The sequence below is a fragment of the Balaenoptera musculus genome, chromosome 2 (assembly GCF_009873245.2).
Source record: "Balaenoptera musculus isolate JJ_BM4_2016_0621 chromosome 2, mBalMus1.pri.v3, whole genome shotgun sequence".
Taxonomy (NCBI): Eukaryota; Metazoa; Chordata; class Mammalia; order Artiodactyla; family Balaenopteridae; genus Balaenoptera; species Balaenoptera musculus.
Genome location: NC_045786.1, coordinates 2034838 through 2106169, shown reverse-complemented (window position 1 = coordinate 2106169; position 71332 = coordinate 2034838). Strand labels below are relative to the sequence as shown.

At 49.8% G+C, this 71332-nt stretch overlaps 1 protein-coding gene across 2 annotated transcripts; it reads right to left on the bottom strand.

The window, feature by feature from the left end:
* Positions 1 to 11819: 11819 nt before the first annotated feature.
* Positions 11820 to 49936, bottom strand: JCAD (junctional cadherin 5 associated). Of its 2 annotated transcripts, none has more exons than XM_036842230.1 (4): positions 49863 to 49936; positions 35141 to 35482; positions 18220 to 21752; positions 11820 to 13542 (listed from the first exon to the last, which is right to left on the bottom strand). In XM_036842230.1, exons 2-4 carry the CDS (start codon positions 35422 to 35424, stop codon positions 13508 to 13510), a joined length of 3852 nt encoding a protein of 1283 aa, XP_036698125.1. In that variant the 5' UTR covers positions 35425 to 35482; positions 49863 to 49936; the 3' UTR covers positions 11820 to 13507. The 2 variants fall into 2 exon arrangements, with proteins under 2 accessions (XP_036698125.1, XP_036698126.1); XM_036842231.1 differs by lacking the exon at positions 49863 to 49936 and adding an exon at positions 48757 to 49152.
* Positions 49937 to 71332: the final 21396 nt, after the last annotated feature.

Here is a 71332-nt window from a genome sequence, read left to right as displayed (position 1 = left end):
CTCAACCCCTCACTGCCACCTTCGCCGCGCAAATTCACCCCTCAGCCTGGAAGCAGGCGGTTTAGCACAGAGCAGGGAACACCTGGACCACAACAGACTTGAGCTAGAATTTCCTACTTGAGACTTCCGGTGGCCCCGCAGAGGACCGCTATTCGGGAATAATTCCGTGTTGGGCAAAGACCAGGGGGACCCCGATTTGTAAACGGGGACTCTTTCCTCAACCGCTTGAGGATGTTTGGACCCAACAACTGCTGCTCCTGGGACGGGGAGGAGAGGCTCGCTGAGGACCACCGTCAGCTGGGGAGCGTTAAACAGTCGCACGTGTTGCGCACACACACCATCACGCCCACACACGCACACACACTGCACGCACGAGGAACGCGCTCACGTCACACGGGCACACGGCGCGCCGCGCACACCCCAGGGCTTCCGAGACCCGGCTGGGCACTTCCTACAACTGGCCAGCAGGGGGCAGCATTGCGAAGGCTGGAGGACAAGGACTGCGCGTCGGAGGCGAGCGCGGAGAGGGAGGATTAATGAACCGGGCAACCTGCGTCCGGTGCGTATGTGCCAGGCCCTGCGCTGGGTGCCTCGGGGCCCGCGGTGAAGAAAACGGGGACATCTCCTGTTCCTGCCAAACCTCTCCAGAGTGGGCTTCATGCAGAGCCAGCGCGTGGCCGCCTGGCTGAGGCCGGAAGGGCAGGGGAGTCGCTGCCTTAGATGCAGACGCTACAGGCTTGTGACGCTGGGCGAGCACGTCACCCCTGTCCCTTTCCGGGAACACGTCGTGGCCGACAGAGCAGCGTCACCCAGGAGAGCTGTAATGTGAGCCACATATGCAGGCCTCGTTGGTGACTTTCAAACAGGAGAAGAAGCAGGTGAAACTAATTTAGTACTGTGTTCCATTTAACCCAATATACTAAAGTAGTATTTCCATGTGTAATATGCAAATACTGAGCTATTTTGCATGTATGTTTTGAAGTCTTCAAAGCCGGGGCGTAGTTTACGCTTTTACAGTGTACATCCCCGCGAGGACAGCACACCACAGGGGCTTCTCCGTGTGGCGCAGGTCCGGCGGCCGTGGGAGCCCGCTGGGCGCTCTCCCAAAGCCCCCGAGCCTGGGAGGAGGGACGAGGACCCACGCTGTGCCCAAGCCCCACAGTACGAATCTGGTGTCGTTCAAGACTTGTCATCAAAATACCAGATGCCAGCCAAGCCCATTTCTTTTCCTCTTTCCAGTGTGCACCCTACCCTTCTCTCCACACACACACTGGTACACACACAAACAAATACACACAAACACACACACAAAATGTTTGGAACCTGCAGTCGGAGTTCCCTCAGAGGTCTCTTTTATTAAAAAATACACAGCAAAGGGACAGAAGGTTGGCCACTGTGGAGAACAGTATGGAGGTTCCATTAAAAACTAAAAATAGAGCTACCGTATGACCCAGCAATCCCACTCCCGGTCGTATATCCAGAAAAGATGAAAACTCTAATTTGAAAAGATACCTGCACCCCAGTGCTCATAACAGCACTATTTACAGTAGCCAAGACATGGAAGCAACCTAAGTGTCCATTGAGAGAGGAATGGATAAAGAAGATGTGGTACGTATATACCATGGAATATGACTCAGCTGTAAAAAAGAATGAAATAATGCCATTTGCAGCAACGTGGATGGACCTAGAGATGATCATACTAAGTGATGTAAGCCAGACAGAGAAAGACAAATACCATATGACATCACTCATATGTGGAATCTAAAAAATAGTACAAATGAGCTTATTTACAAAACAGAAACAGACTCACAGACATAGAAAACAAACTTTTGGTTACCAAAGGGGGAGGGAGGAGGGATAAATTAAGACTATGGGATTAACAGATACACACTACTATATGTAAAATAAACAACAAGGATTTACTGTCTAGCACAGGGAACTATATTCAATATCCTGTAATAACCTGGGAAACAAACACAGTAACTTGAAAAGATACCTGCACCCATGTTCATTGGAACATTATTTACAATAGCCAAGATGTGGAAACAACCTAAGGGTCCATAGATGGATGAATGGAGAAAGAAACTGTAATAAATATATATATATATGGAGAGAGGTTTGGAGGAAATGCTGTTTTTAATTAGGTAATTAAATTTTCCAGATGTCTCCTCTGACGTGTGTTAGCTGACCTGGGAAATAGCTCTAAACTTCCTGAACCTCTGTTGCTTCGCCTGTAAAACAGGAATAAAAATATCTGCGTACCTGGCTCGCAGGATTGTGGTGAATAAGGGTTTCGGCTTTGGCTGAAAGGGGTTCCGAACTGTGAAGGCTCTGAAGCTGCCGCCCGCCCTGTAAGCGAGGCTGTCCCGGTGTCACAGACGGCGGCAGAAGACAGAAACGTCCTGGGTCAGGAGGAGGGGCTGCGCAGCTGTCAGCAATGGCATTTAGCGGGGCGGCAGCATTTTCTTGCCCCAGATCCGGCTCCCTAACCGCCAGTTGGCACAGGGCGGAGTGAAGAGGGCCAGGTGACACCTGCCGCAGGACAGGAGCCCTGAGCTTAGGAAATGCACGTGGTCAGAGGGGCGATCAGCTTGAGCTTGGTCCCCGAGGGAGATGGTCTTCATCCCGCTGAGCCGTCAACAAACCTGCCCTTTGCCCGGGTGACAGACACTATCTCTGTCTTTCCAGACTGTTCATTCTGTAAACATCCTTGGAAAGCTGGTCGAGAGCAAAATCTAGAACAAGAGCAGTCAGCAGCAGGGCAGGGGCCCCACAGAGAGCTGTCCCCCGATAAAAGCGCCATGTGACGTGCAAGTACCGGGCGTCCATCTGGTGTTCTCGCTGCACTGATGCTGACAATTGTCCCCTGTGAGGGGAGGGGCCGAGACGACCCCACTGTGTTGCTTATGCGGATGGGGAGCTGGGGCAGGAAGGGGTGAAGTAGTTGCCCCAGGCCGCCTGGCTACTTGGTGAATGGCCGAGTCTAACCCTGAGAAATCTGGACTCCGGGCCACTGGCAGGATGATCTCTGACGTCACTCGAGCCCCGTTCATCCCCACGACAGCCTACAAGTTACAGCGCCGGGAGCACTCAGCAGTCGCTGCCCTTGGAAACTTCGGAAGCCTTTGAGAACAGGTGAGACGTGTGCTGAGTGACCGGGCTTCGTCCCGGTCATCGTGCTGCAGCGGTGGCAGAGTGCTGCAAGGGTGCTCAGGACACCCAGGAGCGACCCGGCCCTGGAGCCACACGGCCGCTGCGGCTCTGCCCCCCAAGGGTCCGTACCCGAGGGGCAATTGCTCCGCAGTGAAGGTGGCCAGGCTCGAGAGGTCGAGTGGTCTGGCCTGAGGTCTGTCTCCGTGCTTCAACAGGCGTCGGCAAGGGGCCCTCGCCCGGGAAGGGCTCTGGCTGCGCCCCTGCTGGGAGTGGGGTGCCTGCAGGCGCCCCAGTTCCTGCCCCGTCTCCTCCGGGGCTTGTGCTCGGCCTGGCCTCTTCTCCAGGCCACAGCATGACTGCTGATGAACTCTGATTGAAGAGGGCTTTGCTAAGCTCTCCGCGTGCATTATTTTATCTGATCCTCGTGAAACCCTCTCCATGACAACATGCTGGTGTCACACAGTAAGTGACAAGACGCCTATTCGCCCAAGGCCCCACTGGCTCTAGGGCCCGTATATGCTTTTAACGAATGGTTTGTGGTTATCTGCGTATTTTCACAGATCAAGTCCGGGTCCAGCAGCAGAATCCCTTAAGAGCCTTTCTTTCGTGCCGGCCCATTGCAGCAAAGTACCTCAACCCAGATCTTAGACGAGTAGGTCTGGGGGTTCTGTTTGTGGGAAAAGCTGCCAGCCCTCCCCGCAGCCCCGAGGGATCAGATGTTCTGGACCAGCTCGCTCCTCGGCATGAGCCGATGCTGCCCTCTAGTGTCTGAACACCGGTGGGACACCTCCTGTAAGGATGCTCTGCACGGCGGCCCCCGTCATCCCTGGAACCACAGAACAGAGCCCACACCTCGGAGCCCTGAGCAGTGGGCCACTTCCCAGCGTCTGCCCACACAGACAGCCAGGCGCTGCCTGCAAATCCCAAGCATGCCTGGCCTGAGCGGGGCTGCCAGCACCCTCCAGCAGGCTCTGCTCTACGGAAGGGATTTTTTCACTGGTGGGGATTTTGGGACACCCTTTGCCACAGTCGGTCACCCCTGAAGGCGTTTATCCCAACGGCCAAGGGCCAGTGTTGATATTTGGCTGGGATGCCAACTCGGATTCCATGACCCTCAAATGTTCTGTATTTCCTAGTCTCTCCCAAGTGACCATCCCTTTAGAAACCAAGGATATTTCCAGAGACATGAGTCTGAGCACTAAGAAACACAGCCGCTCCTTGTGTGAGGCTTTTGGAGAATGCACAAAAAGCAGAGATGCCTCTAATGATTTTTAGCCTTTGAAGAAGTGTCAGAGGAAGGCTCTGAGGTCAACTTGACCCTCAGGTATAAACCGGGTGGGTGAGAGGTGAGATATCCCAAGGCACCCAGCCCAGGTCAATCTAGCACTGATGGTTGCCAGGTAGGCATAGGGTCAAAGGGCAGAGAGCCAATCTCTTGAGCACACACCCTCTCCGGGTGATTCTTGATATCCCTGAAGGCCCTGACCTCAGGCATTTGCAAGTTATAAAAATTCATGGATGCCTTGAGAGCACACGATTCTCCCTGTAAATGCAGCAGCATATAATGAACAATGGAATTGCCCGTGTCCCAGTCAGAAGCTTTGTCACTGTCATGCTGTGTTAACAAGCAACCAAGAACATTTCAAGAACATACACAGTAAGCATTGGTTTCTCACTCACACTTCTGTGGGTCAGCTGAGATGACCCTATTTCAAGCTACAGGTCCTTGGATTGACTGGGGTAAGAATGCCATTCATTTTTCCAGAATGAGGGGCTGCTGGGGTGTATTTTCGTGGCAATGGGAGTAAGCCAAACATGACATCCTGTGGACACCAATGTGCCTTTGAACTAGTTGGTGGGTGGAACACACAGAGCTGTGTGGAGGCCCATGCTGGGCTGGCTCCCTAGTCAGTGATGTACTGAGACCCACCAGCTTCAAACCAGAGGATTTATGTGCAGCCTCAGAAAAATGACCAATTGCCACTTTTCATAAATATCACTCAAGAACAGACAAAACTGTGTAACCAACTTGGCAAAGGCTGAGGAGTGGCCCAATTTCCTAGGACTGGGGGTCTCCACCCAGGCAGGCGCTCGCTGTTGCCATTGTGGGGTTGCCTGTGGAGATGGCCGCTCGGTGGGAATCCTGGTTCTGATCCCAGAGCTCACTCGAAGCAGGTGGCCCAGCGGAGATTCTTCGATAAGCCATGAGCAAGGCATATTGAAGAAACCTGCCCCAGACAACCACCTGTTATTTTCATAAGAAGATATTTTCTCTCTATTGCATGTGATGGCAGGATCTAGGCAATGATTCTGTGACTTGAAACGCCTCTGGATACAGAAAAAAAGGAACCCCTTCACAGACACCATCCATCGGAGGTACCCAAACTTAATAAAGATGATCTATTGTAAATGAAATAAATTCTGCAAACTTTAGCTTATTATAGTACAATCTTATGTATGTGGATTGTATCTGAACCAGATATGATATGGGCATGATTATAACTTTGACAGGGGACCCTCTGAGAGTAACAGACATTTATAATAAAGAGAGTCATTTTAAAATATTGGTATAACCTGTGTGGCACAATATTGGTGTGACTCAAACACAGAGTTCTGTCCAAGTTCATCCATGTAGGGCTTCCCAAAGCAAAGTAACTCTCCTGACAGCTTGTATACAAAAAAGGCAGACCCTATGGTAAAATTACAAAACTCTCAAAATGAATCCTCCCAGGACCCATCTTACATTTCTTATTCTTTCCCCAATAGCCATCCTAAGTTCCCCTTTTGCTTTCACTTGTAACAGAACTCTGATTATATTCAGATTCATAATGGTGTCCAATTTAAAGGATTACATTTCCCAGCCTCCCCTGCAGCTAGTTTGACCATGTGACTAAGTTCCAGCAAATGGAATAAAAGCAGAAGAGTGTAGGACTTCCTGGAATTCTCTTTAAAGGAGGCTAACCTACCTGGGAGGAGAAGTCTTCCTCCTGTCAGCTACCTGGAAAGTGTCTGAGATGGCTGGCACTCTGGCAGCTGTCTTGGACCATGAGTTTACCTCGAGGATGGAAGCCACCATGTGAGGATGCTGGAACAGAAAGACGTAAGGAGCCTGGCTCCCCAGTTGCCATGGAGCTGAGACGCTAGCCCTGGACTGCCTGCCTCTGAACTCCATGGAAGTGTGAGAGACATAAGCTTTTATCTCATTTAAGCTACCGTTGTTTCCAATTTTCTGACATAAGCAGCTGAGCCTGATTCTGACAGATGCATTTAGTATGGTAAGATGTTACCTTTGAATTTCCTGACTAACTGGAGGATCATTCTCTCGTCCTCCTGGGATGAAGCAAGCTAAGATGAACAGCATGCACTTTGGGGTAAAGAAATAGGTTTAAACCCCTCCCCTGCTGTGAGCTGCATCTGTAAGCAATTATTTGTCTTCTCTGTACCTGTTTGTCTTTTGTAAAGCATTGTACATTAAATTAATGCTATAACCTACCTGGCACACAGTAGGGACCCAGTGATGTTGGTTTCCTTGTTTTCCTCCATCCCCATGTTGAGCATTTAATTTTAAATACTCAGAAGAAACTCCAGGTAAATGCACATTTGGGTTTGTTTCTACACGAGCTGACCCTGCTGTGATAACCTTTGAAACTCCAGTGGGGTGAGGCGAGGTCAAAACAACCACAGTTAATGCAGCAGGAAGCACAGGACAGAAGGAGGAACCACGAGAAGGAACAGCAAACAGAGCCTCTATGTGATCCGGCACAAACCTCTACCTCAAAGAAGAGCTGGGCTCTCCTGCTGAATCCAGACGAAACACCTACTGGGCCTGGGAGGAATAACGCTCAGTTTTCCACGGAGCTCTTGTCCCCCAAATGCTGAGCGATGGGATGACCGACAGTATTTCCAGCCTGTGAAATACAAGCTGAGCAGCTGGGGGGAGATTTATGCTCGGGGCAGAAGCAGAAAGGCCGACTTAGCTGGTGAGACACAACTTCTCCCAACCTGCGTGCACTGAACTCGTGAGAAAAGAAGGCTACTCAGGCACTGCAGATTAATGCCTTGGACTGACTGCCAGGCTCATAAACATCCCGGTGCCCTGCTCTAACCTAAGAAAAATGTTTGGGAGAATTCAATGTTGTCAGTCTCCTGGCTGGTCCGTAACTATGGCAGCGGAGAGAGAAGCATGATAAGTTATTGGAAGGGGGAAGTGGACCACCCCGGTGAAAGAATAAGTCATGGCAGGGCTCCCTACCCCAGCAATGACCTGGTTCTCTGTCATGCACAGCCGTAATTTTCAAATTATTTTACTCTTGGACCGTTCTGGCAGGGCAAAAGACCCTATGGACTTCCAATTTTGCCAAAAAATAGTTATATCATCTTAGAGTTGGAAGAAACCAGCTAATTTGATTCAATCCCTTTTCTCCACTTGTGAAGTGTTCCCAGGTGGGTAGAGGAGGTGGCCTCAGTCACAGAGGGTTTATGCAGAGCCAGGCCCAGGACTGGGCCCCTGATTCCTGGCTTGTGTGTTTCATCTCATAGCATTAATTTGGTCAAGGGACTTCTTTTTCAGTTAGGTTCTAATATGTGCCTTGAATTACCAGCTGGCTGGGACTAGCTCTTATTTTAAAACCCGCATCTTAACATGATCTGAAATTTCAGGCTACCGAGAGGGCACTGGAGCTCTTGAGCTTTGAGGCCCACACACGTGGAGCCAGGAAAGAATGAGGGCAACGGTCTGAAAAGCTAATGGGAAAGAGGAAAAAAGAGCCACATTTTCTTACAACTCAGAAACAACAGCTTAGCAGTTTACTGGGCTGCTAGAAACACACTGAGAACCCGACGGGGTACCGAATTTGCATCTACCTCCAGATCCGAGATACTGAAAACAAGGCAGTAAATCCCTGAAGGACCAAGGCCTGGATTTGAAAACCTTCTGTCCGCTTCCCGTGAGTTGCAGGTCTTCGTGCATTTCCGTGCACTGAACACCCATCACAGGTCAGGCAGGGGCTTTTTCATACACTTGATTATTATGTTCAAGGGGTAACAGAGGCAGACGGGGAAACAGAAGTCAGGGAAGGGGCGTGTGCAAGGCCACACGGTTAGGGGTGGAGCCAAAATACAAACTCAGTCCCCAGACCGACTCCAGGCCTCTTCCCACCTTGCGGAAGATGCAGAGAGAAGCTGGAACGCCCAGGAGGCGCTCGGTGGGGACCAGAGGTGCCCCAACTCCCTGGGCCCCATGTCCCTGCATCACCGCCCCCATCGGAGCTGCCCCCCTGTAGCCTGCTACCCTCCAGGGGCCAGCCTTTAAGGCTTAGGGGGCGGCTCTCACCCCCAAGGCCAAAGACCAACAAACGCAGGTACTTGCAAGCGAAGTCTTTATTTGGAATACGTGTCACCGAACGGGTCAACCGTCCCGAAAGAGCCAGTATTTACATCGCGCAGAGAAACACAAGAAGAGCCCCTTGAAGGCAGTCAGCTGAGCTCTGCCGGGGCCACTCGTCTCCCCCGCTTCGCCTCTCCCCAGTCAGGGTCTCGGGGGCAGCCTGATGGGGCCCACGGCCGCGGCTGGGAATCGGCCGTGACCCGCTGAGTCTTTTCCCGGGACCCTCTCTACCCGCCTTACTATGTTAATACCTTACACCGGTGCCCCAAGAAATGATGGGATTACGGGGCGCCGCCTTCCCCAAATCCCCCGCGTTTCCGTCTGTCCCGCTTTGTGTCTTCAGGGCTTCGGCGCAGCTTCGCGCGGGCCGGGCGCGGGGCTGACTTGCATCGCGCGCACGCGACGCCTCTCCCCGGGCTGCTCTGGCTTCCCTGCCGAACGCACCTGCACTGGGACTGGCCTTCTGTCTCCCTCGGGCCCCTCGACGCTGGCCCCGCTGCGCGTGGGACGAGGGGCCGGAGACGGGGTGTGGACTGCCCAGCGGAGCGGGCTCACCTCGAGCGGGGGGCTCCCCAGGCAAGGCCCTGGGACGAAGCGCTCGACGACCTGGACTTGCCGGAGGTTCAAGTCCAGTCGCTGAGCAGAGCCCACAGAACAAGGGGCTCCCTGCCCTGTGCAGCGACCGCCGCCGCGATGGGCTCTCAACAGCCACGGGCGGGGCTCTGCAGGCGCTCTGCCCCATCCCTCGCGGCCCGCGGACCCGAGACTCTCCCGGGGAGCTGTGAGCTGGGCCCCGTCAACCTTTGCCAGAGGCTGAATTATAGTCTTCACCACTCCCCACACCCCCCTTTTCTTTTTAAAACAAAACATGCAGGCTGGGGGACCATTCTATCTTTCATGTTATTTTATCATCTCCCCCTTCTTGGCTTGGCGGGTCCCCAAGTGGACCAACCCACGCTCCTGGCAAAGGACCTCCCACCAGGCAGACTCTTAAAGGTCACTTGGAATCTGTCTCTTAAATCCTGTCCTGAGAAGCAACTCTCCTCCCACACACAGATGTACAGAATCTGCAGTTCAAAACAAAATAAGAAGAGAATGCGAAAATCCCCCAGGCCTGCAATAGCTTCAGCTTCAGAAACACAGTCCCACCCTTCACTCCATCCCTGGAGCACCAGCTCCCGTGCACACGTGGACCTGGCGGAACAAAGACAGTCCCAGCAGTAAAGTAACTGCGTACAAGTCTCTAAGCCCAGATCTTCAGAGAGGGATTCTGCTGTACTGGTCACTTACTAGGAGATGTTAACCTGACACTGAATTGTGTATAATTTAGTCATTTTTAAACAAAACAAAAGAATAGCCAAAACACACAAACAGCATCTTGGAGGGTCACGGATGAGGTGGTGGGTTAATCTTATCTTCCATCAGCCCTTTTTGCTCAGAGCTGGGAAGGAGTCGTGTCAACAGAGGACCAGATTCATCACTTTTCCCCAGAAGGCCTAAACCAAGGTGCTATCAGAGCAGGTCATTTCACTGCTGTAAAAAGCGGTCGGTGTCTAGTTTCAGAGTCATTTGAGTTCAAACACTCGGACTTCCATTAACGACAGACAGCCCTTCACCAACAGTCACGTGGAAAAAAAAAGATCTACTGAGAATGTCCACATGAATCAAACCTCAACCTACAACTCTCAGAAGGAAGCCAGGATCTCAGAGAGCGCATACATTTTTAAGGGAGTTTTAAAAAAGGAACCCAAATAGTTAACGTACAACGTGGAAAAGGATTCTGAAGATGCAATCAGGGGCTGTGCATCCTTAGGTGTTTTCTGTGGTCTGCAGAAACGGCAGGTTCAAAACGATACTAAAGATATTTGGTTTTCAATCATTCAGAAATTTTCTTCAAAGAAAGGTAATTGCAGCTATATTAACAACATTTTCCCTTTCTTTTGCAAGTCGAGAAATACAAATACATTTCAAATGTGATTCCTCATATAATTTTTTTAGTCCAAACAGCCAAAATTAGAACTTTTGATTTTATAAGCCACCAATTATTAAACAGTAATAGTAAGTCATCTGAATGAGAAAAAGAATGACAAACACAAAATATGAAAACTTCTTTTCCAGCCACAAATGATAACAGAGGGTTGTGTGTGTATAAGAAACAGAAATAATAAAAGAATAATCAGCTGAACTCCAAAACCCCTGGAAAAGCTATTTTTGATTAGAGACTGTATTATTTACCTCAGAATATGCAAGTTTAAAAGCCACATTTTCAAAGTTACCATCCCCACACCTCCCCACCCCTGGAAGACTTATGTACAGGCTGGAATCCAGAAATTAAGGTTAGAAGTATAAATACTGATAACTTCCACTACATTTTCAGAACGCTTTCAGAATGCTATGATACAACAATTCAGAAGAAAGGAAGAGTGTCGCAGTTTGGTTGGTTTGTGATATACATAAGGTTTGGTAATTTCTTCCCTTTAGGGTCCTTCTCTTTCTCTCAAGGAATAAGCTGTAATTGGATTCTTTGGGTTCAAAGAAGTGTTAGATGGGACCAACAAAATGTAAGGGGAGGGCTTCCCTGGTGGCGCAGTGGTTGAGAATCTGCCTGCCAGTGCAGGGGACACGGGTTCGAACCCTGGTCTGGGAAGATCCCACATGCCGCGGAGCAACTAGGCCCGTGAGCCACAACTACTGAGCCTGCGCGTCTGGAGCCTGTGCTCCGCAACAAGAGAGGCCGCGACAGTGAGAGGCCCGCGCACCGCGATGAAGAGTGGCTCCCGCTTGCCACAACTAGAGAAAGCCCTCGCACAGAAACGAAGACCCAACACAGCCAAAAATAAATAAATAAATAATTCTTTAAAAAAAAAAAAAAAAATGTAAGGGGAAGTCAGAACCGTTAAGAGGTATGTACATGGATGATACAGGCATGTGTCTATGTGCATACGTATATACACACATGCCCTCCTTCATCTGCACTTAACAGGGAGGCACACCCCACGAGGACCCCCCCCAGGAGCCGCCCTCACTGAGTGCTACCAGATGACCCCCGTGGTTCACCAACTACAGCAGAGTCAAGCGGCCTCTTCCCCACGACATCTTTCCTGGGAAAAACAGTTTCAGCCATTCCTGGCAGAGGCCTGGCCCGTCATCCCCGGGTGTTGTAAGAAGCAGAGAATCCTCTAATTTCACAGGAACCAAAATCTGGAAAGGAGTGACTATGAGTAACAGGTAAGAACCAAGGCTGCGGAGAAGTGTGTTTGAAAAGACTTTTCAGAACTGCTTGGATTCTGTGTTGTTTATTACCATCCAAATACATGAAGTTCTGATGAAATAAAATCATAAGGTACAGATAAAAACAGGCCATGAAAGCCCAGAGTCATTTTAGGGCCAAACTGCAGACCACCCAATAGTTCACATTTTAGGAATTTGAAATGCCTAAAAATAGATAAGGTGGTTTCTGAAAAAGAGAGAGAGAGAAGGAAAGAAGAAAGAAAGGAAAAAAAAAAAAAAAAAGGAGAGGAAAAGGAGGGAGGGAGGAGACAAGAAACCATTCAGGAAATGTTAGCTCACAAGAACGCCCGACTTAGAAAGAAGTGACAAATGCATAAAAAATGCATAAACTTTGTGCAGGTTAATGCAATAGTAAACAGTAGAATACATAGGCCTCATAATACTTTCGTAATGGCATACATATAATGTCTCTAGCACTTTTGAAAACTATGCAGACGCTAATTAAGGATGATTCTAGATAAAAATACATATTTCTTTAAAGGGGCGGGGTGGGAAGAAGGGAAGTATGGTCTCAGGGCGGATCCCCACAGACGTACAAAGATGAAACTATGTTTTTTGGTAATTCTAGTGGATATGGCAGCAAAAATTTGTCATAAGGATGTTGGCTGGTTTTAAGAGGGTTATTTCCAAATATAACCGTACAGCTCTATTTGTAAAAAAAATCTTTGTGAAAAGTTAATTTTATTAACCCTGAAAAATGCCTATATTGACATCTCTTTCTAAGATAAACTAAAAGTAGCAGAGTTGTGAACGGGTAAGGGCTATATGCTTTAAAGCAAACGTGAACCCTCTTTGGGTTCCTCTCACACAAAGGGATACAGACTCTTAAATACAATAAACTTCCTTAAAAATCTGCCACCTAACAATTGTTTACATCATAGAAAAATAGCATTTTTGTAAAAAGAAATATAGTTACTTTGTTAAAATGGTCTATTTTAAACCAGCAATTATTTTTCATATAAAGAATTTCTAAACATCCATACAGGAAATAAAAATAGATAATACTGAGTGCAAAGCAGACAACATCATGTTTGCAAACGATCAAAGTATCTCATTGCCAGATAAATAACACTCTTAGTTCATTATGGTACAAGTTTTAATCTTTTGGGAACTTAAAAGCTACAGCTTTATTCTCTGATGGCAAGTTACTTATACGTAAAGTGACTTCAGCAGAAGGCCAGACTGATGAGAAATGGATCATACATATGCGTTCACATTTCCCCAGAACTCAAAGTGCTGACACACTAGCAATGGCCTACATCCCAAACTCCGTGACATGAGCGTGGACCGCAGGCCACGGGGAAGCGAAGGGGGATTTGCGACATTCACGGTCCTTTTAAAATCATTCATCATATCATCCACGTTTGAGTTTTCACATACAGCCAGATTAACACCAAACTCTTTACCAGCTTGGCTAAACCCATCATTAAGGAGGGTCTTTGTGACTCTTTTCTAAATATAGGTATTAACTCTTTGTGCTATAAAAACAGATGGTTTCAACGGACTACTGCTTTACTTCCACAGGGTGACTCTTTAGGGCTGATGAGTTTCCTGGCGGCAGTGGGGACAGGATATCACAGCGAGGGTCCCAGCTTCCTCCCGGGCGGCGGGGCTGAGGCCAGCTCGGAGATCACTCCGTTAGCAGATGACACAGCCCCGCACCCCACTCGTGCGTCATCACACCCTCTCCACCCTGCTAGGGTCGTACGAGTCTGCAAAAAAGAAAACAAAAGACAAGTAGCGGTATATTCAACTGGTCTGTTGTCTGTTTAATCCTCAGACCAGAAATAAATATGTTTAGGGAACCAGGTCCACATGTGTAGAAACGTTCATTTTCAGACATCTCACCCATCTTATTGGTATTTTTCACTACGGAGTAAAAAGCTATCTAAACAGTCTAAAGGCTGTTTTAAAGGGACGTGTATGACCACTACCTAATCACAGATGGAAAAATGGGAGTTGCTTAGTATTTTGATGGTCCTTTCCTGTTGTTCCCAGTGGAGCATAATTAACTTTAAATGCAACTCTTGTAAAGCAGCAGTGACGCTCTTAGCTGACGGTAAAGAGGATATTGCGTGTGCGTGTAAATTACGACTCTAAGGAAACCTTGCTGCAGAACGCGTGTCCTTGTGATCAGTGATGTCCCAGAAGGGCCTGAGGACCCTGAGACCCTGAGAGCTGGGCTGGCAATGACGGTGCTCCTGTCTCTGACCCGACAGCCGCCAGCAGGCCCTGGGAGTCTGGGCTGCCACGCTGATCTGTTCTGCAGGCACACACACTGGGCCCAGGTGGCCTGGGTTTCCGAAACGGGACACCACACGAAAGAACAACCGTCCTAGACCGTCATTAGGGCTGTGGCTAGGCCCTCGGGGGCCACAGATCTCTGGGGTCCAGGCAAACCTGAGGCTTACGCGTGTGGCTCCCATGGTCAGAATTTCCTGCCACGGCAGCTCAAACGGTTCCTAAGTTCTCAAGAGAAAACACGTAGGAAACTGGAAGGGTGGTACAATTCAGCAGTTACTACAGCTGTTGCAGAGCCATCTCTTCCCAAAGCCTCTGGACCACGTGCATCCTGGAGGCCGCACGGAGGCCCACCCCTCTGGCAGCAAAATGTTTCGCCGCCTCCTCCGAACACCTTCTCGACGGCCCACGATGTGTTTACGACAAGACACCACAACCGCGATGACTAAGGCAGCGTGTGTCGCACTCGAGCCGCACGCCACAAGCCAGACAGGGCAGGCTCTTCCTGTGGGAAGCACTCTGCTGCTCTATAAACATCTACTGCACCAAGTGCCCCTCGGGCTGGAAGCAAGCAGAGCTCCCGATGAGTCAGCCGCCTTCCGAGGGTCCACGCTTCACACCCACCGTGACAGCGTGGGGTGGCAGCTGAGCTACATCTCTGTGCTCAATCGGCCTCATCTTATGTGGATTCGGAGGGACCCCCTGTGAGCAAAGATGCCCTTTTCTCCGCTGAGAATGAGGCGGGCGGGCTCACTGCCGGCGGCAGAGAGGCCTGGAGAGGCTGTGTGTCTATTAAGCCTCCAGTGACACAGCCCCGGGGCCCCGAGCAGCCCACCCGAGGGCAGGTGCACGGAGAGGCCTCCACAGGACATGCCTGCTCCCTGACCGCCACTGCGGAAGCTGAGGGCCCAGAGACAGGGGGCCACGGACAGATTTCTGTAGAACAAGGGGCTCCTTCAGATCATGGGGGGGTCGAGGTCCAATAAAAATATAACGTGAGCCACAGCATGTTATTTTAAAGTTTTCAGTAGCCGTGTTAAAGCAAACAAAAGGAAATAGGTGAAATTAATTTCAATGATGTATTTTATTTCACCAGATAAAGCCAAAAGGTTATCATTTCAATAGGTGATCAATATAAAAATTATTGAGAAGTTTTAGATTTTGGGGGTGAATGTCTTTGAACTCTGGCGTGTGTTTTACGCTTACAGCACACCTCAATGTGGACAGGCCACATTTCAAGTGCTCAGGAGCCATGTGTGACCAGGGGCTACCACACCGGCCAGCAGAGGTCCAGAGAACAGAGAAGTCATTACCCTCGGTATTTGGAATCCTGGTTCCCATGGGCACCATTTCAGGTGAAGACAAATCACTAAGGCCCGCCCTCGTGGGTATTTCGAGTAGGAACACCCTCAAAAGCTATTGCCCTTGAGGACGTGCTGACGCCCGGCCTTCTAACGGCATTATTTGGCATCATTAAACTGCCCCAGGTTCCCCACCGCGGGCCCAAGCAGACAGGCTCCCCCCACTCTTCTCCTGAACTTCTATTAGTAGAGCAGCCAGCAGAGGCTGGTGGGACCAGCAGGACCTGACGTGCCAGGATTACACTTCTGACCTGGAACGTAATGCATCCAGCAGAGATGGAGTCTATGACCTGAATTAGTTCTGAGCTGCTGACTTCTTAGCTAGAGTCCAAAAAACCACTAAAAAATGTTCACTGAAATGACCATCTTTAAGCTGAAGGAAAGTCTTTATGACACAATGGGTACACAACACAGATAATAAGCTTCTAGAAGGGTGTGTGTGTGTGTGTTGTTACAGATATACACGGTATAATCTTGTTGGAAAATTCCAGAACAGAATCTGAATTTAAGCGGCCTGTGAGCTCAGGGGCAGTGAAGGGGGTCCGGCGCACTGGGGTGACAGAGGCAGGGGTTGGGCGGGGACGGAGATGATGACTCTCGTGCCTAAAATGATAAAATACATCAAAAGGAAAGAGTCCAAAAGCTTACGAGCAACAAGCCTTTACTATGTCAATCAAAGGCCTCTCAGAAGGACTGGCTTTGAATACTGAGGCCTGGCGACCATCACCTGAAAGGCTGACGGGGTCACCTGAGCCGCTGCACATGCGTGAAATCGCCCCTGTGGGTCGTGCTATGCGGCCAGTTCCGGAAGCTCGAGGTAACTATCACCACGAGGAGCTCTCTGCCTTCAGATTTCTGGTCATCTTGTTGTGCGTCAATAACAAATGCACCAGATGGAGAGACAAAAAAGTAATCAAAGTCTCGAACTGTTGGAAACTATGGTTAAAAAATATAATAATAAAGTCATGGGGGTGGGGTGGAGTTTGAATGGCTGGCTAAAACGAAAATCGACATTACCTAGGTGATTTCAGACACCTATCTGGCCCCATTCACATGTCAAAAGGTCAGGCTACGAATTGAGGGAGTACTGAACTGAACTAGAAAATTTTTGTAACAACATATTCCCCAAAATACGTGGCCATGGACAGAGGCATAGCGATCTTTACAAACCGGTGTTTTCCTTGTAACAGGATGTGTCTTACTTTAAAATCCTTATAATTCTCAGGAGCACTGACAAAATCATCCTGATTTTATAGATAAAGAAACGCACTTTAAAAGCCTGTGACGATGTCCTTTTAACCAGCACTTAAAAGCCAGGGGGCCTATTTTTGGTGGGGGGAGAGGGTCTCATGCTGCAGCCTGACAAATCCCAATGGCTCACAAAATGGGTCATGGAGTACTTTCCACCGTAACGGCAAAGGCTCCGCATTCCTGGTATTCTCTTCCGCAGCAAAGACCAACTTTGTCAACTCAGATGACCCAAGAGGGCGCCGACAAATGAGTTCTTTCGATCATGGATGCTGCGTGAGGGTGGGAGTAACGTTGGCTCGTAAGAATCACTCTGCATTTGTGGGAAAACTGAAAAAGTGCCAAGGAGATTTTTTTGTTTAACCAAAGTTTCGGGACTCTTCCAGCTGAAACCAGTGATCTTCTCCGTCTCCTTTTAAACCCTTGGATTTCAAAACAGGAAGCAGAGCAGCGAGGGTTGGGGGCCACCCGGTCGGGGCAGCTAGTCAGATGGGAGGGCCTGGCTGATGAGGCCGGGCTGGGGTCGGGGTCCGGGGACAGCGCCGGAACACTGAGGAAGGGGCGCGCTTCACCCTTCCAGCAGAAGGGGCCCTTCTAGTCGGTAGTTTATGATGTGGACTTTGAATTTCCTCTAATCGTGTCTAGGGTATATAATCGATAATCCCCGGCGCCTGAAACAGACATGCCGGAAACAGAGATGCCAAGGGCTCTCTCGCCTGCTCATGTCAGAGCCGAGAGGGTGAACAGGTGTTTGGGGGCGTCACTGTCGCTGTCATGGGAACCTGCCTTGTGGTTCTACATGCTGAAGAAGGCTCAGGGGACACGTGAAGGTGAGAGGACGCAGGACTCACGGGCCTGCAGGATGCTGTGGCCAGAGCCAGCTCCCCTGGGTCTCAGCCGTCGGAGCTCAGGGGCTGGAAGAAAGAGGGCTGGCGGGTGAACTTCCAGGGGTAGGTGGGTACTGAGAAAAGCAAACTGCTAATTCTGTCTAGACCTCTCAAGTCTTATGAATGGTGTGGTGGTGAAAACAGATAAAAATGGGGACAAAGGATTCTGCAAGAATCACGGGGCAGGGAGTTTATTGAATCGACTGGTACGTCTTTTCCCATTAGGTTAATAGAGCAACGAGGGTCATCTGGGTGAATGGCTATTATTTGGGAAGAGAATACAGAGTACAAATGCCATGGTCTCCTACGAGACTGATCAAGGGGCCTGCACTAAAGCTGGAATACTTTACTGATGGACCTCTTCACAGTTAGGGGCCCCCAAGGTTGTCTATGTCTGGAATTTTACCTAGTTGCTTACGCAGATAATTTCTATCAAGACTGGATCGTTTAAAATACACTGTAAGATCTCGCTTTTTAAGGAAAGCCTCTGGATGATTCTTGGTAAAATGAAGACTCTTTTGGCCCCTAATGCACAGGGTCAGTTGCACCTTTTCTGGATCTGCAGGTGTCAGCATCCACCAACCTTGTGTTCTGATGCTCTCGGGACGTCAAGTGAACACTGAACGCGCCCGCCCGCCTGCCCGATCCTCACCTGGGCACCAGAAGTCCTGACCGCCGTTCTCCTCCCTTTGTGCTGTCGGATGCCCGTCTTCCTCCAGCGGGAGGGCACCCCTGGGGTCAGAGAGCTTGTGCCTGGCGCTCAGAGCCCCCGGGCCTCCCGGCCGCGCCCCGGGGCCCCTCTCGGCCTTCGGCTCCTCGGCCTCCTCCGCAGTGTCTGCGCCCCGCGAGGTCAGGAGCCTCAACCGAGACACAGAGCTCACCTCCTTCATCCTCATCAGGCGGTCGGGGTCTGCCCTCCGCGGGGGGGACGCCAGTTTCTCCTGTAAACTTTCAATCACTTTGGACGTGCTTCGGAGCCTCTTCTCTGAGGCTGCCAAATTTGGGGTCCTTTCTATAAAATGGAACAAGGTGGACCTGAAGGGTGGCTTTGTCCCCACGTCCTTGGGATGGAAGGGCTGGCACTCCTGGGGGCGGGGCTGAGGCTCAGGGGCCTTGCTGGGGACGGCCCCGTCCACGCCCGCGGGCTCGGAGGCCCGGGGAGCCTGCCGGGCGCTGGCCCCTTCTCCCACAAACAGCGGGCTTTCGGTCCAGCCGCACCTCCTCCTGCTGTAGAAGGCGTCGGCGGACGCGGCGGGGTCACACCGCTGGGCTGGGCCGGCCGCCGCCTCCTGCCCGGGGGCCTCAAGCCTGCGGGCACCTCCGTCGGGCTCGGGGTCTTGGCTCTGCCCTGTCCTTCGGGCGCCTGGCAGCAGGGACTCCACGGCCACCTCAATGCCCAGGATCCTGGCAGCCCTGGCTTGGAGAGACTCGTTTGGGGGTATTTCTACTGCACTGGCTTCCCCCGGAGACCCCGCTAACTGGCCGGCGCTCTGCTCCGGCCGCGGCGTCAGCCCCACAGACCTCAAGTCCGGCGCCGACAGGCCTCGGGGCTTGCCAGCCAGAGAGAGGGGGACCCCCGTGGCCCCTTGCTCCCCACCGCCCGCCGTGGGTGCGCTGGCTGCGCTCAGCTCCGCAGCAGCGAGCCCGCCGCGGAGCTCCCGACTCGGCGGGGGCGCCCTCGGTTCCGCTGGATCGCGCGGGGGCCCCGCTCCGGCATCGCTCGGCCCGGAAGACGCTGCTCGTCTCGCAGGCCCCGGGCTGACGGCCGGCTCGGGCACCCCGGCCTCGACCTCCCGGTCCCCCTCCTCCGCCATCCAGCTCCCGGGGGGCCGAGGCCTCGCCCCCTCGCCCCAGCTCTCGGGCTTGCCCTTGACGCTGCCCGGACTGGGCTCCGGGTCCTCGGGTGCCCTGCCCTCCGGGAGGTCTGGGCGCTCGGGCGCGGGCTGGGCACGGCCTCCCCAGGGCGGCTCCGTCTCGCTGTCCTCGCTGCCGCTGCCGTCGCCACCGCCGTCGCTGCTCCCTTCCTCCTCCTGAAGCTCCTTGTTGAAACTTTCCAACTGGCTGATCAAGTCCCAGGGGCGGCGGCTAACGGGCTTCAGGAGGAACTGCCCGAACGGCTGTCTACTGTTGCAGGGGCCTGTGGTCGCCCCCTTGACCACCTCGGCCCTGGGCACCGGGCTGCCTCCGCGGCCACGGCCGTCCACGCGTGGCTCACCCGGGCTGGGGGCCTGGTTCCTGGACGAGGAAGACCCTGAGAAGGCGCTGCCGCTGCACGGGCTGAGGGGCCCCCCTTGGCCTTTCGGGGAAGGAGCCCCGGGCCTCTGGCTCTGGTCACTGGACGCCAGCGCCACGTGCATCTGAACCCCGAAGGCGTCCAAACATCTTGGAGGCAGCGCGGCGTCGGGGGACCCTCCCCGCATCTCCCCGGGGAGGGGCCGCGGGCTGTGGGATTCCTGGGCGAAGCTGGTCTGCGTCTGCTGGTCTCTGTACTGCTGCCCGGGCCACGAGCCAGGACACGCGAGCGCTCGGTGCTTCGCAGGCTGTGGGAACCTGGGGCCGTCGGTTGGCTGGTCTCCTCCGGGGCCCCCCGGGTCTGGTTCCCAGAGCTCCGTCCTCCCGGTCATGCCACCCGTGAGCGCCTGCAGCTCCAGGTCGGTGGAGGACAAGCTCAGCAGGCTCTGCTCTGGCAGAGCCGCGCTCTTCTCGGGCCCAGGCCTCTTATCCGCGCTCTGTTTCAAGTCATTGTTGTTCGTATCTGTAGCTGGCAGATGTGATTCTGACTTAACTGGGATGGAAACCAAACAAAATATCGTCTCGCTCATTTTTTTCTTTGAACTTTTCTTGGTTTGCCGCCCAGCTTCGAACTTTCTGAGCTGGGTTTGTGTCTCGCAGGTACCCTCGCCCTGGGGGCTCGGGGAGGAGACGAGGCTTTCTTCGCGCACGTCGGGCCGCTGACTCCGAGTGACGACGCAGGCGTCTCTCTGGTCAGCAAAGCCACCGTCTTCTCCACCCCTGGGGAGCCGGTCCCACAGCCAGGGGCCGCTGGGATCGGCCGGGGTGGGGCGGCTCTCGCTCCCCGAGGGGCCCCGAACGGCAGCCTCCCCCTGCAGGCTTCCAGGCGCCGGCTCTGGGGCAGGGACAGGGCCGTCCAGCTTCACGTCTTCCCAGAACCCGTGGGGTCGGGCGAGTCTAATGTGTCGTATCCGTGGGTCGTCGAAGGGGATGTACAGGACGGAGCCGTCACAAGCCGTGGCGGGGCGGGGCTGCGGGAGGACCCCGACAGGAGAGCACGGGCCGGGCCCCCGCTCCTCCCCGGCTCCCCGGGGGCCCCAAGGGGGCTGGCCGCCGGCGGCATCCTTCTCCATCGGGTGCCGCTGCGCACGGCAGCCTCCGCCCTCGGGCCTCCGCCCTCGGGCCTCCCCCGGGCAGGCGGGTGCGGCGGCCTGGAGCGGCCGGTAGGAGGGCGGAGGCACGTACACCGGGGGCTCCAGGCCGGGGTCGGGCGCGCACGGCTCCTGCCTGGCGGCGTCGTTCGCCTTGGCCGAGGGGGCAGCAGGCGAGTCCGGCTGCCGGCTGTCCGCGTAGCTGCCGTTTTCCGCGCCGGCCCTGCAGTGTTGGTGGGAGCCGTAAGATGGAGGCTTGAGCGGCCTCCCAAACCGAGGCCGGGGTAAGGGGGCCAAGGAGCCACCCTTCTCGGGGTTCCTGGTGGATTCCAAATCGCGAGCACCGTTTGGAGGCTGAAACGGCACTTGAGGGACACCCGGCAAGTGCCCGTCGCTCAGCGGGATGGGAATCTCCACGCAGCTCAGGTCCTCGGGGGAAAGAACTCTCGGCAGCGACTGGGATGTCCCTGGGCTCTGGGAGGTCAAGCCGTGACCTCCGAGTACGCACGGGTGCAGGTCTTGGAACAACTTCTCCCCGACGCCAGCCGGCATCTGCCCCCCCGGCTTCCGTGGCTGGCTCTGGCCTCCGACGCGGACGCTCTGCCACCTGGCGGGAGCCGCCAGTCCCAGCCCTTCCTCGCCAAGTGCCTTCTTCATCACGTCCTCGCTCCTTCCTCCAGCCTCCCGGGGCCCCTGGGTGGCGTACGCGGGCGGGCTGGGGGCCCGGGCCGGCTCCTCGCGGGCCTCCTGCTCCCTCCTCCGGTAGGTGTGGCTGCGGCCGGCCGGGCGCTGCTGGCGGAGCCTGCGAGACAGAGAGGCACGCGGTTACGCCAGGGAGGACGCGCACGCGGAGCCTGCCTGGGCCGCGACTGCTGAAAACCGCACCCCGGGGCTCCCCTGGCGGCGCAGGGGTTAGGAGTCCGCCTGCCAGTGCAGGGGACGCGGGTTCGAGCCCTGGTCCGGGAAGATCCCACGTGCCGTGGAGCAACTAAGCCCGTGCGCTACAACTACTGAGCCTGCGCTCTAGAGCCCACGTGCCACAACTACTGAGTCCGCACTCTAGAGCCCACGTGCCACAACTACTGAGCCCGCGCTCTAGAGCCCACGAGCCACAACTACTGAGCCTGTGCTCTAGAGCCTGAGAGCCACAACTACTGAGCCTGCGCTCTAGAGCCCACGTGCCACAACTACTGAGCCTGTGCTCTAGAGCCTGAGAGCCACAACTACTGAGCCTGCGCTCTAGAGCCTGAGAGCCACAACTACTGAGCCTGCGCTCTAGAGCCCGTGCGCCACAACTACTAAGCCCGTGTGCCACAACTACTGAAGCCCACGCACCTAGAGCCCATGCTCCGCAACAAGAGAAGCCACCACAGTGAGAAGCCCGCGCACTGCAACAAAGAATAGCCCCCGCTCGCCACAACTAGAGAAAGCTCGTGCGCAGCAACGAAGACCCCACGCAGCCAAAAATAAATAAATAAATAAAATAATAATAAAAAAAAACCGCAATGGACTATAAAAAAACAAAACAAAACACACTCCCAACCCCAGCACGTCGACTTGGAAGAAGACACGGCCCACGAATGAGGGCTGGAAGGCAGCCAGCTCTTCTGCCATCGCGCGCCTAGCGACAAGCTGCGCACAGCAACTTCAGGACTTCGCATGCACGTGAGCGAGGCCAAGCTCAGGGCTCTGAAATGCCCGAGGGGACCGGGCTTCCCGAGTGTGGCCCTGGGCCCGGGACTCCATCCCCAGCTCAGGCCGGACGGCCGCTTGCTCTCTGGGGGCGGGTCTGGGAACCCGCTTCGAGTGTGGGCAGGAATCACGAGGGGGCCGCTCAGGTGAGGACCCTGGGTCCCATTCCAGAGGCTGACTCAGCAGGCCTGGCTGGGGCTCCGCAAGAGGCACTCCCGCCAGGTCCCTGGGTGCTGCCTGTGCTGTGGGTCCCAGCACCCCCGCTGAGCACCATCACTGCCGGCGGGCGTCAACCACGAGCGCACGGCAGTCGGGGGGCCCCGCCTCCCCACGCCCGTAGGCAGCACCCCAGCTCCGCCCCATGAGAGTCTCCGAGGCAGGCGGGCAGCCAGGCACCGCGTCTCTCGGGGGCCCCCAGCTCTTCCCAGCGTCTGGATGAGACGGAGGCTCTAGCAGAGTTCCCACACCTCCCCGAAGGTAAGAACCACCCAGTGGGCTCGTTAAACATACACATTATCCGTGTCCCTGCCCCTAAAAGTTCAGATTCAGTAGCTCTGGGTTAGGGTCCGGTGTCTATCGTGTCTATGCCCAAGGGTGGCATCTTGTCTTCAGGGGACGTGGGAAACATGCTCGGGCCGCCTTCTGAGACTGAGGGGCTCTGCTCCGGACAAGAGCCCTCTGCCAGGCAAGGGATGCTGGCACCTGCGGCCGGCCAGCTCCAGGCTGTGGCCCACCGCCCGGCTGTGCACCAGGGTTTCCCTGTGAGCCTTTAAGCCATACCACCGCCCAGGGCCCACCCCCAGACAGGGGTCTAATCAGCGCCGCCAGGAGCCCGGGCCCGGATATTTCCAAACCTCCTCCAATGACTGTGGCAGCCCGAGTTTAGAGCTGCTCTACTGCAGCTGAAGGAAGGATCTGAACAACGCCGCTAAACTGTGCAGAAATATTAAGCTCCTGCCTACAAACCGGCAGAGACCAGGACTATAATGCAGGAAACCCATGAGGCGGGAGGAAGCCCGGGGCGCTCCACTACCTCGACGAACCACGGGCTAAGCAGGAAAGGTCCCAACTCTAAAAGTCCCGATCGCTTTTTACATTATAAAAGTAACACGCACTCATTGTTGAGAATGTGGAAAAATATAGGGAAGTACAAAACCCCAAAATCGCTCGTAGTCTTTATACCCAGAGACAGTCATTTTGATGTATATCTTCTAGTCTCTGTGTGTGTGAGGATGTGGATTTCCAAACAGCCTTAGGGTTGATCTCCTTTCTGGTTTTACGTCAACATTTCCCAACATCTGCAGCACAAACGACAGCCAACAATTACATAGTGGTGACAGTGTGCTAGGTCCTTACTAAGTGCTTTCCTAACCCATTTAAGCTTCACCAGCACCGCTCCGAGGTAGGAACTGCTGTCAGTCCCATTTTACAGGGGAGGAAACTGAGGCACAGAGAGGTTGAGCAACTCTCCCAAGTCACACAGCTTGTAAGTGGTGGGAAAAGAATTCAAACCCAACAAATGTGACCATAAAGCCCAGTTGGCCACCATGTTTTACTTCTTCCAGCGTAATGACAAATTCCTCACGTGCACAGTTTCGATGCGAGAATAGTAGTCTGTCATGTGTACGTGCTTTATTTAACCATCCTATTGCTATCAGACATCCATGTAGCTTACGTTCTAAAACACTTTTGAGAAACGCTATTCACCAACACTAAGCACGTCTCGGGTTATTTAGAATCAATCCATAGAAAAGGAATCGGCAGATCAGGGGATCACGTTATCCCTGTGGTGCAATCTGACCTCAGATCGGCCAGGCCCGTGTAGGCTCCCACTCGCAGCGTGGAGCAGAGCTGGTCCTGCTGAACTGTTTCCATGTCTGGTTATGACAGCCGATTTGTTTCCTTACTAGATAAGTGAAAGTAATCTCTCATTTGTTCTCTCTTTTTTTTTTTTATGTGCTTAGGTGTCACTAAACCACATTTTGTGGTTTGGAACGATTTCTATACCATAGTCCACTCTTCAGCTGACAGGACGGCAGAGCAAGGATGGTACGGAAAGCGGGGAGGGGCTCCGGGCCACTAGTTCCGTGCAGCCACAGCAGGTGGAGGCCTGGGGACCAGCAACTGCAGGGGATGGGCTGCCGGAGCACCCTTCCCAACACACAGGCAGAAAGAAGGGCGGTTCAACAGGAGCCTAGATGGTGAATAAATGGTAAAAACCTACTGTTGTTATTATTGTTATTAATCATTATTCTGGAATTACTTCTTTGCCTTAAGAAGTGAGGGTAGCTCTTCAGGTCCTGCATCCCCACCTCAATGACTTAAGCAGCCACTTCAGCAAAGCTGAGTCATGGGCTGAAAAAGTAGAAAATGTATGAAATGAATTTGAGGCAAAGCATTTGCTGCACAGCCGCCTAACTCCTGCATGTACTTTGCCCACGTGCTGCAAGCTGCCTTAACCCTGCGCAGAGCTGACGGTTTCTTTGCTGCTTCTGTTGCCATCAGATGGCCATTCGAGCATTTAGGTTTTGAAGGCTGGCACAGCCCTCCTCGGGTCAGGTTCTACAAGGACTGGTCCCTGTGGAAGCCACCATGCTGGCCTCCTAGATGTGCTCCCCGCCACCAGCCGAGCTCCGGAAGCCGAGGTCCCTTCCCTTAGGGATGCCCTACGGCCGCCCCTCCGGAGCTTGATGCAGACGATGAACCGTGCAAAGGTCCTCGGCACCTACTGGCTTCAGGGTCTTAGACTCTATGCCAAGTCCAAGGGCAAGATTCAAAAAGTGCAGCTTAATAAGATGTCACAATTGTCACAGACCCAATTAAGAGAGAGTAAAATAAATCACTAGGAAGTAGGTGTTCAATGCCCGGCATCAGAATCTCCTTTCTCACCTCTGTTCTGCAGCTGACGGTGAGCGGGCTTCCTTACAGACCTGTAAACATCTGGGGTGCCTGGTTTTTACAGAAGAAACCACACTGCATGGCTTTTGCTCACTTTCTCAATAGATATTCTGGTTTCTCAGCACACATCAGGAGGGACTGAAATCCTGAGGTGCAATTTGTCCACGTTCGGGGCACGAACATAATCAGAGACAAACAAAGAATGACATAAACAGGACAAGGATATAAACAGGCTGTAGTTACCTACGCCAGTAAGGGGGCCAGTTTTCTTCCCCGCCCAAAAATGTTCCGTTATCACCTTAACTTTGTCAAAGCTGCCATCTGTAACTAATCAAAATGCCTAGGCATTCTAGGCAAAACTTTTTTCTATTTGCACAATACACCAAAATCCCAGTTTCAAGAAAACACAGATCCACCCGGAGAACTTTAAGTAATCTATTTTAAAGAGTACCCATGACACAGAAAACTATAAAGCAATTATTTCACAAACATCTAGTTTGTACCTAGTCTGAGCCTGGCTCTCACAGGCACACGTGGACCCACGTGGTGACAGTTCTGGTGAATGAATTTCTCCTTCAGACAAGTTATCAAGTTGGATATTTACTGGCTTCAGTGTATGACGTCCATTAGCAGCTAAAATGTGTGCCACTTCACATGGCTTCAAAGCCAAGAATGTGTTTTCCGGTACCTTTGAGAAAATAAGCTGAGATCAAATTTTTCTTTTTAAAAAACGAGACTAATAATTTACATTTACAAAACGTTAACAATGGGACGTTTCACAAAAAACATGCTGAACGCCTTAATACAGGGTGGGAAAAAGATAAGGAAAGCCAAGTGGCGTGTGAGAGCCCAAATAAACGGTGTCGACAAGGTCAGTGAGACAAGCAGGGTCTTTGTACAGAATCCCTGGGAGAACAGGTCAGAGAGGAGACAGAAGCCACACCTGCGAGCAGCTCCCTGAGTATCAGAAAAGAGACACGATGACGACAGAACCACTGATACGCGGTGTTTGGAAAATCTCTGAAACATGAACATGTGAATAACAACATGTCTACAGGAAAAGAGGCAGGTCTATTTGCTGAAGATATTTAAAGGCTGATGATGAAAAAAGTGAGACCTTTCTGTCTGTTCACATGACATTTTCAACCGCAACAGGAAATCCCACCATCCTTTTAAAAAGGAAAGCCTACTTAGAAGGGCAGCGTGGGCCATGATTTTTAACCGTGGCTGTACGCATTGCAGGATTATCCCCTCCACGGTCCTCAGAGCTACACCAACCTGTGATCGCCTGGGCTCGATCCAGCCTAGCTCTGTGCCCGACACCCTGCGGCCGGGGGGACATGCCCTCCTCCCTTCCCCACAAAATCCTGCATCTGGTCCCCCAAGGGCAGCCCCCAAAGTCTCGTCTTCTCTGTGGAGGTCGGGGTGGAGGGCGGGAGGCCCCACCAAAGTGGTCCCCAGTCCAGTGACTTCTTCCCGTTGGCAGGGCCACCACCCTAGCAGATGCTGGTGCCGCCCCATGACCTTGAAACCCTGGTGGCACTTCCTTCAGAGGCCACGCCCTCTTCCAGATGGGCGGGTCAGTCTTACCCAGGAGCACAGTCTGAGCATAAGGGTAGTACATGTCGCTTAAAAGACCTCCCACCCCGTGAAGGAGAAGCGCTTTCCTTCTAGGTTGGCAGGGGCACTGGGGCATCTCTTTAGAGTGACACAGCGTCACCAGCCCAGTGTTGGGTGTCTGGCATGTTTCTGGGATGCGGTCAGCTATCCAGTGCTACAGAATTTCCTCCCAATCCTCTCTGGGCCTGGAAGCCTGCAATTTTACTTTCCAGCGTGCCGTGGTATATTCAGTATACTACACTGTGTGACTAACCCTCTGACTCAGGGTAACAGATAAGCTAATTTTGGAAAGGGGAGCTATAAGGTCAGGAAGAGATCACGACTAAGGTTTAGAGGTTAGCGCAAATTAAGATCAGTCAGAGAAGACAAAGCTGCTCTGGGAGCATAATGGACAAAGATCGCTATTCAGTCAAGCTCAAGCTGAACAAGAACTGCAGGTTGCACTGGCATAGAGGTAACTAAGAGACACACAACTGTCCGGTCAGACGCTACTGTACTGTTACGCCTGCTTTTCACAGTGTCGCGATAAGTGAGTGCCAATGATAAATACTAGAGATTCAGCTGAAATAAAGGACCAGGGAGACTATTCCAGGAGGTTACTGTTTGGTTATTTTTTTAAAAAATACACACACTTAACAGTGGGTCTGGAAGAGGAAGCATGATAAATGACAGGACTGATGAATGATGCTAACTTTAGCATATGGGGGAGGGGCGGGGCAGGAAGACAGTCCAAAGCACTCTAGGTATCCACACGGACAGGTAACTAAGCAGATCCACCCGGGAAGCACATCTGCTGACGCAGGAGACGGAAGGCCCTGAGTCTGGTCCTCCACCCGGGGGTTTGAACGCCTCAGCCCGGGTCCAGGGTCCACAGAGATGAGCTCAGGTTGGGCAGGGGAAGCTGTGCCGTGGGGCTGGCTATCAGACCGCGTCACCAGCAGTGGACACAACTTGCTCTCGTGGCGGCCGGCAGTTTTCTGCATCATCTTTGGGGTAGGACTTCAAGAGATTTTTGATTCTGCGAGGTCTAGTGAAGACCTTTTATCCAAGTGACCTAAGTCAGAGGCCCCGCCCAAGAGGCCCTGCTCCGGGGAGGGGCGTTTAGGGTCGTTGCTTGCGTTTTACAAACCAGCGCCTGGAGCTGCAGTTCTCGGGGATACACGTGGGGCAGACGCCGTTCCCTCCCTCCCAGATGTGGGACCCTCCCCACAATGGCTGGGCAGCTGCCCTGCACTTACTGTGGGTGACCTGGCCCCTTCTGATGGATTTCCCAGCTTCAGGAAGAAAGGGCTGAAGTGGGGAGGAGTGGGATGAGAAGACAGGGCCTGCGGTCAGGTTGCCGGGGAACCTGCGGCGGACCCCCAAGGAGGGCGGCTCCCCGGCGATGGAGCTGCCGAGGCGCGTGGCAGCTGCCCGGGACTGACGGGACCCTCGGCGGTGCCACCAGGGAGCGGGGTGGGGACGCTGCCCGGAGTGTGTGGGCATCCCCTGGGGCGCTGGGCGGCAGGGGGTCCAGACGCCTGCAGCAGGGCTTCGTGACCACGTACCCTCGGCAACACGCCTCACCTCCTCTGGCCTCTGACTCCTCGCCCCTGTCCAGTGGATGGTCCGAACGCCTTCCTTTTCAAGTTTGTTGGGAGGACTAATGAGATAATACAGTTCAACTGTTTGGCAGAGTGTCTAACATACGAAACCCCTGTTTTTAGCTATTCGTACTATCATGAACCCCATTAAAAGAAATTCTCAACAGAGTGGATCCATTTCGAAAGTCTTCGCCTCACATGGTACACGGAGGGGGTGAGGGGCAGGCAGGAAAGAGACAAGTGAGTGTCTGTCTTCGAGTGGGGTTATTTTAGACCCGTACTGTCCTCTCCTAAGCTGTAATCAATGGGCCTGCACAGCAGCAGGGAGTCAGGATGCACTGACTGCCGTAACAAGACCCTGACCCTCCGGCCAGGCTCTACGGGAGGGTCCATAACAATGATGAACAGCCAACCACTATCTAGTCTATTCAAACAAAGCAGGAAGAGCAAGCCGGGACGCATTTTCTCTCTCATGAATCCACTAGGTAAGGCAGACTATTCCAGAATTTTCCCATGTTCTCGTAATAAGGACATATCCTTATGCATATATATGGGTGTTTCCTCACCTGCTAACTAACCCAGTTCTCTAGCTAAAGAAGGAACTCATCACCAACAAGTCTCCTCTTGGTGATAATGTGGCTGCCAAGACAAATGGAGCTCTTGGCTGTGCTGCTGATGTCTCCCCCCTAATTCTAGAAGCACCTCCTCACCACTGTTCTCCCTGAAGTCTCACGTTCAAAGGGTCCAACCTGATTCTTCTTGGGAAAACATGGTGACGGCAGAGCAACATGGGAGCACGTGCAGGGAGAGGACCAGTGTCCGGGCTTCCGGAAGCTTACACTGCTGATGAACAAGAACAAAGTGCCTCAGAAGAAGGGTTTACAACAAGACAGCGGGGAAATCGGAGGTCTGAATCTTCACGTGCGTTGATGAGCACTCCAGCTCCCACAATCCGTACTTTGCTCTGTGAAGAGGTCAAACTAACAAGGCCTAACGCTTAGGAGATGAAGCAGCAGCTACAAGACAAACGATGTTTGTGGAAGTGTAATTCTGTACAGAGAAAGAGATACATGGAAACAGATGTTAAACTCGAGGCATTCCTTTTTTGGAAAACCATTATAAGCAGGATATGATTGGAGAGAAGCTTAAAAGGCCTCTGAAAAGGAACTGTTTACCATACCCAGTAGCACCACCTAGAACGATGTTCACTGATCAGATGTAAGGCTCCCCAGGCGAGGCCCCTCACCCCACATCAGAGATCCTCTCAGACTGCTGAGTCTCTAATTAGCTATGACTGCGCTGACGGCAGGACATAATTACAAGCTATTCTCAGGATTTCTGGGGCTGAGCAGAAAAGAGCTTATTGTGGTGCAACTTTCAGATTCAGACCTCTGCTATGTTACATTATTTTACAGCTTCCTCTGATTATAACATTTCAAAGGAAACACAGTAAGGAAACAGGGAATGCCTGATAACAGTGTTTCACAAGTTTAATGGTAGCTGAGTATTATTCAGAGATGGCTACTTGCATTTAAGCATGCAGTTTCCTCCACATATAGATAACAGCTAGCTTTTCTCCTTTGCGTGTTTCCTCTGTTTCCCCTTTATCTTTGTGTGTGTGTGTGTGTGTGTGTGTGTGTTTTGGCAAGCACACCCTGGAACAAGGCAGTATGTGCAGAAATAGTTAAACTTGGTACAAACTGAAGGACTGAAAGTCTACTCATTATAAGCTTTGAGCACAGATGTAAATACCAGCTTTCAGAAGCATCATTTTCATGTTGCCATGGGGAGGCCAGAGAGGCCACAGAGAAGATGCACATAGTTAGTATCTGTTGTTGGTTATACGGCCAAGATTAGGACACAACAAAAACCTAGCATTAAATCATCTGACATCTAGAACGCTGTCTGCAGTTTTACAGACATCCTCGGTTTTCCTGCTGTGAACCCAGGAATACTGTAGTGACATTTGACATGACCCGTGAGTTTTCTTCTGTACCACACGGGTGACTCTCACACAGCCAGTTTCATCACCCCAGTCCGATCCCTGAGACCATTTAGGAGTGGTTTAGCACCCAGGTGACCTCTCTGCGGAGTGAATGACTCAAGGGGGACGTGCCAGGGCTTTAGGGTTCCTAAATCAACGGTCTGGGAAGAGAAAAGAAAATATGCGTGGGGTGCACGGTCAGCCCCGCGCCCACCCTGGCCTGGGAAGCGCCCTCATCCGAAGCCCTCCGCCCAGAGCGGGTGAGGCTCGGACACCCACCACCGTCCAGCCGCCCTCCCCTGGCCAGCCCCTCGCCGCACTGACCGCCGATCAGGACAGGGCCGGCACGCTCACCAAGCCCAAAACATCTCTGGCTGCCCCAAACTACACATACTTTCTCTCGGAAATTTAAACTAAGACCCAAGGGCGGAAGTCGGCGGGGGCTCTGGAGCCAAACCTCTGCCTCCATGCGGGACTGAAGTCCCGGGGAGCCCAAGTCAGCGGGAAATGGGACCTGCTGGTGGCGTCTGCGGAGGAGCTGCAGTGCAGGGAGACGCAGTGACAGGCGACACCTCGGGCGGAGAGGGTCCCGCAGGGACGAGCCACAGCCTGGAGAGACCTGGGCTAGTGGCCCGTCCTGGGCCCAGCTTGCTCATCCCACATCGGGTGAGGCTGCCAGTCTTCGTGTCCTGCGGGCCAAGACCCCGTGGTATCCTCACACCTCTCCCCTCAAGCAGGTGCCTCTGGTTCCCGCACCCGGAGAACCCACAAGGACGGACGCTTTCCCGCCAGGGACCAGGCGGCGCCCTGGGGGTTCTGCTGAGCCTGTGATTGTCACCTCCTCCCCCCGCCCCTCCCCGCTCGTCCCCCAAGGTCGGTATAAACGAAGCCACCAAGACCACGACCTCAGAGCTGGGGTCGACGGCGCAGGTGATGGGGCCGCACAGCCAGGGTTTGCGCTTTACACGCTTGTCGCGTCGCCAGCCCTGGGAAGGTCAGTCTCGGCAACACGTGGGATGCGGCTTTGGAAAGCAGTGACTCTGTCATTCTGCATAAACTGTGCCGAAGGAGAATGGTCTCGCCACTTGAGCCAAAGGGTTTCTCAGCAGGTTCAGCCGGTCCTGCACCCCTCCTGCCATCCCGGGAGCTCGGGATCGCTCGAGCTAACAATAGCGACAGCTCAGAGCACAGCCTCTCCGCCCACTTAGGAAGCGTGGATCCTGCATTTGGGAACCTAGTGCAGGCTCCAAATCTGTTCCGTGTTCCTCCCCGCCTCTTTTTCAACATTTTGCTGTATATAACCAGCTCATACACGAGAAACTCTAAGGTGATGTGAGTTATCAATCCCATCATTCTTCATTCTCACCCCGGAATCCTGATGTTCTAGCCATGCCCAGATGACGGGCGACTCTGCTCCCCACCTCCGTGGCCCCGGCCTGTGTGCGCAGGGAGGCACCACTACCCGGCTCTGACCTGGGAGCACAGATGCCGTCCCTACGCAGCTCCCCAGACAGGAAGGGGCGCGGCGGCGCGTGGCAGCTGGTACCCCCGCCCACGGGCAGGGAGGGCAGGGCAGGAGGTGAGGATGGCCCAGCACAGGCGACGGGCCCCGCCAGGCACAGTGTGGCCAGGCCCGGTGCTGCTGTGGCCCGAGCCGGGCTTCCCTGCACGGTAGCACCGAGTGAGTGGCCCTTGCAGAGTCACTGACATTCTCTGAGCTTCAGGCTCTTGGCTATAACGACATTGCTAACATGCCTACCTCTCCGCCATTCCACCAGAATAAAACAAACCAGTCTCCTTTCGGCCCCTGTGGCCTTCCAAACTGCTCTGAGCCCCCCGTCCCCAGGCGGTCCAGGGGTGCTGAGGACCGGCCTGTGGTGTGGGCACTCCCTAGGGCAGACCTCACCCCACCGAGGAACCGCAGGATGAGGGGCCCCTGTGATGCTCCCCAGTCACCCCAATGGCTTGGAGTTAGACGGCGCATCCTGGGCCCCAGCGGCCCCCCAGACCCGGAGACCAGCCCGGCAGGGTCACGGTGGGGACCAGGCCAGGTGCAGGACCACGGCTGCCTCGCCAAGTGACTAAAGGCTGGGGTCTGGCTGAGTAACACTGATGCATCCAGATGCAGAATTCCCAGGAGCCAAAGAATTTGGCAGTTTCCTTTTTCTTTACATTTTTAAGCTTTGACTATTAGCACCTATTTATTTCCTCTCAAGGCACGCTTCTTCTGAAAGGGAAACACAATCCCCTCCCGCCTACCTTTCCGCTTGCCTCCTCTTTCCAGTTCTCTACTGGCCACTAAAGAAAGAAAACGTCTTTTCACTTCCAGCCAGGAAGCTGGGCAGCGGGTCTCTGAGGCGCTGGGCGCTGGCATGGATCTTTGCAAACATGAGTGTATTTTCTCTTTCTACCCTACAAGGCAACCTTCAATCCAAAAGCGCCTCGACACCTCCCAAGTTAACCGGCCAGCCTCAGAACCGGGGGAGAAGGGCCAGATCTCTCAGAACTCTGTCAACAGGCAAAGACGTCCCAGCGCTGCTCTCAACCCAGCTGAGCCCTTCACTTATGACAGAAAGAAAGGCGCCTACAGGTCTGAGGGAGGCTGGGATGGAGGGCCTTGAGATTCCCAGGCCCCTGTGATCACACAGGGCTAGGGAATCCTGAGCGAGCTGTGAACGGGGCTGGGAGCCTCAGTGCCCACGTGGAATCCTCAAGGGGATTCTACTGCTTCCCAAGCGGGACCCAACTCTGATCTCTGATTCAGCCCTTTGCACTGGGATGGACCCCACTCGTGGCACGTGTGCAGGGATTCCAAAGCCATTGTCTTTACCTCGTTAGAAACTAAACCTTCTGCTTCTCAACAACTGTTACAAGGCTGGATGGATGAACTGAATCCCTGCGCTTATACTGGACACACTGTGTGCCCAGCACGTAGCAAGCTCTGTAGGAAATGCAGGAGGAGGAGCAAGGCACAGCCTCGGTGCCCTGAAACCCAGGGCGGAAGATGCAGGTGTACTCAGCACAGAACCTGAAGCACAGGAGGCGGGGTAAGACCCAGCACGCGTTCATGCGGCAGCAGCTAAGGCTGTCCTGGCTCTCGGACAACATAACCACAATCACCCTCCTCCAAAACCCACGGTGGGCATGCTTTTCAGGGAATATGGCTGCAAAGGCAGTAGTGGACATAAGGACAGGTTTTGAAGGGCAAGGTTAAATAAAAGCAGCTTCAAGCCCTTCTCCATCCTGGGTTCCCTCCTGAACCCGCCCCGTCAGTGACAACGCTTGCCCTCCACAAAGAGGCAGCTCTGACTTGGCAACACAAACCTGCTTCTACTCCACTGGGTGTGAAGAGGGGCCCTCCCCTTTGCTTCTACTCAGTGACCAAGGTGCTGAACGCTCCGACCTGTAAGAGCAAAATCCCTCCCCTGAAGGCTGTCGACCAACAAGGAAGATCCTCCCTGTGAAAGGCGACCTGTCACGGTGGAAGCTAGTTCATTCCCTTTGGACGTGACTCACTGCCCTTTTTGTTTGCATGTGTGTTTGTTTCCCTTAAACAGAGGCCCTCTGCTCCCACCTGTTTGGGTGGCCCGTTTTGCGTGGCTGTACCCAGCCTCGCGCTCTTTGTAGGCAGGGCCCCTCCGCCGGCCTGAGCCTGGTCCCCAGGCAGCATTAAAGGCAAACACAGCTTTAGGAAGTAATGGCAAAGCGTTTCCCTAGGTTGAAACTGGCGGGTGAGGGCTACGGAGTCCTCTCCAGCGCAGGCTCTGGGGCAAAGCCGCCGAAATTCCCTCTAATTTACCTCCCCTCTCCTCCACCAACCCTCCCCGGTCCACCCTCTTTTTGGTTATTAAGAAAACACCCACAGACGCAGCTGTATTCAGACGCGATCTCCACACTAGGGCCCGTGTGTGACGTGTGCGTGTGCGCGTGTGCACGTGTGTGTGCGCGTGTAAGGAAAAGATGGGGTGGAGGCCAGTGGAATTACACTTATTCGCGAGAAGAAAGGTTTGCTTCGGCACGCGTGGGGGAGGCGCATCGTCTTCCAACTGTGTAATGTACAAGATATTGAAACATGTTGATGAGAGAGCAGAATGTGTTAGGAATGTGTGCCTGACATAAACGGGCTTCTCCAGGGTTTTCAAGTGATTCCTGGCTGGGAAGATACGAAGAGATTACACGGGGACAAAGCGGCTGAGGATTCAGACGCCGCGCCGCGGGGCAGAACGCGGTTCCTCGCGCTCCGTGCTAAACGCCCGCTGCACCAGCCCTGCGTCCCCGCGCACGCCGCCTTGCGCCGCTCTGCTCCTCCCCCTCCCAGGCCCCCAGCCACACCGGAGGCGGCCAGGGGCGTACTCACACCCCCACTGCCAGACCCCCGGGGCACAGGGAACGGTGGCTTGAGCTGGAGCTTACCCAGCCTCGGGAATCTGCGCAGCGGCAGCAGCGCTCGGGGGCTCCCCGAGGCTCCGAGGCCCGCGGCCGCGGCTTTCGGGCTCGCTCAGGCGGCCGGTCCCCAGCGAGGCCTGGCCGCGTGGGGAGGCGGCAGGGCCATCGTCACAGCCGTTCAGCAGGCCGGGGCCCGCCGGCGCCCGGGGCCTCACGGGCTGGCGCCCCTCGCCGTCATCCTTGCGCGGTGCCGGCAGCTCTCTGGACAGCTTGTAGCCGTGGGAGATCAGGAGGTCTTCTACGCTGTACATAGCGCTCGGGCCGCGTCCAAGCCCCGCCGCCGGGGCCGTCGTGGTGGCAGGACCCACACTGTGGGACAAGGAAGGAGAGTGTCTGTGAGCCGTCACCGACTCCCCCTGGCGCCCAGCGCCTCGCCCGCCCTCGACCCCGACCAGTCCGGACCCTGGGCACGGTGCCAGCAGAGGAAGGGAAGAGGGGCCCCTCCAGCTCATTCAAGCCCGGGCTTGGGTGACTTGGCCCCTCGTGGACCAGAGAGGCGGCATCTGTTCTTTGATTCCACTGAGCCAGGGTGCGGCGCCGACTCTGGGGACCCCGCCCTCGGATGGCCGCCCCTCGCGGGAGAGTCCAGACTAGCGATTTAAGCCATGAAATGGTGACAGTGTCCCCAGCGCCCACACCCCAGACATCTGAGGACAACACACACCGGAGGGAGGACAAATTAACGAGAGACTCGGAAGCTGCAGTTACTACTCCATGCTGCTAAAAAGAGACATTCCCAGCTTAATCTTACTGTACTTCCCTGCTTTCATCTTGGAGACACACCTTTTGCTCCAAGAGGGCAGAGCGAGGTCTGTAATCAACCCGGGGCCATGATGCACTTCAGCAGAAGCAATCTGGGTGGGTAACTAGCCGCTGAAAATAGATCTTCAGTCCTTGATGAGAAACGCTGGCCAAGCCTACACACCCAACGCGCTACACGATCCCAAGTTTCTTCCCACACGAAACCTGTAAGAATCAAATCTCTCCGCAACACATCCTGGGGAGACGGTGTGCACCTCTGAGCCCAGGGTGCCCACGTCCGAATCCTGCCAGGGCACCTTAGTTTAACAGTGGCAACCTCCCCAAACAAACTGTCCTAAGACAACGGTACCGGCCCAGAAGAATGAAAATGGACAGAGCCCTACGTGAACGCACACGTGTGCACAGACGCGGCACTGCCATGTTTACTTTTACACCAGAGGGTCTTCTTTCCTGCGTCTTCCCATCGCTAACAGGGTGGAAGGCGGTTTGGTGAGACCTGCCGCTGCCTCTCCTTGGGCTGTGATGCTGGCCTGCGAGAGCAGCACACAGAAGCGGGCCTGGAAGAGCCCGGCCAGCTCCAGCCCCGCTTGGCTGGTGGACGGAAATAGCACCGAGCACCGTGGCAGCCCCTGCAAACAATGGCCAGGAAATGCCTGCCGCCCGCGTGCAGGTGAAAGGGGGGCGCAGGGGGCACACGTGCTTCCTGCTGCCGGGACCGCTCACCGGGGCCCATCACAGGATCCGCTGTGCGTGTCCTCAGCCTCGTCACACGCTAGGCCCGGCAGCAGCGACGTCTCCGCTGTCAGCACGGAGAGGGTGGGGGGACCAGACTGTGGAAGTCTGTGATTCTCCATCAGGCACCTCCAGGTCATGGGACATCCACAAGCTCCTGCTGTGACTATACTACTTAGCAGAACCATCTCCACAGCAACTCTGCCGCTTCTGACCCTCCTGCTGTATGTCTTCTAGGGGGCTTGTACAGCACGGCCAGAGAAATGGAAGGACCAGAGAGGCGAGCATTTGTTCCGATTCCACTGAGCCGGGCCCTGGGCTGGGACTGCAGAGGAAAGGGATCCCCTCACAAACCCAGGGCCGTGGGAACGCGGAGGCAAGGTCTGTTTTGTTCAGTGCTAGGCCCCTGGCATCTAGCACATAGTATGCTCTCAATAAATCACTGTTGAATGAATGCACAGTGGGAGAAAGGGACATTTGAGCTAGGTTTTGAAGAATGATTAGGAGTTCACTCCATAAGCTGCGCATGCACGCGTCTGAGATGGGGAACTGGCATTTAAAATAGATTTGGGGTACAGTCATACCAGGAGTAAAGAAATGACACGGCAACAGAATCCTGGTAGCCTAGACTAGGGTCCCCAGACTCCCTGGCTCAAGGTCACACAGCCAGTCGGCACCATGGCTAAAGTTAGAGTTTAGGTCCGAGGACACTCAGTTTCTCTCTCCGTTACCACGTCAGGCTCTTTAAAAGCAAAGCAAAGTGCGCTGCACCCCAACTGTCCACCCAGTACGCAGAGGAGCAGGCCGGCGTCCGCCGCAGAATCCGCTGTGAGAGTGGCAAGAAGCAACGGCCCTCAGGGAAGATGTCCGTGGGTCACTGTCCTCCCGGGATTAGGTGAGCCGGCCCATCCTGGCTCTGTCTGTGTGTAAGTACAGTTAGCAAACCCTTCAGTGGCACGCCAGATCAGGCCAGGCCGTGAATACCTTTCAAAAAAGATCCAAACTCAAACAAGCCGTACTTGACCTTAGAGGTTTGAGGTCAAAAGTGTATTGATCTGGGGGGACCCCTAACCTGCTTGGCCTCAGAGGCCAGCAGCCTGGGGGAGCAGGAGGGTGGAGCACAGAAGCTTCAGCACACAGGCCGTGGGGCCCCACGGGAGGGGGTGACCCACAGGCCCCGCCGTCCAGGTGGGGTGCCCAGCACCCACCCAATCCCCAGAGGACCCCTCTCCCTCTGGCTGACACTCGCCACTTCTCGACCCCAACTCAGAGCCTGGTGTTCTACCTCCTTTCCACCCCAGGCCAAACATCACCCCTCCCCTCAGACAGAGTTCTCAATAGCCAGACGGCACTTCCAACCCCTCTCGGATTCAGTGTCCTTCCCGTAGCACCCTTACCTACTGCAGAAGGACTGGCCCGTCCCTAATGCATCGATCCCCCCGGCCACTAGGAGGGGACGCCAAGGTGCTGAGGAGGAGATGCGCCCTTTCAAACTTTCTGCCCAGCCCTGAGACAGCGGCCTTCTAAACGGATGGTACCCGAGGTCACCCTCGCCCACCAGCCCAAAGGGCTGCTATTCAGACAAGCACACAGCAAAGCTGGACATAAATGCAAGTTATTATAACATGAGGGTTTACAGCTTGGAGAGATGTGTGTGTACAGCTGACCCTTGGGGCACCGACGCCTGCGTCATCAAAAATCTGGGGGTAACTGTAGAGTCAGGCCTCTGTACACAGGGTCCCTCTGTATCCTCGGTTCCCCATCCGCAGATTCAACCGAGCCTGGGCGTGCAGGCTCACACCCTGTAAGGAGGCGCTTACTGAAAAGAATCTGTGTATCTGTGGCCCCGCGAAGGTCAAACCTGTGTTGTTCAAGGGCACCAGCACAGTCCCCGGGCATGAGCCTTTTCATCACCACGGTGGTGCTGTGTTGTTCAAGGGCACCACCCAGCCCCAGCCATGATCCCGGGGGCAAGTCGTTAACCACAGCAAACCTCAGTTTTCTGATCTGCAAAATGGCAAGGCCACTCTCTTCTTGGCTCACCAGACCGTTCTGAGGGCCAAATAAGTACAGGCAAAAGCGTAAATCGCACACAAATGTGAGACTGCGTTTATCATGCAGCGATGGCTCCTTTGTCTCTGAAGGGTTACCTGCCCGATGAAAAGCTTTCACCTTCGCTATTCATCGTGACCACTAGACCGTTTCCTGATTCCCTTCGTATCACTTGGGATGTGACTCTTGATTTCCAAAGTCACTCCCGCTTTCTATCACCCAGACAGCTGTCTTCCAGGAAGGGACACTTCCATCGCCATCCGAGTCACTGACAACAGCAAATGCTATTTTACAGAGTCCCAAACGTGGGAACACAATTCCTGAGGGCCTAGGATGTGCTGGACACTGAAACTATAGTAATGAACGAGACACGTTCTTTGCTCTCGAGAAGCAGCTCACTGGCTTGCTGGAGCGACAGCGGGAAAGCAGGTAGTTGAAGCATGGCACACGCGTGCACACCGACGGGAGCTTGCCCCTCCCCACAGTGTCATAGCGCTGCGACGGGGGCAAGGACAGGAGAAGAGACCGGACCCTCACCCAGGGTCTCGAGGGGTCAGGAAGGCCTCTGGAAGATCGCTTCTAAGCCAAACAAATCCCTCAAGGTACAGCTGCGCTGTGAGATCACCCTGTTAGTATGATTTTCTAGCCAGTCCATGTAAGAAATGTTTTTCTTTGCTACTTTGTCACCTTGTATCAAATACTCATAGTGGAACATCTAATAAAGAGCGGTCCAGTCAGCGCAGGTACCTAGATGCACTCTCAGGGAAGGAGTCCCAGGACACAAGGACAGAGACAAAGGAGCCCACTTTCAGTATCTTTTTCATTCTATGACTATCTGAATACCATTAATGCAGAGGAGACATTTAAGATAAGGACACACGTGTTAACAGGACAGCCCATCAGGGCCTGGCTGCCTCTGAAAGTGGGGAGTTCGTGGCTGGGAGAGTCTTCAGTGGTGGTCAAGGCAATGGATTTGTAAACTCTGTTGTTTTTACAGCAATCCACTGAAGGTGTGTGTACACACATTAGTCAAAACTTGAAAGGAAAAATATTTACCCTCACATCCTGATGGGTGCTGTAATATTTTCTATTCTATTTTCACTTTTGAAAAATGCTGGTCACTACCCACTAAATTCAGTGCCACACTAATCGGTCACAACCTACAGTTTGGAAAGCACTGATGTAGAAATCAATCCTGAGCTGGTCAGGATGCTGGACCAGAAGACCCCTGAAATTTTGTCAAGTTCAATGATCCCATCAAGCTATGAGAAATTCCTTAGTCTAACAAGTTCCTTGCTCTGTTCTCAACAGCAAATACACCTCTTCTATCCTATCGAAAATTTCCTTTCAAGAAAAGTCACAGCAACTAAGTGAAGCTACTTTCCTATTCTTAAGAGCATAAGATGAAAAGAAATAAATCTCCTTAAGGGAAAGTACTGTCTCCTGCTTCCTTCCTCTACCTGTGATGTACCTGGGGCTTGAGACCTGAGGCCTTGGAATACAGCATCACTGGTTGACAGATAAAACCCAGTGTAGCAGGAGCTAAGAGGGCCACCAAGGAACCCTCGGCATGAATTGGACCTGCAATGCTGCCGCTTTTATTCTTTTTGGTTTGAGAGAGCCAGGAAGCAGCATTTTGTCTCTTTTGCGTTCACTATGGCTCTTTTCATCTTTTCCTACTATTCTCTGCCCCATAAATTGCTGGAGTTAAGTCCATCATTTCAAAGACAGAATTGAGAAAGCAGTTTAAAAACTCTACCACCCCAACAAAAACCTGATGGCCTGGTAAAAGGGCCATGTATTCTGATGGGTCTCCTTCTCTGGGGGGGCGTGTGTTCAGCTGTTTCTTCTCATCTCAGGTGGAAGGTGCCTGCAGACTTCCACCTGATCAGAGCGGAAACGGAGCAGATCAGAGAGCTTTCTCGGCAGAAGGGCCTAGCTTTCCATCCTGGCTTCTGCGTGGCGGATGGCCTTTACCAAGTGACTTAACTTCCAAGCCTCAGTTTTCTAATCTGTAAAGTTGATGGATCGGCCACTTATTCCAAAGAAAAGCGTGTGGCTTCTAGTAGCTATTAGGATGTCAGGATAGCAATTGCTACTGGACTTCGTGGCGTTGCTCAACGTTACCAAAGAGAAATCAGGGCCCAACCTGGCCGCCCGGCTCAGAGAACTTCTCACCCGGTTATACAACTTGAGTTGGGCGACACAAGCCATTTGATGAAAGCAAACTTTGTAGGACAGTATACAGAAAGAAGGAAAACTGGATTTATAGCAAGTCTCTTTTTACAGAAGAAAACTTTTGTGCTGAGTGTGCGACAACACACCAAAAAATAGTTACACTAAATGCAAACTATTGCTTTTTTCCCCCTCTGTTCTGTTGTTAAGATGCATACTTATAAGCGTCAAGACTCCTAACATAATCGAAGAAACAGTGAAGGAAATAAAAAACAAGGAACACTGAGCTGGGTGAGAAGACTGGGTTCAGTCCACAGTTCTCTTGTTCACCTCGACAGGACTGGTTTAGATTAGATTAAATTCATGAGATGAGGCCCAAAGAGAAATGCTTACGGCACACAGGCTCTGACTGAGGTGGCTTAGAGGGGTAGGGTGGGAGGAAGAGGAATAACGATGCTGAAAAGCTCAGTTTCCCTCCCGGGTTGGGTTTTTTCATTGATTCATGACATCACTAGGTTTATATTCTATTACTTTTCTTCCCCTTGAGGATGCTTGGGCTAGGTGGTAAGATGCTCAAATACCCTCCAGGAGATGCATAATGAATTCACCAAGAGCATCTTCCAATGTGTGGTTAATTGATCCCCCTGCCACCGCTGCAATTAACTCTCTCTGTACAAAGCAGAAGAGCGAGCCTGTGCTATAAGCTCAGAATAGCAGCACATGAAAGATAACAATATCATCCATCCCCAGAGCATCTGCAGTCTGCCAGCTACTCTGCTAGCTGCCTGGCACACTTTATTTTCTAGTCCCAGTAAATGTCCTGCTGTGGATATGAATGTCTCCATTTTTTTTTTTTCTTTTTTTTTTTTTCTTTTTTTTTTGGCTGTGTTGGGTTTTCGTTTCTGTGCGAGGGCTTTCTCTAGTTGCGGCAAGTGGGAGCCACTCTTCATCGCGATGCGCGGGCCTCTCACTATCGTGGCCTCTCTTGTTGTGGAGGACAGGCTCCAGACGCGCAGGCTCAGTAGTTGCGGCTCGCGGGCCTAGTTGCTCCGCGGCATGTGGGATCTTCCCAGACCAGGGCTCGAACCCGTGTCCCCTGCATTGGCAGGCAGACTCTCAACCACTGCGCCACCAAGGAAGCCCCGAATGTCTCCATTTTATAGACAAGAAAACCGAGGCTGAGAGTCCAAGGGTACACAGCCTGTAAGCACAGATCCAAGGGTCAAACCAAGGTCTGTCTAGCTTCAAAGCCCGTGCTACTATTTTAGGCTCTAAATTTCCTTCCTTAATAAGCAACGGAAGTTTCCTAATTTACCAAATAATGCATAAATATAAACAAGAAAGGAGAGAAGGCATGGTGGCATGAAGATGAAAAACTGTATTTAAAAGGAAAAAATTCTTCTTTATTCTCTTGGACTAGGATGGCTCTTCGAGGCGATACTTCCCTTGTACACTGAGCACACACACCACACACACACGCATGTACACGCACACACACGAGGGCTCATGCCTCGCTGACGGCAACGTCTTGATGACCATACTAGCACTGACTTCCAAACGCTCAAGTACTCAGTAACACGATTCACTCACAAATACACCACACGATGCTCTCTGACCTTCAGCAGACCTCTTCAATTATTTTGGGTTCCAGGCTCTTGGTCGGGGACCTGGTGTTCTCATAAAAGCTGCCATGGGAAGCTGAAAAGCAGACAAACTGCACATATGAGAAATGGGAGGGGAGCTTGTAACTTTCAGAAAAAACTAAATTCTAAAAGAAAAAAATTATCTACATAGAAATAGCCACCCTTGGGACTTCCCTGGTGGTGCAGAGGTTAAGAATCCATCTGCCAATGCAGGGGACACGGGTTCGAGCCCTGGTCCGGGAAGATCCCACATGCCGTGGAGCAACTAAGCCTGTGCGCCACAACTGCTGAGCCTGCGCTCTAGAGCCCACGAGCCACAACTGCTGAGCCCACGAACCACAACTACTGAGGCCTCGTGCCACAACTACTGGGCCTGAGCTCTAGAGCCTGTGAACCACAACTACTGAGGCCTCGTGCCACAACTGCTGAAGCCTGCGTGCCTAGAGGCCGTGCTCCGCAACAAGAGAAGCCACCGCAATGAGAAGCCCGCGCACCGTAAGAAGGAGTAGCCCATGCTCGCCACAACTAGAGAAAGCCCACGCGCATCCCAATGCAGCCAACACAGCCAAATATAAATAAATAAATAAATTTATAAAAAAAAAAAAACAAATAACCACCCTTATCTGCAACGATAATAGGATCTGGACTTAAATGAGCACACGGTGTGAAACCACAGAAGGGTTTGGGCAGATAAAGGAAAGGCGCTTTACACTGACTCTGGCAGGAAAGTGAAGGACTAACACGGTCAGAACAAGGACAGACGTGCGGACAAGTCCCCTCTTTTGTAACGTGCAGGGGTGGTGGCAGAGGGGTAAGGAAAAAAGGGAATTAATGAGAGTAACTTTCGAGGGAAGAAGTACAATGGATCTTGGTCTTGGTGACTAAGACTTGGTCTTGGTCCTTTCATTAGCAGAAACACAGAAATCGGAAATAACTCTCGGTTGGAGAAGATGACAGGTCATTCGATTTTAATTTAACCAGCTTATTCCTGCAAAATTTCTTTGTGCCCAAATCATTCTCGAATGGCTTTTCATCAGAGTTTTTGTCCTTTCCAAAGAACCCGAATGAGACCACTTAAAGCCATCTTACTCTGTGGTGGGCTTCTAAGTTCTGTAAGTATCGGCTGTATCCTTTATATTCAGGCTGAAGGGACGGTGAGGTTAGGAAGGCACTGCTAACAACCCACCAGCATTTGACCATGAACTTGAGTTGTCCACCCCCTCGCTGTAGGGACGAATTTCCATTCCTCCACGTTGCTCAGTACACATCTGCTGTGGGGAACGAAGCCTGAGACGGTGCACAGGAGAAAAGGAGAGAACCTATGGGTTTCAGTCTTCTCCCAAAAAAGTAAATTAAGAAGGCTGAACTAGAGGTTCTTCGGGGTCCTTCTAGCTCTAGAAATCGCCCCTCTCTCTAGCCTCTTCTCCCCTGTGTTGAGCAGCAGGCATTTCTAAGTCAGCCGGCCCCGGTGAAGAGAAAACAGCTTGTGGCTCTGACACAGAACAAAGCTAACTGGGTCACAGGAAGATAGACCCTCTGACCTTGGCCTCGTAAGTGGCACCCATAGAGAGGCCAGCCCGGAAAGCAGAGCTAAGCGGCCACACGCTGAGAGGAAGAGGAGGCAAGTAGGGCCAGGGAGTCCACCATCCAGCACCCTCCCTCCCAGGAGACCCCGAGCACAGCAGTGCCCACTGACTGCTGCTTGCTTGGCACCGGGTGTGCAGGCCCCGCGCTCTGAGAACACAAAGACACACAAGCCCCGCCGACACCCTCGCCTGGGACCTCCTAGGCTGGGAGGCGTGACTTCAGCCCTGGGGAGGTCGAGCCTTGCAAACGAACGTTACCTAAACAGGTTCCACTGCCTCTTCCCTTCCCATTTATAAAAATGTTCCGTCTTTTCATATTGACGGTTAGCAGGCTCCGCTAGACAGCGAAATGCAACAAAATATTAATGAACTCATAAAATCAACCAGCACTTTTCTGCCTTTTTAACATTTGCCTAGCACGGAAAACTAAGAAAGAGACAAATACCCAATTAAAAATATGAAACAAACGTTCGCCCTCACCTGTGATCAAGGATATGCAAATTAAACCCAAATGCCACTATTCACTTCTCAAATTACTGAAGCTTCTAGAAGGCAATAGCTGTTGTTGGTGAGGGCACGGTGAGTGAGCTGTAAGGGCTCTCCTATTTGTGTATGAATGCGTGCAGGGATCTGTAGGTAAATGCTATTTCCTTTCTTGAAAGTGATTAATGTTATAAAATCTTTAAAAATCTGAAACCCTATAGACTAATAATCTCACTTCTTGGGATCCATCCTAATGAAACCATCCAAGATACACACAAAATTTTATATAAGGATACTTATCCAAGTTTTAATTATGATAATAAAAAAAAAGCTAAACTAAATGTTCATTTAAGGGATGGTTAAAATTCTGGTGCATCCACGTGGTAGACTATAATATGCACACAGGTGTATAAAATGATGTTTTCAGATATATAATGGCACAGGAGAAAATGCTACTGGTACCATGTTAAACAGACAGTTTACAAAAGCCTAGATTCAGTGCATATAATACAATTTCATTTATATACATACACACACACACACACACACACACACACACACACACACAGTGTGGGGAAGAGGAAACATACCAAAATATCAACAGTGGTATTGGATTCTGAGTTTTTAAAAAAATGTCCTTATTTATACTTTACTGTATTTTATGATGTTCTGTCATGAAATGTATTAGATCGAACCATATGAAGTTTTGCGGGTAAAATAATGGTCAAATATCGGCACTTTCTTATACTTTTAACTTATTATTATTTCATCATCAGGGAAAAAAAAAACCTTAAAAACAAAAAGCTACATAGGTAGGATTAGGAAAATGTACCACTGAAAACGTACTGCATATTTGGAAGACTCAATGAGCATAAAAGAGACACAGAAGAAAAGAATAAATGAATAGTAAATTACGTAAGGCTCAAAGGGTCTGGTATATGGTATTTGCGTCGTATCTGCTACAGATATACTTAACCTGATTATAGTAGGCTCAAAATCACGCTCTGCTGATAGAATTGGATGTAAGATTACAAGCAGCATTCTGAAGGTCTCGATGAGACATTGTTACTCTTCTAGAAAACCTTCTCAGTTGCATTCCCTGACATTCCAGCCTTAAGATGCAATTAGTCCCTCAAATTGTTGGCAGTTGACTGTAAATATTTCTTCAACTGACAATTTTTTGGTCAAATGTTATGATTAATATATAACAAAGTACTTTCTTTAAACAAGAGGTGAATAGCCAAGACACAAAACAAACCAGATTGAGGCATGTTGCTAACTGATGCATGGATTTTTATTGCTTTCTACAGCTTTTTTTTTGGTGTTTTTTTCGATGGTAGAACCATGTATTTTATTATGAGCAAGAGAATTGCCATTTCCCTTTCCAGTCTTAATAATTAAATAAAGAGCTCAACAGTTTAAGTTCTGGGACAGTAAGTTCTCACACACTGTCGTCACCACACCACAGAGGGATGACCAGCTCTGCCAGGGCCCTCAAGTGGTGAAAACCTCCTAAGACATAAAAAGCATATTGAATCTGGGAAGTAATAGTTTTTAGTAGGGCAACCATCACGGAGTTGTTTCTTTAAGGTGACAAAAAAAACAAAAAAAACAAAAAAAACAAAGAGATGGAAAACTTGGGTCTGAGATCAAAAGGTTCCTGGAACACTAATCTTGCTGGGTTGGGTTGGTATTAAGGCATTGATTCAAAAAGAGAAGAAAATAAAGTACCAAATATTACAGACTTTATTTTTTTCATAAATATTATCTCTTCTAACTTCTTTGTCTCTTCATCCACAACTTGTATGAACACACATACCTACACATTCACACACACACACACACACACACACTCACACTCTCCCGTTGTCTTCTCTTTCACCTCTAAATTCTGTCACACAATTATTGCTTTGGAGACCTCACCCATTTGTAAGAGACCCTAAGTACCTCATTAACATTTCCAAAAGATTAGCAGTCATTAAGAAAAGGACTGAAATTGGATAAGATTTTTTAAACTTCTGGAATTGTTGGCTATTTGCAGAAACAACTGTAAAACTTATAATAGGTTAGAATTAAATTCCACTATCATCATAGACATCAAACTCCACATATAAAGATTCCTAAAGTAGTCTATTAAACGTATAACACACTCGTTTTGTTTTGAATAAAAGAGCCAACATTTTAATATTTAAAAATGTTAAAGTTTAAATTATTTCATATAATTCTTACATTATTTATTTTCTAATTACTAAAGTCATATAATGTTATTCTAGAAATAAACACTGAAAAATTCAGCGTTTAAGTAAAAAGTAAAAGTTCCCCCAAACCCCACTGTGTCAAGAGATAACCATCTGGTTTCTATTTCTCCAATTAGTCTTCCCATACATACAGTTGCTTTCTCTCTCTCCCTTTTCTTTCCCTCTTTGAAATATGTATCTTGGAGTCTCTTTATAATAGTATCTAAATTCTTAGACTTACATACAGAAGAAACAAGCTGAATGAGAAAGCTCTAGAGAGATAACCAAAAAGCAGCAAACTACAAGGGCATTTAGTGGTCTGATAATAAGGCTCTGTCGTTTGGGCCAGGCTGTTCCCAACTATCTATATATTACCTTTAGAAAGTTTCTGGAAAATATATTTAGTTAAAGAAAGTTAAGGTAATAAGCCAAACTAAACAAAATATCACAAATTCAAAACAAGATCATTGAGGTTTTAGCATCCGGACGGTTCCTGTATTTTTCAATAACATGTAAGGTTTAAAGACTATATCAAAGTATTGGAGACTGTTCTAGCCCCTCTGGGCTGCTGGCTTTAGCAAGTGAGTGCCCCTTTAGTGAGTGCTGCATTCCTTAAGTCAGCCCGCCCCCGAAACAAAGCACAATAGCAAGGTTTCAACGACTGAGATAACACTTCCCATCCAAAAGGTGAACAACAACATCTGCTGAAAAACCAAATAAACTGCAGTAATGGGTTCAGCCACCGGCCTAGAGGATTTCAGAGACGTAGTCCTTGCTTCTCAAAATAAAAACCACAACAGAACAATTGTTTCAATCCCACGCTCTGCGTTCTAAACTCTCTTTAGATTCATTAGTGAGAAGACCGGCCAAGCTCATTAACAGAGAAACGCTGGACTCCGAACAGCCCGGCCCGTGTTTGCTGTGTCCTCCCAAACTCGAGGGCTCTCCAGCAAGGACACTGAGAACCTGCTGGGGCTGCGGACTGCCGGGCTTTCTTTACTCATAGCATTTCTAAGATTTATTTTTAAACTGCATTTTAAAGATTAGACTCCAAGGATCTTTTCAAAGGTTTTTTTTTCTGTTTTTTTTTTTTTTTTTACTGAAAAATTGGTCCTTATTTATTCTCCTTGTGTACCTCCAGTCGCCAGTTACCTTTTATAGCTAACATTTTACGGCCCAATGTCTCTGGAATCTGTGACTTACTCAGATGCGTTACTGGATAACTCTGATTAGCCTGTCAAACCCTCCAGAGCATGTGGACACTCGGGCATTTTAAGTTATGTTCCAAGGAGGTGGAAAGACAAAAATTCTTCTTTTTTTTTTTTTTTCCTTTCTGACACGGGATTCCTCCACCCACCCAATCCCCCTAAATCTCCTGGGCCTGCCAAAGGCCTGACCTTCCCATCTCTGCAACAGCGGGTGAAGTTTGGAGGGAGGAAGGCCCAGCAGATGAAGGCCTCTGTTCAACAAATATTTGCTCACCCCTCTAGCGGGAGGGATACCGTTTGCTGCACGCTGCCTGCCCTGAGTAACACTTGGAGCCCTTCAGGAAGCTTGTTCAGCTGGTGGCCAATAATTAGACACCTACTATCAAGGTAAATATAAAGTCCAAACCCACAGAGCATTACGGAAAACCGAACGAATTTACCAAACTCCCCACTTCACACGAAAACCAACATGAGTTCCCCGAAACAGAATCTGCGTGAAACTTCCAAAAAAACTTACACTCGCCTGCCTTGCTGGACGGTCTTAATCCGTTCATCTTAAATTCTAAAACTACCTGACATAAGGCAACGTTTCCCTGAAGTTTTGCCGCCCAAGCGTTTCTGGCCGCCTGAATCCCGGTCCCACTCCCCCTCCCAAGAATCCCCTCCCGTCGTCCAACCCGCATCTCAGATCCCCGGGATACACACTTGCGAAACTGAAAAGACGAAAGGAAGACCTCCGAGTTGTGTGGTCCGCGCGGCTCCGCTCTCTCCCCAGGACAGGCCAGGCGTCTAGAGCCGGGGCGGGGGACGCAGCAGGGGGTGGCCAGGGGCGGCAGGGGACGGGCGGGGGTAGGAGCCCGCCTAAGCTAGCTCCCCGAAGCCTTCTGCCCCCGGAGAGCGCGTACGAGCGAGGGCTGGGGCGCGGCCAGGTTGCGCGGGCGTCAAGTTCCCGTTTCCATTTTTTCCTTCGGTAGTGAAATCACAGCTGCTTTTCCAAACCCCTAGGAGAATCCCAGGCGCTCGGCTGCTCTGGCCCGTTTCGGGGGGGAGAGCGGCGCCCTGAGCCGTAGGTCGGGCGTGCAGGAAAGCCCTGGCCCTCGGGGGCGAGCCGCTGGCGACCGCGGGTGCGGGGCGCGGAGGGCGCGCGCGGAGACCCGGGCCCGGCGGGCGGGCGCGCTGCAGACCGCACAGGGGGCTGGTCGGCCAGACGCACGGCGCTCTCGGGCGGGGCCCTGCCCTTCTCCCCCCCGGTTTCCCTTTCCCTCCTCCGCTTCACCGCCCGCAGCCGGGGGCCGAGCCGCCGCGGGCACTGGCGGCGATCTGCGCCCTAATCCCGGCCCTGACCCCCCGGCGGCGGGCGCGCGCGGCCGGGCGGAGACGGCGCGGCGCGGGGGGGCCGTGGGAACCGGGACCTCGGGGACCCCACGCAGCGGCTGTCAGCTCAAAGGGTGGACACGCCCGCGAAGGCGCCGGACCCGGCAGCGACCCCCGCCCTCCGGGCCCCCCCCCCCCGCGCCGAGGGGCGACACGCGCGCCGACGCCAGCCACGGCCCTCGGCGCCGGCCGGGCAGCGCGCGCCCGGGGCTGGGCACCTGAGGGCGGGGACTCGCGCTCCCAGCAGAGCGGCGCCCCCCGCCCGAGGCCGCGCGGCGGGCTGCGGACATCCCCCCGCGCTGGGGAGGGCGCCGACCCGAGCCGCGTCCGGGCTGGAGAAGTTGGGGGGCGAGCGCGGGAAGCTGGGGGCGAGGCGCCGTGGGAGCAGACCGGATGGGCGGTGGGAGTCAGGAGGGGCGAGGGACGCCGGGACTTACCGAGCGGCTCCCTCATGCTGCCCCGCGCCGCCGCCGCCGCCGCCGCCGCTCCGGCCGGCCGGGGACCAGCGCGACCCGCCCCGCTCGCAGCCGCCGCGGCCGAGCATGCCCGGAGCCGCCGCCACCGCCCCGCCCACCCCGGCCGCCCCGCCCATCGCCCCCCGGCCGCCCCGCCCATCGCCCCCCGGCCAGCCCCCCCGCGCTCCGCCCCCCGCCCCGCCCCGCCCGCCAGGCGGCCTCCGGGCTCTGGTCTCCGGCCGGAGGGCGGCACCCGAGCGGCGGACGCAGAGCCGAGGGCGCAGGCCTCCTCCCGCCCCGCCGAAGCCACAGGTGAGCGGGCCACCCTTCCCTCTCTCTCCTGTCCCTTGGGTTTGGGCTGCTTCAACCCTGTGCGAATGTCCACACACACACACACACACACACACACAAATACACAGAGCCACACAGAGATGCACACAGACATATTCACACACAGATGCACACAGACACACACACAGATGCACACAGGTGCACACATTTACGCTCATATACAGCCACACACAGATGCACACAGACACACTCATACACACACACTTTCACAAAAACGTGCGCGCAGGAAAGGCGCGAAGAGCAGAAGACAGCCGACAACAGCTTAGTGCTTGGGATCGCCTTCTTTAAAAGCAGGCACCCGCGAGTCTTCGCTGGAGGCTGCAAGAGCCCTTACAGGTCAGCTGCTCCGTCCCGGCTCCTGTCTCTGACAGATGAGGAAGCTGAAGCCAGGAGGAGGTGGAGCTCAGCGGGATGAGCATTCACCTGCTTCCAGCCCCTCCACCTCTCTCGAAGCAGTGATCAGGCTGTTGCCAGTTCTGTGGCGGCAAAAGTCCTTGCACTTTGGAGGGCAGAGAAAAGACAAAGTGTTCAGCTTTGCTGATGAGTCACAGAGAGGGAGAGGGTATTGGCGAAGTCAGTTTCACTGAGGCAAAGATGGGTGGGCGGAGCGGCCTGGGATCCCTGCAGAACGAATTTTTAGAGAAACGTTCAGCCCCACTATGGATTTCGGGCTGTGCTCGTTGCCATCATACCAATAATATCTGAAGTCGTTTGTACTCTCACCGCGGGCAGCCCCCGTCTGAGCCCTTCAAATGCATTATTTTCTTTTAATCCTCACCATCGTCCTTTGAGATGGTGGGTCTCGTGGAGGCACCACAGTTAGCAAATCGCAGAATCTGGCCCAAGACTCTCATTCTGAACCCTAATCACAAGGAGTGTGCAGTCTTCAAGAGAGAAAAAAAAAAAGCCAAACACACCAGTGCTGGGAAAGAAAGAGAATATGATCAAGGGCTGTGTCGTGCGCTATCCATAGCGCATCCGAGGAAACCAGGACCGGGAGATGGAAGCAGACTGCATGATCAGACTGCTCAAGGGGCAGACGGCTTGGGTCCTGATCTTGGGCGCTTCTGTCACTTTCTAGATGTGGGACTTAACTTCCGTGGGCCTCAATTTCTTGTCTGTTGAGATGGAGACAGCGGCAGTGCTCACCTCATAGGGAAGCCATGAGAGTTAAGTGAGATCATGCCTTTTCAGCACTCAGCGTACTGCTGGCACAAGGTAAGAATGCAGAAATGTTAGCTCCTCCCACTGACACCTAATAGTGCTCTGTGGGAAGGCTTTGCGGGGAGCACCCTGAAGGCCTGGTAGGTTGCACTTAGGCAAAGAGGAAGGCGATCATCTCCGGGCTGGGAAAATAAGATGAGAAAAAAGCAAAGAAAATAAAACGCAGAGGCTTTTCTGGGAAATCGCAGTTATATACAGCGGTGACATTACTTCTTGTTATAAAAGCATCTCTCAGGGATAGACGGCTTCAATGGCACACCACTCCCGTTTGTCCTCAGTTTGTCAACACCATGAAATAACTTTTTTGGGGTGTGGAACATCTACACGTGCCCAGCAATACACATATGCACACACACGGAGCCAAATGTTCCCGCAAGATCACTTATCAACCAGCGCATTGAGATCAGGACACGGTTCCCCATAGAACAGCGTTATATTGTCGGGTTTCTGGGTCAACCCCACGGAAACTTCCTAATGTAGCTGAAATGCTGTGTAGTTGCAGCAGAAGACAACACTGAAGCAGTGGGAGAAACAAGCTCAACCAACCCACATAAAGCTGCTTCAGAAAGAAACGGTTGGAGCAGAAAGGTAGGGTAAAGGCAGCTTTCATTAGAGGGAGGTACCGAGACTGCGATACTGGAGATGCCGGAGAAGATGACTTCACGATTTCCAAGATTGCTGTGGTTTCCTGACACTGCCTGTTTATCATGACAACCTCGTTCAGAATGTTTGCCTTCCCTATTTCTTCAGCACGGATACATCACTGGCCCTGCTCTAATCACGGCCATGACTAAGGCCGTTTCAGATGAACAAGCAGAATGAAAAAATGAGGATGGGGCAGGGGGAAGCAAGGAAGAAGGTGGGAGACTTTTCTGCAGATTTGGGGATACCGTTGTGAAGAGGGAGGAGGGCAAGATAGAAAAGGCACATGAGTATGAGGGGTGGGTGTCTGAATTATAAACGGAAGAAAACAGAGGTGAACGGGAGCATGATGTTTCCCCAAATGAAGGTAAAGGTTGGGGAGGAAAATCCATTATGCCCATTTCCCACACTGGTCACCAGTACATAGACCAGGGGTGGTGGACAGATGTGCGAACCAGCTGTGTATACATGTGCGTATATGTGGTCTTTTGCCTTTTATATATACACGCACGTATACGTGTATACGTATGTTTGTTATTGTTTTTAGAAAAAAAAGGCAGGTCTCTGTAACTCAGAAAGCACCTGCATAGGTTTTATTTTGACCGCAAGGAGAACCCCTTTCCTTCCCCCCATCACCTCCCACTCTCAGTTTGGTGTAACTTCACTCCCTCTCTCTCATCTACTTGATTTTGGGAGATTTAAACACAGGAAAAAAAAAAATCTATCTACTGCTTATGCAATTGTGAGAAAACAAAAAATGTGGTTTAAAGCAACCCTGAGCGGGACCCTGTGCCAGGATCCAGCCCCAGATGCCCGCGCGTCTCCGCCTCTCTCCGAGTCCTGGAGAAGGGATTTCACAGACTCAGGAAGGAACTGGATTACTGAGTCATCAGGGCAGATGTGCGATGACCAGAGAGAGAATGCTTAACGGCCTTCTTAAGGAAAAAAATAACAAAAAGGACAAAACCCTTGTTCCTTTGACTTGCTGCTTTTATAAAGACCTAGAAACCCGCCCCCACCCCCCGTCCTTGCTTTAGGGCCTCGGTGATGACCTACCACAAGGTTTCTTTTAACTTACTATTTTTTGATGTTTTTCTCAGTCTGTAAAAACACTACCACTTCTCATTTTCTAAAAAGATTAATGTTCTCGATAAGATCTTGAAGTCCCTCCTGTTGGCTTGTTCTAGAAAGTCAGACAATAATAGTTACACAAAAACTAGAAAGGGTTTTATAGCAACAGGTGCTAAGAAAACTTGTTTTTAGACCTCGACATACTTTCTATTAATTCAGATGCTATGCTGCATTATTAGTTTTAACCAAGAACTAGAAATCTGTTTTCCCAAGTGTACCCCCTGGACCACTGACTTCCGGATCAACCGGGGGGTTTGCCTGAAAGCCAGATCCCTGGGCCTCATTGGACACAATCAGAATTTCCAGTTGCTACAGTTGAAAGCCTGGAACCTGTACTTTCAGTGAATGCCCAGACAATTCGCATACACTGGAAAGTTTGAGAAGCAGGGAGAGAGCACGAGAAACAGAACCAGTGCGTCGAGGGCCCAACGGAATGATTGGCACGTGATAAACATTCACAGAACAACAGCCATCGTCATCATTACGTGATGCTGGCGGACGCCCTGGGGGAGTAAAGTGCATTAGGCGTCTGTTAACTGCGGACTTAGAAGACTGGGCACCACCCCCAACAGAAATTCTACAACCCTGGGGATTGAGAGAAAGGATGACAAATGTATTTCAGTCCTATACCTTCACTCTAAGGAGATTGGATCTGCATGGTTATTGCATGAGAAAAACCATTTTTCATTGTTTGCTCTTTGCCCACTTTCTCCTCCATCAGGCCACGCACTTGTGGGAAAGCCTCTCGGCCTCCCTCCCGAGCCCTGCCACCTGCCACTGGAGCAGAGGTGCAGTTCGTTCCAAGCATCCCCCTGCCTGCGGTCTACAAGTCTTTGCCAGATTCATAAGGAAAACCCAATTTTCCTGTCCTCCGGGGAATGACGGTGGCTGGCTGGGAGCACCTGGGACACGGGAGATACAGATGTGGCTTTAGGAGGACAGTGACGTAGGCCAGCACCGCAGTGTCCAGACACAGACACAGGCACAGGCACTCTGGCCTCCTCGCCCGACATCTCACACCAGCTGATCGAGAAGCAACCAAAACTGAGTATTCTCTTTAACCCTGTGTGACTTTTAATTTAAAAAATGGGAGGGACTTCCCCGGCGGTCCAGTGGTTAAGACTCTGTGCTTCCACTGCAAGGGGCACGGGTTTGATCCCTGGTCAGGGAACTAAGATCCCGTAAGCCGAGTGGCATGGCCAAAATAATAAAGTAAAAAAAAAAAAAAAAAGAGGGAGATCCATGAACAACTATGAAACAAGTTGGTTATCAACATTAATTGCAAAAAAAAAAAAAAAGCTTCCATCAGGGGAGAGAATAAGATATCAGACTCTTATTGAGTAGGTGATGGCTAGCATACAAAAAGGACACCGAGGTGGGGAGAGGCAAGACCTTCCTTTCGTTTCGTGTTTGTTGTGTGCCAGGCACTTGGCTAGGCCTTGACTTAAGCTCTTCCATGGATTCATTACCAGGGTTGGATGATTTTGAAGGAGTGATTCAAGTCGAGTGCTGGAGAGACTATAAATCCCCCATATAAGAAAGCTTTCCACATCTTTGCTTGTTTGCCTTCATAAAACTCCCACAGCATTTGGCTTAAGCTGCTAGGGTAGCGTTTATCATGATATACCTGGATTTGCTGTATCAGCGTACATATTTAGTTCAGCTACTGGATTCTGAGTTCCCGATGGAAGGGATTGGTTCATCCCTGTCCTAACTGTGTTTTCTTAGGTCTCATATTTATCTATTTGTCATCCATTAGTCACAGGGCCAAAGCAGTGGCCTCCGTTGTTTATAACTCTTCTGTGATCTGGAGTCCATGCTGTAAATCACCTCCTTATCTAACCCTCACACGGCAAGCCAATGTTTTCCATGCCCTAAATCAACCCAGACAACAAGGACAGCCCTGAGGCCCCAGAGCCCACCAGAGTCATTCAAACCAGCCAATCCCAAGCTGTTTCCCAGCCCCGCCTTGCCTTACCCACAGAGACCCCAGGAAAAGCTTTGGCCTCTGCTTTCCCGTCACTCCTTTCTGGACCCCGGCAGACACTGGTGCTTCCCCCCATGGCCCTGCATGACGTGGCATACCTCTCCTTTCTAGGGGATCTGTGAGGGACGTTAAACTTTTCTGTCAAAGGCATTGACCTCTCTGAGTTGTCACTCACTCGCCTTTATAAATTAAGACCCAAATCAATCCCTCTGTTTACCACACCCAGCACCATAGGGTTGAAGTGAATTGTTGAATATCTCTGAGTGGAAAATGGCCACCTAAACTCCCATTGTGCAAATCCTGAGTTATAAATCCTCACCATATGAACAGGGTAAAAGCAGTGAGCAGAGCGCTGAGGGTCACTGAAGGAAAAATGACCAACACTTTCAGCAAGTGCCTAGGTTTTCTCAAATTTTTGGTCTATTGGTTTTCAGTTTGTTTTGAGTTTTACTTCTGCTATTTCCATGTTCTGTCTTAAACCCAGCCTACTGTTCCTTTGTTTATTAGTCTCTTAAGTACTCAGGTGATTGATTGATCCACTATATCAATTGATACAGATATAGGTATATCACATTGCATGCTATTTGGTGTAATCCCACAAAAATTAAATTTTCTAAAAGCAAATAATGTAAAATATGCAAATAAGAGAGTCAAGGAGAATAATTAGTGGTTTGTAGGAAAGCATCTAATAGACATGAAACATAAGTCTGAGAAAAGAAAATAAATCATTAGTGAAAGTCAGCTTTTCATCAGCAGTGGTTAAAAAATAACAATAAAAGTCCAAACCCAGTGTCTCATTTGGCTGGGACGATTGTTAGTAAGCTCTTGGGTAACACCTTAACTCCTGCAATGTTTCTTTTGTCACCCACTGTCCCCTGGATAAATGGAAACTTAGTCCATTGTTCGGGGTCACCACTAATAAGTCGCCCCCATCTCCGCATCTGCCTGGGCCAGAGCCTCTGTTCCCGCGTGGGAACCCACAGCAAACCTCCCTTGGAGAGGATGAATTGAGTGCAGTTTTCAAGTCAGCAGGGAGCTGTATGTACTTTCTAGTTTTCTCAAACTAGTGAATGCATTAATTCTTTGTCTCAATATTTTTACAGTCTTCGCTATAGTTCTTGATGCCTGGAATGTGTATTAGAACTTTTGCTGAAACCACCAAATACCTGAAGGTTACCATAACTAACTAGTCACAGATGTAGTATTAAATCCATTCCTATTTTTTTTCCTTTCTACACAGCATACGCTGGAGCCATAATATTATACATTCTTGGAACAGATGCTATTCATAAGGAAAACTAATATCTTTTCCAGAGAACACTGCCTGATTTGTGGTCAGGGCCCACCTGCTTATCAGTGGGCAAATCTACATATGAGGTTATGATGGATTTTATATGTGGAAAGGTTAATTTAAAATGTAGAACATTTCCTAGTTACTAATTCTCTGCTGCTAACTCACAATAAATTGTTCCATTATAATTATTAATTTCTTTTTATTTTTACTTTCCCCAGCTTTCCTAATGAACTGTAGTATGAACAGGGCACCAGCACATGGAAACAGAGATGGTGACAGAAGGAGGAAATGAGGACTAAATATTCTAATGTTGAAGCAATTGCTGGAGGGTAAATCTGACTTTCAGCCATTTGATGTAAAATTTTAAGGTCTTTTTTTAAATCGAAGTATAGTTGATTTACAATGTTGTGTTAGTTTCAGGTCTACAGCACAGTTATTCAGTTATGTAATACATATATATATATATGTATATATATATATTCTTTTTCAGATTCTTTTCCATTATAGGTTATTATAAGATATTGAACATAGTTCCCTGTGCTATATACTAGGTCCTTGTTGTTTATCTTATATATAGTAGTGTGTATATGTTAATCCTAAACTCTTAATTTATCCCCCCCGCTTTACCCTTTGATAACTGTAAGTTTGTTTTCTATGTCCGTGGGTCTATTTCTGTTTTGTAAATAAGTTCATTTGTATTGCTTTTGTTTTTTGTAAGAGTCCACATATATGTGTGGACACATATATGTGTGGACACACATCATATTGTCATATGATATTTGCCTTTGTCTGGCTAACTTCACTTAGTATGATAATCTCTAGATTTTAAGGTCTTAATGCCTATGTTTAAGGGAATATATTTAAAAGTTAAAAGACAGATAGGTTTTCTTAGATGTAGGTTTGAAACTCTAATATAAAGACAATAAGAAAGAGCCCCACAGATGCCAGTACATCATTGCTTTGGGAAAACAAAATGCTCTCTTCTTTCTCATAAAGGTGTGTGACCAGAGGTTAGTATCATAAAAACTTACATGACATTTAAATTAAAGGCCATGAAACATCTTTAGAGCACAGTTAACTCCCACTGCTACTTAGTAAAGTATATTTATTGAACATTCCCATTTTCGAGGTTATGTGCTACACTTTGTATTCCATGCTATAGTAGACATTATTTTTGCTAATATCTCAAAATAAGCGCATGCTTCCTGCAGAACCTACACACACAAAGGCCTCCTTCATCACACCAGATTGTAAGCTTCTAAATGACAAGATACCCGATGACAACTACCATTCACAACAGAAACCATTAAGGCTGAAAATGTCACCATCTGACTTTATTAAAGTAATGGGCCGTTTGAAAAAAAAAGAAGTGGGTAGCTGTCATTGGCTAGGAATCCAGAGTTGGGGCTCAGAAATCTGCATTTTACATAAGTTCCTTGGTTCAAATGAGCAGCAAAGTTTAAGAGCCACGGTTTGCAACATATCCTGGTATTAACTTGCTACTGACAGGTCCTCTTAGTAATGCTTCTTCACTTGCCCTGTAGATCTCGTTACCCACAAAGCCACCGGCTGCCCAGTGTGGGGAGTGAATGCGTTCACAGTGACATGTGTCCCAATTCCCCTGCTTGTCAGGCGGTGACATAACCTGAGGGTTTGGGTTGGGTCTTCAGGCTGCCATTTACTGACTGTGTGTCTTTAGGGAAATCACTTTGTTCTCTGAGCCTCAGTTTCCTTACAGGATTACAAACCACATTGTGGTTACAAGGATCAAATGAGATCTTTCATGAAAGCATTCAGAACAGAGTCAACATTCCATAAATGTTAGCTGTTATAAATGTTGAAGGCTGCACCTTTCCTGGGGCTCACGTGAGACTGAGTGAGAGAGATGGAAACTGCTGGCCATCACACACTCTCAACAAGAGCTCCCAGTGTCTTCAGGTTCTGGGGACTAAATGTAACTGCTGAGCACAGCCCCTCATTTGTTGAGAACCAAGGAAGAAACTTCTTTCTCTTCAGGCAGACGTCATTTTAGTGCATTTTGCTTTAACGTGCTTCCCAGATATTGTGTTTTTTACAAATGGAAGGTTTGTGGCAACCCTGCGTTGAGCAAGTCTATCGGTGCCATTTTTCCAGCAGCATTTGCTGACTTCGTGTCTCTGTGTCACATTTTGATAACTCTCACAATATTTCTAAATTTTTCATTATTATGTTTATTATGGCGATCTGTGATCAGTGATCTTTGTTATTACAACTCACTGGAGGCTCAGATGATGGTTAGTATTTTTAATAATAAAATGTTTCATTAATGTATGTACTTTTTTTAGACATAATGTTATTGCACACTTAAGAGACGTGTAAACGTGACTTATATATGCGTTAGGAAACGAAAAAATTTGTGTGACTTGCTTTGTTTCTATCTTCAGTTTACCGAGGTGGTCTGGAACTGAACCCACGAGATCTCTGAGTCCTGCCGGTATTCATTTGCTTGTGGTAGGAAAAACGTTACAGAGATATTAGGTGATTAACAGATTGTAGGGACTGTTCCACTTAGCCTCTTAATGGAAAGGCAAGACTGTGATTTCCTTCCTTCCTTCCTGCTCTGCAGACAAGAGAATGGTATCACAAAGACCATTGCATTTTTAAGTTAAAACAAAGGGTTAGAGCTTCTAAAGCTACTGAAATATCATAATGAATTTAGTTAAAAGACTGTGCAAGGCAGGATACTTAGAGCTACCTTGATTCTGCCAGGGATCCCAGATACCACAAGATCCCAAGAGAACGCTTTAATGAGAGGACTCTTACCTACTGTAAAATGTAAAGGAAGGCTCAGAGCTTAATCTGAGCATATGGCTCTGTGTGTGTGTGTGTGTGTGTGTGTGTGTGTGTGTGTGTGTGAGAGAGAGAGAGAGAGAGAGAGAGAGAGAAAGAGAGAGAGAAGAGGGCAGTAAAAGAACTAGCTTTCAGGATTTAGAAAAGTAGTTTTAACCCAATGACGACAGAATGGAGAAACGTGTTAGAAATCTTGACAAAAATACTGTGGACAAAATAGCTCTCTGAGTCTAAATCAAGTGTACTCTGAAGCATCCCTGATGGGGGTCAATTTGCATGACTCTTCTTTTGCATATTACCACATAGTGTACCTGTGGCTAGGACATTACTGCACTGACCTTTCACCCTTTTCTTCCAAATTCAGTGGGAGGGCACCAAGCAGGCAACTGGCCAAGATGAACATAATGTGACCATATTATAAACTCACTGAGGGAATTCCCGGGCTGTCCAGTGGTTAGGACTCCACTCTGTCACTGCCGAGGGCCCGGGTTCAATCCCTGGTCGGGGAACTAAGGTCCCAGAAGCCGCTCAGCGCGGCCAAAAAAAAAGGGAAAGAAAAAACTCACTGAAAGTTTCGGCAATTTCAAGTTCAAGTCCTCTTTGTGTGTCTTGAGCCAGATTCTCTGGCCTGGACATTCAGAAGAGCCAGCCTGGCTATCTGGCCTGGCTTTTAAACGTTCCCAGGTGGATCGTGTCTCACGTCACGTGTGAGTGCGTCATAGCAGGGGTAGTGCTGATGGACACAGCTCTGGATCCACCCGGACGCACAACGGCAGCGATTTCCGGAGATCTACAGCTGCCATGATCCCCACAGGGGAGAGGAATCCAGAAAGGGCAGAAGGCATGACAATCCTCGCAATCCTCAGAACAGGGTTGTGGTGGGAGGTGACAGGGCAGATGTTAGCTCTGTCAGCCCCCCCCCCGGTCCCTGTCCTGTATCCATCCCGTCCCGACACACCATGCTTTCAATACCTGCTGAGTCTTAGGAGGCTGACTCCCTTTTTTCCATTTCCCACATCCAACTAATTTTTAAAGGCTTTACTTATTTTGTTTAAATCTGGATTTCACAAGCAGGAAATCTCTGTAGACTTCTAGGAGCCATCTTCTTCCTTGGGGCAAAAGGCCCTGGAATCCAGAGCGGACTGGGTCGGGGTGGTCCTCCTCCCTGACGGAAATAAATGGGCTTTGGGGATGGAGGATCCAGTGCGATCATAGTTCCCGCCGATACCAAGAAAGAGCCCACAAAACAGACTGTTACATCTGCTTTCAATCTGCTTTTAGTAGGATTCCTTAGGAATAATGTCTTCTCCTCACTAAACCCATTAGCCTGGTGACATTTCACACAGTTTTATCCCAGCTCCAGGGAATGGCCTCATTGATCTAATCTTCCTGTCAGCAACAGTGACACTGGGTAATTGTTATATAATAAGTGACTAAGGAGAGAAGGTGCCCAAGGTTTGCTCTGACTTTGGTGGATTTCGAAGCAGAGCTGGACCCTTAACCCACTCTAGAAACTTACATTTATTCCAGAGAAAAATTCTTGCCTCCAATGAAGCCAATGTCACGTCAGAAACGCCAAACGCCAAACACTGGCAGATGCCAACCTGCCAGAACCGTGCCATCAGATTATGCGGCAGCACAGTGGAAAAAGCCAGAGCGAGTGGGAAGGGAAAAGTGCACTCGAAATGAGGGCAGTTTGTCTTTGTTTCGCTAGTATCTGCTAAAGGGGGAAGACATCCCTTGGAAGAATTAGAGGAGAAAGCAAAGAGCTGTCACGCCTCCGTTTGCCCAGCCTGCCTCTCCTGCATCCTCATTTCATGAGAACACGCACTTCCCAGAGCTGTCATTTGTTCTGAATCTTCTCCACTGAGACGACAATTGGAGTTAGCCTGATGCTTCCTGGGGCAAACGTGTTTTCACTTCTAATTTAGCAATAGGTTCACGCAGGCACTTTCTGAGCATTGGGTACCCACCCAGAAATCTGACAGAGTGGTTTCTTTCTAGAGTTCGCACGCCTGTGTTTGCATTTTATCAGAATAGCTACACCGCCCAGGCGGGCCTTGATGGCAGAAACCACAGCTGGGGCTGAGTTTCAAAGTCAGGTCCTCCAAGACTGTGGAGCTCACTCCGCCAGACAGAGAAGCAGGGCTGCCTGTTTCAGCAAGGGACAGCATCCCAGCACTGCCCGGTCATCCCTTCTCTAATTATGCAGCGGGACTGTGAAGGGCCATCTCTGGGGGGTTAGGACAACAGAAGGACACACGTGTAATCCCGGGGAGCGTGGCCTTGCTAATCATTAGTCTAAATTGAACTCTGGTGTGATGGGACCAACAGGCGCCTGCCAGCCTCAACTTCCCAGGAATCAAAGTCAGCCTGAGAGCAAAGCCATCATGCTTGTCGAGGATGGAAGGAAACAAAAGATGCACTATAAGCTGGCGAGTCCAGCTGCAAAGGCTGAATTGCTCGGGCCCATGTTTTATTCATTTGACAAGGGTTTCTCGGGGAGAGAAGAAGGGACATTCCCCAGCAGAACTCACTTGCCCAGAATGGCAGGCAGAAAAATGGACATGTATGTGATTGAATTTGGGAAAATGGAAGAAGACATTTGGAATTGCAGAATATTAACCACGCTGCTGCAAGGCACCTGGACTGGTCCAGCGCCACCTGCCTTCAGAGTGAGAGCTCCCGGTGTTCTCTGCGGCAAGGTGACACACAGGTGTGGGCAGAAGACGGTACCTGGAACTGAGGTGTCTACACCCTTGGCAAGGAATTGAACAAAGAAATGTACTTTTCCATGCTTTTTTTTTTTTTTTACCATTTTTAAGTATACAGTTCAGTGGCAGTAAATATCAATACATTCACCATGTTGTACCATCACCACTATCCATTTCCAGAACTTTTTCATCAATGCTAATAGAAATTCTACCTATTAAACAGTAAGCCCTCATTCCTCCTCCCTTCAGCCCCTGGTAACCTCTCTTCTATTTTCTGTCTATAAATTTCCCTATTCTACGTACCTCATAGAAGTGGAATCATATACTATTTCTCATTTTGTGACTGGCTTATTTCACTTAGCATAATGTCCTCAAGGTTCATCCATGTTGCAGCATGAGTCAGAATGTCCTTCCTTTCTATGGCTGAATAATATTCCGTTGTACGTATATATCACATCTTGTTTATCCATTTGTCTGTTGATCAATGGATGCTTGTGTTGTCTCCACCTTTTGGCGATTGTGAATAATGCTGCTGTGAACATTGGTGAAGAAATATCTGTTTGAGACCCTGCTTTCAATTCTTTTGAGTATGTACCTAGGAGTGGAATTAAAGATCATACAGTAACTCTATGTTTAACTTTTTGAGGAACTGCCAAACTATTTTTTACACTAGCTGCACCATTTTACGTCCCACTAGCAATAGATGATGGTTCTAATTTCTACACATCCTTGCCAACACTTGTTATTTTTTTTTTATGATTGGTCTTTTTTTTAAATAAATTTAATTAATTAATTTACTTATTTATTTATTTTTGGCTGTGTTGAGCCTTTGTTGCTGCGCACGGGCTTTCTTTAGTTGAGGCAAGTGGGGCCTACTCTTCGTTGCGGTGCGCAGGCTTCTCATTGCCACAGCCCCTCTCGTTGTGGAGCACGGGCTCCAGGTGTGCGGGCTTCAGTAGTTGTGGCACACAGTCTCAGTAGTTGTGGCTCGTGGGCTCTAGAGCGCAAGCTCAGTAGCTGTGGCGCACGGGCTTAGTTGCTCTGCGGCATGTGAATTTTTCCTGGACCAGGGCTCGAACCCGTGTCCCCTGCATTGGCAGGCGGATTCTTGACCACTGTGCCACCAGGGAAGCCCATGTAATTTTTTATTTTCTTTTTAAAAAATAACCATCCTAATGGGAGTGTGTTGTGGTATCTCATTGTGGTTTTGATTTGCATTCCATGTTCTTAATAATTTAGTCACTAAGGACAGGTATGGCTTTACCCTTTGAAATTCCAGTAGCTCACCCTGGTCAACCAAACAGGGTGTGTATGAAGCCTATTTCCTGACAAGTCTCAGAGCTGCTCTGGAGGGGTTTCACCTTGTAACCCTCACAACCGCATAGCACACAGAGACTGATGGCAATTGTAGGAAGGCAGACTGGATCAGGAAGGCACTCTGTGCTCCTGGGCCAGATGGCGGTCTTTCTCTATCTTCCTTCCTTTTCTTTCTTCCTTCCTTCCTTTCTTTTCTTTTTCTCTTTCCTTTCTTTCTTTCTTTTCTTTCTTTTCTTTCTTTCTTTCTCTTTCCTTTCTTTCTCTCTCTCTTTCTCTCTCTCTTTCTCTTTCTCTCTCTCCTTCCTTCTTTCTTCCTTTCTTCCTCCCTCCCTCCCTCCCTTCCTTCTTTCTCTCTCTTTCTTCCTTCCCTCCCTCCCTCCTTCCCTCTCTTCCTTCCTTCCTTTCCTTCCTCCCTCCCTCCCTCCCTTCCTTCCTTCCTCCCTTTTCCTTTTAATGTAGCAGCATCAGACATCTGCCATTTAGTGCAAACCAGACACTTCGCCCATCAAGCCTGTGAAGATGGTTGAAGTAGCTGCTCTAATGGCTGACAGGCTAGACAGTGGTGAGCAGTGCAAGGCTTGCTCTGTTGGAGGGAAGAGCCGATTACTCTAATGCAACAGCAAGATCCGTAAATTATACCTGTGATGATTGGAAAGAGCTGGATCTGGAAGAATCAATCAGAGAAATCTCTTCTCTAGTGATTGGCTGACGGCAGCAGGCCCTTTTATACTACTTCTTGGAAAGTTCACAAGAAAATAATGCATCGCTCTTCAGAATTAGAGGTATCGGAGCTGCCCCAGGCATTTCTCCTTGATGACACTTAGGAGGATGGTGCTGCTGGAATAGGGATGTTGGCGGCATTCAGGAGGGAAGGGGTGCAGACAGTATTCTTAAACACACCTTGGTAATGGATGGTCAGAGGCCATAGTCATCCTCTTTTGTGTGCCCTTGAAGCAGGAAAGTTTATTTGATGTTGTGGGGATGGCAGGAAGGGCTCCACAAATCTGGTTCTGGGCTCCAGTTGTCAGACACTGGTGAGGCTATTCCAGTCAATGCCAATGAAACTCACCTCCACTACTGTTGCTGTTCCAGGGATGTGACTTTGTTTGTTTGTAGGCCAAGAAGAATAGTGATTATAGGAGCTTCTGGCTTATGGCAGCAGAGTGCAGAAAGGTACAATTGAACTTCTTAGTGATGGAGATATTACTACTCTAGATGGGCTTTTGAGTTTCTAAGGAGCAAAATTTCCAAGAGGCAGAAATTGATTAGTGCATTTAATCACCATTATCTCTGAGCAAAGCTTTCCCCCCCCCCCCACCACAAAACCTCTGCTAGGATTTCTGGCCATGGATTGGCTAACCTTGTGTCAGTTTCTTGACCAGGCTCCAATCAGCTGTGTCTGGGGACCTGGGTCACATGACACATCACATGGCTGCTCCCATTCAGATACTGAAGGGCAGTGGGCAAGAGAGTTTCAGGAGTTGGGGACCTTGAATTGCATCCATGGTTGGTGGGTCTAATACATTCACACCTAAGTCTGCACTTACAGAAACCAGACACTAGGTTTTCACATTTCTCTCCCCTGCTTAGAACAGTTTCTGCAGATTTATGAGAATAAGTTATAAAAAATATATGGCTCAGGTCTTACTTGCACAATTATTCCTATCATTATTCATCACTTATTTAATTTTTCAAACAACCCCTCCCTCCCAAAGAGAGAACAGGAATAAAAATGAATATTCATATAAATCTCTTGGCAGAAAAAAATATCTGTAAGAGGGTTTCCTTAATGAGTTGTCTGAGTTGAGTAGTTTAGATGTTTTCCAGAGTAAGTCCAGATGGAATTAATTCTCCTACTGTCCAGTAGTTTGATTTAACAGTGATTGAGTGAAAGAAAAAATTCTTCTCTCCTTTTGGAATTCTCATCTTAGAAGAACCACCGAGTTCTGAAGCCTCACTTGCATCTTCCTTCTTCAAGATTCAGTTGTTTTTCCTTTGCCCCTCTTCTCTCCTCCCCACCTTCAAATAGCTACATTAATGGCACTCTCCTCTTGGTTCCTGGGGCTCACAGCTTTGAGTCAGCTTAGTCCTTCCCTTCTCTCCTCTCTTTCCCCAACAGTAAGTCATCAGTGAGTCCTGTCTTCATATCCTTCAACCTATCCCTTCCAATATATTCCTGCAAATTTGGCAAGTGTCCCGTCTGGGGCTTTGCCTTTGGCCTTCCTCTACTCTCTCAGACTTCCTACACAAAGCTTAAATCTCACTTGGATCACACCACTCCCCTCTTTGCAAACCTATGGTACAGCCTCTGTCAAATTCAAATGCTACTTTGCACACTTTCTACATGAAAGTTCCTAATCACGTGCTTCATGGATTGTCAACCTGTTACCGACCAGAGTTCTTGGCCTCCTTAATCAACAGAAATTGATCAGAGGCCAGACAAGGAATTCAGGCAAGGCTTTATTGGGGCCCCTGCTGCCACTGAGGGGAGCGAGATCAAGTAAGAGGTTCCCTTGCTCGCTCGCTCCCCAAGGGAGGTGAGCTGCTTCCTTATATGAGGCAAGGTTAGGGGCGGGTCCAGGGGTTGGCTTGGAGGCATGGCTTAAGTGGTTTGCCCACTCCTTTGGTGGTGTCGAGTGCAGGGGGCATGCGCAGTGCCCTGCTTCTGCTTCTGGCTCTTCAGAAATGGCATTTGGTCTTTTTGGTCTTTTTGTGTCTTCTTGTCCATAATTTGCCCCAACTGTGCATGCATGCAGTTATTTTTAGTCCCTTATAGTTCCTTTGTATTTGTTGCTGAAGGAGATATTTGTCCAGGTGCCAGCATCACAGCAAAGGGTCCCAGGTCCCAGACTATCTCAATTCCTCCCCCATTCTGTAGGATGGCCCCACCTCTGACCCCTCCCCTTCTCATCCTTTCTACAGGCCATCGCCTCTCTGGAATTCTCCCCTGCATCATCACCCCCAGGGCCCCGTGCAATCCCAAGTCCAACAGCAAGCCCCCAGCTTGTACCGCAGACCCGATACACCCGTGCCTTCCTTTAACTGTCCTCCTTACAGCTCAACCTGCGTCTCCTTGTCCATGATGCCTGCTGTCCTGTTGGTTCCATTAAGCTCCTCTCCCACGTGGGAGTCTACCAACACTTGCTCTTGGCTTCCAGAAAGAGGAAAGCCGATTCTCTTTTCACCAGGGCAGCTCTATTGTAGAGTTATACCAGGTGATGTTTGTATTCTAAATTCACTGAAGAACGGGACACATCCTTCCTCTGGCCCAAATCTCCTTACTGCTGACCATCTGTCGTGCCCCAGATGACGGCAAATTCCCCCAGAGGTCAAGTTTAAGAGGCATCTATGTTACCTGGGAGGGATAAGATATTATTGGCATGTAGTGAACTCATACCATGGACTAGTTAACCAGATTAGCTAGAGAATAAGGAATAAAAGACTAGAACAAAGGGCCACTATAGTTTGATATTTTATATATCAGTCAGGATTTTCTTTTTTTCTTGGTGTTTTTTTTTTGGGGGGGGGGGGTGGTGTAAAATGACAAAAACCCAGTTAGAACTAGCTTGGTCATACAGGGAGCTTTAACTGGATCACGGAATTGAAGAAAGGGTTGAACAAAAAATTGGGTAAGTTAAGGCATGGAGTTGAATCAGAACCTGGAATTCAAATGGCAGCAGGTAGAACCATGGTCCTAGCAGGGCTCTGACGAGAAGAGAAATCAGTGTCACTGAGACACACCCATAAGGACAGCACACAGCTGTTGCAGAGCAGCTCCTGGAATTAGGAGACACCCGTTTAGAAGTTGTATGTAGTACTATTACCTCTAGCATTGACTGCAATTCTGGTGCAAAAAGATGTTCCTTTAGTTTTTAGAGATATCAATCAAATGTGTATATAACTAGAAGGTCTACACGTATATCAAATTTCTTGATTTTCTGCAATTTAAACAGCTGCATTTGTATAAATGTTATATCTTTGAAACCTAAGTGTAATTGTTTTTACCTTTTTCTTAGAAATGAATAATTATGAATATATATTTTACATCTCACACATAATGGTGATGATGAAAACCTTTAAAAGTGCCTTGGAACAGATGGTAGCTTTAGAACAAAACAGACCAATTAGCTGTCAAATCCAGCTACCCGTAGGATGAAAAACAGAGTCAGTTCTCAGGTAGTGCTAAGAAAAGCTCCCACTTATTCTAATACCTTAAGATATGAATTCTTTTGTAAAAATTTTGCCATGGGAAGAACTATGACAGCTCACTGTTATTGAAGGTCACAAACTGGAAGGAAAAAAGAAAAGGCTTCCCTTATCAAATGATATAAAACCTAATTCAAACTGATGCCATTGATTCCAGACCAAATGGTGCAGATTTCTAAGCTTTTCCAAATATGCATTATTTTCCTGTCCCCATTTGTAGAAACGTTTTATCTCTTTATCTTCTTGTTAGCCATAAGAAGGAGGAAGAGTTAATCTCCTATTTTACAAAAGTAGAGTTTTCTTCACAGATACAGAGAACAAACTAGTGGTTACCAGTGGAGATAGGGAAGCGGATTAAGAGGTACAAACTATTAGGTATAAAATAAGCTACAAGTATATATTGTACAACACATGAATATAGTCAATATTGTACAATAACTATAAATGGAGTATAATCTTTAAAAATTGCAAATCACTGTATTGTACACTTGTAACTTATATAATATTGTACATCAACTATACTTCAATTAAAAAAAGAAAAGAAAAATACCAGTAAAAAATAGCAGAGTTTTCTAGAACTGGAGAAACCTTAGAAGTCATTACAGATGAAGCAAATGACTTGTCTGAGATCAGACAGCAGTTCAGAGTCAGAGCAGGCACCAGAAAACAAGCGCCCTCTCCAGCATCTTTCGACTACCTCCCTTCACTGCTAAGAAGTTACTTCCTAAAGGACTGTTTCTATAAATAGTCACTCATATCAGACTTTCTTATATGTATATTCATGTGGATCTACTAAATGATTCGATAAAAGATTTTTAGACAACATCTTACATGACCACAAACAGTTTTCAAGATAAATATATTTATGGATGTCCTGCTGTACTCGATAGATATAGCAGGGTTCTTTGTACAGCCCAGAATACGGGGTCTACAGATAGCTGGAAGAAGTTTAATTTAATAGCTAAAGCTTAAATGCCTATTTACTAAGCCATCAAATCTGTGTTTAAATAACTGAATCCATGATTTTACATGAGGATGAATTGAAATGTCTGTCTATTAGCCCTAATACAGGTCAGTCAAGAATCAGAACAGAAATACAGGCATTGAAATCTGAAATCATAAGAAAAAGAAAACATGCGAATGAGCAAAGCAGATTTAAGGAATCTGAAAATGTCTATTATTCATGAGGTGGGAGAGTAAGTTAAATTAATTTAATAAAAATCGCAATTATTTGCACTCTGGAAATCATCACAGTTACCCAATCCATGTTTGTTCTGTTCTCTACTTTTATACAGTTTTCAGATTAGTTTGTCCTCATACCCTTCCCACAAAATAAAGTAACAATCCTGACATTAGACCTAGCAGAATACTAGAATCCTGATTCTAAAATACTAGCAGGTATTCTGCTATCACTGGTGTCTTTTCTTCCCGTTACATAATTCTTTTCTTTTTAATCTTTTGGTTTCTTTATGAACTCAAGTTCAATTTTTACGTGTTCACTCCTTCAGAGGAGTAATGTCTTTTTGGTACGGCTTACATACTTGGTGTTAAAGAGGGAGTCCCTCAAATTGTAAAATTGAGGAGAAAAGAAGGCTGAACTAAAATGATCCGCCATGAGCACATTTTGAGGCCCTGTTCTGTGTGAACTGTCTGCTTTATTTGCCACTCCTTTTTAAAAAAAATTATAATATTGTGTTTAATTTCTGCTGAACAGCAAAGTTATATTCTTTTTCATATTCTTTTCCATGATGGTTTATCACAGGATATTGAATATAGTTCCCTGTGCTATACAGTAGGACCTTATTGTTTATCCATCCTACATATAATAGTTTGCCTCTGCTAATCCCAAACTCCCAGTCCATCCCTCCCCCACCCCCTACACTTGGCAACCACAAGTCTGTTCTCTATGTCTGTAAGTCTATTTTTGTTTCATAGATACATTCATCTGTATATATTAGATTCCACATATAAGTGATATCATATGGTATTTGTCTTTCTCTTTCTGACTTAACTTTGCTTAGTGTGATAATCTCTAGGTCCATCCATGTTGCTGCAAATGGCATTATTTCTTTCTTTTAAATGGCTGAGTAATATTCCATTGTATATATGTACCACATCTTCTTTATCCATTCATCTGTTGATGGACATTTAGGTTGTTTCCACATCTTGGCTATTGTAAATTGTGCTTATTTGCCATTCTTTTTATGTGACCTTGTATTGGTCTTTACATTTCAATAGTATCTCAACATTTGTCCTTTAGTCTTTACCGTAAGATTCTCTCTAGCTCAAGATTTCTGTAATAAATCACAGTCATAGTTCTTGCTTTCAATAAATTTACTGTCAAGTTAGAGCAAAGATGTGCTGGATTGCAATATGGGACACAGGTTTTGCAAAAATCTGAGAAAACAGAGGTCAGTCAGAGCTGTGCAATCGCAAAAGGGTACTTGAAGGGGATGAGATGCCCTTACAGAATGGGAAGAAGGAAGGCTTCCAAGTAATGGACAATACGAGTTACAAGCCAAAGTTGTGAGAACTACTTTCAAGAACCAAAGATATGTGTTGGAAAGTGTGTGTGAGTGAGGAACGATGCACTGACCCTGAAGATTCTCTTCGGTCACTTTGCAGCTAGGCCAAGAGCCCTAATCTCCAGCATCACCCATGACTCGGTTTACCTGTTCTATCTAAGAGTGCCCATGGACCTAAGGTGATGTCTAATCCATGAGATTCTATCTTCTCATCGACACAGTGAGAATCTATGGCATCAAATAGAATTTTGTTTAGCCAAATTCTAACACCAATCCAGTGCTCCCTCTGGAAAGTCTATTTATTTAAATGAACTCATTTAAAACGTTCAAAATTGAAATTACATGACAAATTGGGACAAATTGGGACAAATTGGGATGGGATTTTATAGACAAAATTTGCAAAACTCTGTAACTCTACTAACTCTTTTGAAAATGGGCAATTTAGAATTTTTTAAGCATTAAACTGTCACCAAAATTAAAACTGTACATTGAATTTTATAAAAAGGGATTTTTCTCAAGGAAAAATGAACATGTACAAAGCGCACTAAAGATTAACTGCCCAGAAAAACAATTCGAAACAAAGCTTACTTATTGTCTGCCTCTTCTTGGATATTGAACTTCTTCTCTCCACAGAGAACTGGTTTGTCCCTTTGGCAGACAAGTCAGTTGTGCATTTTACTGACAGGGCAGAAAATAAAGTCTACCACCGAATTTGAAATGAGCCACATTCGACAACCCAGTGGAGAGCTCACTTCTTTTTGTTTGCCTGCAGGATGGTGTCAGGGGGCCTAAGGTGGGACGTTCTGTCTGTGTTTGGACCTCACCAGTTGCCTTAGCTTTGGACTTTCAACAGTGAATTCTGCGTGCTGAGGGCCACGTCACAAATCCAGATCATTAATTACTACCTAGGTTGGGTGGAAATCCAATCCCACTATTAGAAAAAAAAGTCGTTCAGTGCTTTGTTCCAACTGACACAAGGCACCCTCACTTTTGTCACCCTGGTCTTTCCCACAGATCAAGAGATGGGGAGATATCCACCTAGCTTTTTCCAACCAGTGGATCTGAACTCTTTGCAATCTGAGGCATATGATTTGAAAATGTTCACCTACTTCTTATAAACAAAGAAGCTAGATCTTCCTGATAAGTCAGAAATAGTTTTCTAATAGGTATACTGATAGATTTCTCTCTGTTTTGAAAGTATGGAATACATTTCTTAGTTTTGGTAGATTTTT

Bases quoted from the DNA above. Each gene is read 5' to 3' on its own strand.
- JCAD (XM_036842230.1), bottom strand. From the start codon at position 35,424: ATGTACAGCGTAGAAGACCTCCTGATCTCCCACGGCTACAAGCTGTCC. The intron at 21,753-35,140 runs GTAAGCTCCAGC...TCTGTCTCGCAG, and splicing joins GCGCAGATTCCCGAGGCTGG to GCTCCGCCAGCAGCGCCCGG. The intron at 13,543-18,219 runs GTGAGGATCGGG...TCTTTTTTGCAG, and splicing joins TCAGGACTTCTGGTGCCCAG to ACTCGTACGACCCTAGCAGG.